Here is a 69,020-nt window from a genome sequence, read left to right on the forward strand (position 1 = left end):
TTTCATTTTTTAGTGACCATGTAGTGTGAATAGAGCACAATTTACTTCCCCCTTCCACCGACGGATGGACTTCTCTATCAGTTCCTGCCTTCCCTGTTCTAGACGGCTGCAGCGAGTATCATCATACATAGGTCTTTGTGCATGTGTGTAAGCATTTCTGTAAGACAAGTTTCCAGAAACAAATTCTGGGTCCAAGAATGTATACTTCTAAAGCATTGCTAGAGGGGCGCCTGGGTGGCTCAGTCAGTTGAGCGTCTGACTCTTGATTTTGGCTCAGGTCACGATCTCAGGGTCGTGGGATTGAGCCCCACGTCGGGCTCTGCACTCAGTGAGGAGTCTGCTGGAGATTCTCTCTCCCTCTCTCTCTGCCTGTCCCCCTGCTTGCATGAGAAATAAATAAATCTTAAAAAAAATAAAAATAAAGCATTGCCAGCTGACAAACTGTTTTCCCAAAGAGCTTTACAATTTGCACAGAACAGAAAAACAGGCAAACAGATAAGTCACAGAAGAGAAATATAAAAGGTCAATGCATATATTAAAATGTGCTTATCAAGAAAGTGAAAATTATGAAGCCAATATAACACCGTGTGTTAACTAACTGGAATTAGAATAAAAACTTGGGGCGCCTGGGTGGCTCAGTCAGTGAAGCGTCTGCCTTCAGCTCAGGTCATGATCTCAGGGTCCTGGGATCGAGCCCCGTGTCTGGCTGCCTGCTCAGTAGGGAGCCTGCTGCTCCTTCTGCCTCTGTCCCTCCCGTCGCTCATGCTCCCTATCTGTCAAATAAATAAATACGATCTTTAAAATAAAATAAAATAAAATAAAATAAAATAAAATAAAATAAAATAAAATAAAATAAAGTGAAAATTAAAGCACTAATGATATATACGTACATGTTATATGTCACGTACGCTATGCCTGTCGCAGCTAATGTGCATATGTGTATATAGGTTTGCACACCACATTGACAACCAAACAGAAATATGCACTCTTGGGAAGCCTGGCCGGCTCAGTCGGTGCAGTGTGCAATTCTTGATCTCAGGGTTGTGAGTTCGAGCCCCACGATGGGCGTAGAGATGACTTAAAATAATACAAAATCTTGGGGCGCCTGGGTGGCACAGCGGTTAAGCGTCTGCCTTCGGCTCAGGGCGTGATCTCAGTGTTCTGGGATCGAGCCCCACATCAGGCTTTTCCGCTATGAGCCTGCTTCTTCCTCTCCCACTCCCCCTGCTTGTGTTCCCTCTCTCGCTGGCTGTCTCTGTCTCTGTCGAATAAATAAATAAAATCTTTAAAAAAAAAAATACAAAATCTTAAAAAATAGAAATCGGCACTCCTATCTCGCACCAGCCACTGATGGAGGGATAACTAGCCAGAACTGAACGAGCTTGGTGCTCTGGTCCCCTGCCCCTCCGCAGATGAAACAGCAGCCACAGGAAGGCCGGGGCGGACACGCTGACCGAGAACAGGAAGAAGGGCCAGCTTGGATGAATAAACAACCGAAACAAAATTAGAAGTAAGGAGTCCAAACAGCCTAGCGGCCCAGGCTCCATAGTGTGGGGCGAACAGCCCACCAGGGCCGCGCGTAGCCTCGGGATCAGGCCCACGACGCAGCACACAGACCCCATGGCCCCAAAGCGCTGGGAAAAATTCTGTCCCTTTTTATCCCCCCAAGAAGGCAAGGAAGTGTGTGAAGCAGTTTTCAAAGTTTCTCAATTGTTAAAATTTAACAACGTAGTTAAAACGAACAACTTTGCATACAGAAGGCACTTAACTGGAACGCGTACTTCCCTCAGAGCCTGTCCTCTGAGAGGGTTATGAAAGCATCGCTACTCCGGATTTGCTTACAGCAGGGCAGGCTCTCCTTGGAACCAGCAGCCTTACGCACCCTAAAACACCACCTTGGGAGGAAAAGTCACGGTCTTTTAAAAGACGCATCTCAGGGTCAGGTGTAGATATCTGTCCACGCCCCTCAAAGTCCAGGGGGTCAGACTGGAGCTTTCCTGCTGAGAGGCGGAAACATTTAAAAATCACGAGTCGTCTCTGGACACGTTTGCTGTGGGTGGATTTAAGCCTGGGCTGGGCTTCCTTGGAAGGCCTAGCTCACGGGGCATCTCCCTGTGGGGCCTGGGCCGCTCCGTCAGGTCTCCAGGTGTCGCCTGTAACTTGGGGGACACCTGTCCACCTGCCAGGCTGCTCGGATCACGAAGCTCCTGTCAGACTCGCTTTGCCTCACCCCTGTGGTCAGAACAGTGCTCACACAGGGCTGCTCCCTTGTGGACTTCCCACGTGAGAGTCGCGTCCCGGCTCCACGGTGAGGACTGTCATTGTCAAAGGGGCTGCCTTCTTTGGGATGCCTGTGGAGAGAGGCCCAGCCGGGGGTTACCCCGTGACCTCGTTAACCAGAACGACAGGAGCAAGTCACACACTTAGAGGCACACACCAGACCTGGGGGGCTGGGGGGAGACTCCAGGAGAGGCAGGGACAGGCACAGAGGGAGGGCCTTTCAGGTGGTAGGTGCGCCTCCTCTGTGGCCTCCTCTGTGGACAGACTGACCTTAACAAAGGCCCCCAGGAAGCTCCTGGAGAGGCCAAGATGTCCTCAGAGGGGCAGACGTGGGAGCAGCTGCTCAGACGCAGTGAGGAACACTGGCTCTGGGCCAGACCACCAGGCTGGATCCCGGCTCCGTGTCCCACTCACCAAAAGACCGGGGGTTGGGAGGCCTGGGTGGCTCAGTCGGTTAAGCGTGTGCCTCCGGCTCAGGTCATGATCCCGGGGTCCTGGGATCGAGTCCCGCATTGGGCTCCTTGCTCAGCGGGGTGTCCGCTTCTCCCTCTGCCTGCCACTCTCCCTTGCTTGTGCTCTCTCTGACAAATAAATAAAATCTAAAAAAGAAAAAAAGACCGGGGGTACCAATTTCCACATCTGCAATGACAACGATGTCCTTTACCCAAGCCAATTGCTAGTTACTATCACTGAACCTCAGTGGGGCCTGAAGACTGTCACCAGCCCCACACTCACTGTGGGGACAGCAGGCAGAGAGGCAGCTGTCCGAGCTGGAAGGAGCAGGCCCAAGGTGGAGAGCTGGGATGCTTGACTGGCCATTTGTGGCCCAGCCTCGCAGAATCTCAGTGGCCCGGGGTTTTCTCATCTGTAATAATAACAGTACTTGACCACAGAGTAGCACTTTATTTTTTATTCTTCTTTTAAAGATTTTTTATTTATTTGAGAGAGAAAGAGCACAAGCGGGAAGAGGGGCAGAGGGAGAGGGACAAGCAGGCCCCCCACTAAGCGTAGAGCCTGATAGACACGGGGCTTGATCCCAGGACCCCGAGATCTTGACCTGAGCCGAAGGCAGACGCTTAACTGACTGAGCCACCCAGAGGTCCCCACACGTATTTATTTATTTATATTATTATTTATTATTTTTATTTTTTTACGTAATCTCTACGCCCAACATGGGGCTTGAACCTACGATCCTGAGATCAAAAGTCACACGCTCTTCTGACTGAGCCAGCCAGGCGCCCTTTGATGATACTTTTAAAGGTCATTTTAGATACGGTATAATGAAAATCTCTTAAACATTTTAAACTACATTTATAAATTTAATATGTTTGATTTCCACTAAGTATCTCAGTTTAGACAAACCTTCTAAGTTCTTAAATATATCTCATAAATCTATTAAACTTAGAATATGTCCAATCTCCAGTTCCCTTAAATATTCTAATACTATTTATAAGTTTAGTAAGATTTTAACCTCAAATCACAAGTTTAACTTATTTCAATTTTACATTTTACTTTATTTTTAAAGATTTTATTTATTTACTGGGGGGGTGGAGCAGAGGGAGAGGGACAGGCAGACTCCATGATGAGCAGGGAGCCTGACTCAGGGCTCCATCCCATGACCCTAAGGTCTGGACCTGAGCTAAAACCAAGAGTCAGGCGATTAACCAACTGAGCCACCCAGGTGCCCCTCCACTTTACATTTTAAATTAGAATCATAAAGTTTCCTTGGTAGACACTAGTATGCCAAGTTCTCTTAAGCATTTCAAATCCTTAAAATACCAAATATACAATGATCATACATGAGGGGTACAGAAAAATACTATTGTAAACTTTTGACTTACTTCATCATGTCTGTATTTCTGAAACTCCCTGGGATTATTCATTTATTCAAAAAATATTTATCAGTGACACCTGAAACTAAAGGAACATTGTGCATCAACTATACTCAAAAAAAAAAAAAAAAAGGAAAACTTATTCTTATTGCCAAAAATTATCTATCTATCTGTCTATCTCAAAGTCTGCTAAATGCTTGGTACTGTTCAGGCACTGACAACAGCAGTGACTAAGATGGAGAAAATCCTCGCCATCACGAAATATACTCTAATGGGGGACACAATACACAATACATATTTAATATGTATTTATCGACTGGAGTTATATGTTACAGAAGAAAAAGGAAAGCAGGGTAGGGAAAGGGACTGGTGGGAGGAAGGGAACAGGGAAGCCTCAATGAATAGATAATATGGAGAAGAGTCCAGGATGAGGCAAGGGAACAAGCCATGTGGACATCCGAGGAAAGAACATTCTAGGCCGAGGGAATAGCAAGTACAAAGGTCCTGAGGTAGGGATGTGCTAGGCCCTTCTCATTTAGAGCAAGGAAGCCCTTGTGCCTAGAATAGTGTATGAGGGCGAGGGTAGTAGAAAGGGAGGTCAGGGAGATGGCCTTGTGGAGGCAAAACGTATGGGGCCCTGTAGGGTTTGGGTTTTTCCCTCTACCTTGACCCCGAACATTCTGTGAGGATTTATCTGGAGACCTTCTCCAGAAGGTCATTCTAATGACCCTTATTAAATTGAAGATGCTCTTGTTGGGACCCAGCAATTCCGTTTCTATCTAAGCTAGAGAAATGATATCAGAAACACAATGGAGGGGCACCTGGGTGGCTTAGTCTGTTAAGTGTCTGAGTCTTGATTTCTGCTCAGGTCATGATCTCAGGGTTGTGAGACTGAGCTCCGTGCTGGACGTGGAGCCTGCTTAAGATTCCCTCTCTCCCTTTCCGTCTGCCCCTCCCCACCCCAGCCTGCTTGCATGCACTCTCTAAAAAGAGAAAAAGAAAAAGTACGAAAGCATCTAAAACATACAGGCTCGAGGCTCAGATCACATAGTGCAGATCCAGACTCCCCCCTACTCACCAAGAGACCTTGGGGACAAAGCTTGACCTCTCTGCCCCGGGTTCCTCTTCTGTAAAGTGGGGGTAGAAGAGAGAAAAGGAAAGAATGGGGTAGAGCCTGTTAGCAGTATCCATATGTTTTCTTTTTAAAAAAGAGGCAAAATTTTAACATCTGTCTTGGTGGATGATACATGAATGTTGATATTGTTTTCAGTATGTTTCATATGTTTTATAATTTTAGACATTAAAAGATCACAAAACAAACCCTCGACATACACTTTTCTTTTTTTTCATTGAGTTTTTAGTTTTAATTCCAATGTAGTGAACATACAGTGTTCTAGTAGTTTCAGGTGTACAATATTGATTTAACAATTCTGTTCGTTACTCAGTCCTCATCATGATAAGCGACTCACGCTTTTCTCTACAAGAACCCTTGCCTCCCTCCACGCCACTTACCACGTGGCAACAAGAGACCCGAAACATAAACTGGGCCTTGTTGGGGGGCCTCCGTGGCTCAGTCGGTTGAGCACTTGACTCTTGGTTTCTGCTCAGGTCATGATTTCAGGGTCCTGGGATCGAGCCCCGTGTCGGGCTCTGAGCTCAGCAGGGAGCCTGCATCTCTCTCCCTCTCCCTCTGCCCCTCCCCCTGCTCGCACTCTCTTTCTCTCTCTAAAATAAATAAATCTTTAAACAGAACAAAAACTGGGCCTTGTTGTTTTCACTTAACCTCTCTTATCCTGCACAGTCTGGCCTCCGCAGGCCTCCTTCGTCTCTGATCCTGATTCACGCTCACCCGGAATCCTCCAGCCACTGCGTACTCGTCAGGTCCGTCAGGCCTTGTCAGGCCCCAGGGATGCACTGGTGACCAGGATGGAGGGAGCACCTGTTCTCAAAGAGCTGCCATTCTAGTGGGGAAACAAACAATAAACAAGGCAATAAATCCAGATAATTGTGAGTAAGCACACTACAGAAAGAAACGGGGTCTTGGGAGAGAGAGAGACAGCAATGGAAGACAGGGAGGGCATTGGGGGGCACCTTCCAGGCAAAGCCAACAGGCACCCAGCTCTCAGATTCAGGTTCAGATCTTGGGTCAAATGCCCCCTCCCCAGCAAAGCCCTTCCTGACCTCTCAGGTGGGGTGGTGCCCTTTCTAACACTTAACCACGATTATAATTCAATAAACATATGATTGGCTGCTTGGTGTCTGTATCCCTTCCTACAATTTAAGCTCCTTGAGGGCAGAAGCTCGCCCTGTCCCCGCATGCGTATCACAGTGGCTGCAGGCACTCAGTCAGTATTTGTTAAAGACAGAAACCCAGAGTCAGGCTAAACGATTTCTACCAGATTCCAAATTCCACAAATGTAATCAGAGCAATTCTCGAGGACAGGTGTTACCCAAATAACAAATCCCTATACTGTACGTACGTTTTAGGATATATGCTTTTTCACTACATAACGAGCCTTTTAATATTGAAAATGCTAATGAGAACGTTAGAAAAATTCTAAGGGTGACGGAACACTGCAGCGTCTGAGAGCAAACAATTATTTCAGTGGTAGTATCACACTTAAGAAAAATGCTACAATTCATCAGGAAACCCACTGGAAAACAACACATGAAGTTTTAAAAATTCAGTGTAAGCAGGGTAAACAGCATCAAGTAGGTTCGATATTCTGGGCCAATGGAGGCTACCAGTGGGTGGAAAGCCGGTGTCTCTGGTAGTCCCGGTCCTCAGAGGCCACCCCATTTTCAACTCCACAACCTGCACTGTCACTTGGGAAATGGGCTACACTCTAGTGGTAAAAGTCAAGGTGTCATTCTAACCAAGGTTTGTTGCCTGTCCCATCAGATAATTTGATGGGAATGCTCTGGCTTTTGGTAAAAGACTTTTTTTTTTTTAGAGAGGGAGAGAGAGAGAGCAGGGAGAGGGGCAGAGGGAGAGAATCTCAAGCAGTTTCCATGGCCAGCGTGGAACGTGACGTCGAATTCAATCTCACGACCCTGAGATCATAACCTGAGCTGAAATCAAGAGTCAGAGGTTTAACCAAATTAGCCATCCAGCGCTCCAAGGATTTTTTTTTTTCTTAAGATTTATTTACTTATTTATTTGACAGAGACAGAGAGAGAACAAGCAGGGGGAGCAGCAGGCAGAGGGACAGGGAGAAACAAACTCCCCGCTGAACAGGGAGCCCAATGTGGGGCTCGATCCCAGGACCCCGGGATTATAACCTGAAGCCAAAGGCAGATGCTTAACGGACTAAGCCACCCAGGCACCCCAAGGATTTTGTTTTCTGTTTTCCCTCCTTTCCATGTCCTTCCTATTTTATAGAACTAATTGCCCTTGTGAGGTGAGAGTCAGGGGGCTTAGTTAAGGTGCAGATTCAGTTTCTGGGGATTTTGCAGATTTGTTAGGAGAGAAGAGGAGGAATTCACTCTGGCTTGTCCTTGACCTTTCCTTTGGTTTATTCCTTGACCTGTGGTTTCCCCAACACCCCCCTCCCCCAATGTGGCTGCTGTGTGGTTCTACAGGAATGGCTGGAGTTTTTAAGCTCTGAGCTCTGTCTGGGACCAAGTCCAACAAGTCACAGAAGGCTCAGTATAAGAAAGCCCTGTTATGCAGATCTACCCCAAAGGTCACCTCCTTCTCTGATTCTCCTGGCATTTCAAGTGCATCAGTGAATGCAGAGTCCTGGGTGTGCCAACAAACCTCTTGCAAAGTGCGATTTTGGGAAAAGAACCAGGAGGGGGTTAAGAATTAATATACTGTTTTCTGTATCAGCTGTGTATGTGGTGGAAGCAGTGTGTGTGATAGCTGACTCTAAGGAAAATATTACTATTACCACGTGGAAAACATCCCAAGGGAAAACCACGAAAAAGAAATTTCGAGAAGAGTTTACGTTTCACGAAAATTTGTATCTTCTCCTCCAGAGAAATAAAGAATCTGTGAACAGTGATTTTCGAAACATGCAAGACAGCTCTTAGTTCAAAGGAGAATGGAAGAAGGAGAGTCAACTTCAAGCATTATTCCCCCCCAGATCCTGTAAAAGGGGATAAGAAAAACACTGAGTAACCTCCGAACCTGGAGACTTTAGGAATTACCACCAGGAGAACAAATTGCTTCAGAATTTGAGTCATTTGTGGGGTTACTGCCCAACTGGCAGCAAGTTTAACAGAATGAGAAATCACGTGTTCCCGTCCATCTCGCAGAACACAATTGTCAATTGTGCCCACTCCTTCGAGCTCGCTAGCCTGGCTGCAGAGATGCAATGAGTAATTAGCAAACACAAACTCTGCGTCTACTGTGTACAAGGGAAGGCACCAGGAATCTGGCCACTCAGGTTGGGAAGATGATGCAGACTCTACATAAGATAAATGAATATTAATAGCAATACTGTCTTCCCCAATAAATTTCCGTAATCAGGGAAAGAAAACTGAAAGGTAAGGATAAAAAAACTGAACACAATCACTGGCGATAAGAGATTTTGGAACCCATGTTTCCTTGAATGACTAATCCATCACCTGGAAGATGAGGTCTTCAATCTATAACATATAGAGATTCTTTCTTTTCTTTTCTTATTTGACAGAGATAGAAACAGCCAGCGAGAGAGGGAACACAAGCAGGGGGAGTGGGAGAGGAGGAAGCAGGCTCATAGCGGAGGAGCCTGATGTGGGGCTCTATCCCAGAACGCCGGGATCACACCCTGAGCCGAAGGCAGACGCTTAACGACTGCGCCACCCAGGCGCCCCACATATAGAGATTCTAACTGGTGAAGGAAGGAAAAGAGCCAATGGGATTCTGATCAGTCCTTTGCTGAAAGCAACCCAGTTCCTCACAGCTGACCTAAACTGTTCTGGAAACATGGATCCTCACTGTTCATTAAAGACACTCAAACGGAATATTTACAGAGCGCCTTGTGCTAAGCAATTAGGGATAGAGGTTAACGGGTCCCAATTCTTACCTTCGATTTGGACACGAAAACCAGTTTTTATCCCGAAATTATGATGCATTATGGTAAATGCGATACAACAGGATTTTATGCAAACTGCTTTGCAGCCTGGGTGGGGGGGGATGAATCTTGGCTTCACCACTTACAGCCTAAATGACACCGGATACATGATTCAATCATTCTCAAGCCTGTTTCTGCCGATAATCATGAGTGTCCGCCTCAGGTCTAGTGCACAGTAAATGACAGTCATTGTTCATTATTTTTATTTATTATTCATCATTATTAGGACATTTGGGCTATGCAAGGAAAGATTAGTTCAGTAAGGAGAAAACCCGCCCAAAACAATGCTCAAAGCACTTGTCAATATGGAGTACCTGTCTTTCTGGAACGAAACCAAGTCACATCTTACAGAGGGACAGTTGCCTCCCCTGCCCAACCGGAGTAATTCCCACTCTACAGCATCGTGAGAACTCCCTGACCGCAAGCACCAAGTTGCAGGGCGCAGGAGCCCACCCCATGGGAATCGGCGCTTCCGCTTCCATCCGGACACCTGAGCAATCCGGACAACTGGGCACGGTCAGGTCCCAGATGTCACCGCCCACACGTCAGTCCCTGTCCGAGTCCGCCGTTGGCCCCGCACCAGGGCGGTGGCGGGATGCCCCTACCCCCAGTCCAAGGGCTGCCCGGGCGCCGCCGCCGCTGCAGACCCGCCGCGCCGAGAGAGCCTCCCACACAAATCACACAAAGACGAAAACCGCCGAACGTCCCTTCCTGGAGCGACCTGCCTTCTCGGAAGTCGATGCGGTCAGGTCTCGCCTTTCTCTCGCTGGCCGGCTGGACGCCAGCCCTTCCACGGCCACCGGCGTCCCCCAGCCCCTGGCCCGGCCGGTGCTCTGTGCGCAGGCGCGAAAGGGGGCTAGCCCGCCGCTTCCGCTTACGCCCGGCGTCCCCCCGGTGCTAGGGGCGGGGTCTGCGTGATGGCGTCACAGGCCGGGGCCTCCGGCGCGGGAAGAGGCGGCGGGAGAATGGAGGTGTTGGAGAGCGGCGGAGGCGCGGGCGAGCGCGGGGCCCAGGAACCTGCCCCCTCCTCCAACAAGGTCCCGGGCAGCGCCGGCCACTACGAGCTGCCGTGGTGAGGGCCCAGACCATGAATGATGGGTGCTTTGGACGTGTGGGTGGGCGAGTTGGCGGGCCGTGTCCCGGAGGAACCTAGGGACGGGAGCTCGTTCTAGGGGGTCCTTAGAGGAGCAGGAGGCCCCGGGGTGGCATCCAGTAGATTAGTATTTGGAGAGGGCGAGGGACGCGCGTCGTTGACCCCACCTGGGCTCAAGAGTAGCGGGTCTGAACTCTGGAAGCGGGATCTTGGACAGAGCAGTGCTAATTGTGATCATAGCTGCCCCCTGTGGCCACCCACTCAGCGCCTGGCGCTGTGCCTGGGGCTACTCTGATGGCGCGAAGCGTCGGATGCAGGATCAGAACTCGGGGTTGTGTGCAGAAGGCGCATCCTGGGTAGCTGAGAGGAGCTGGTGACATGGAAAGTCACCTGCCGCGGGCACAGCTGTGGTGTGGGCGATCCGCTCCGGCCGCACTCCCTCTGCGCGGGTGATGGTTTACTCTCCGTCCTGCGCGCATGCTCGTCCCTCCAGCCCACCCTTCTGAACAGATACCTAAATGGAGCGTAGTACAGCTTACTGGAATGTCCACAGCAGCGCTGTTCGGTCCCCCAGCCGTTAGCCACTTGAGTCCATTGACAGCCCTGGCAATGAGGCTGGTCCCAATTGAGATGGGCTGTAAGTGTACAAAATACACCGGATTTCCAGGACTTAGTGTAAAAAAAATCTCATTATTAATGATAATCTTTCAAATATATTAGGTTCAATAAATTATTAGTAAAATGAACTTTCACCTATTTTCTTTGTACTTTTTTTTTCAAAACATTTTTACTCATTTATTTGACAGAGCATGTGCACATGAACGGTGTGGGGGGTGCTCAATCCCAGGACCCTGAGATTATAACCTGAGCCGAAGGTAGATGCCTAACGGACTGAGCCACCCAGGCGCCCTTCTTTTTACTTTGTAATGTGGCCACCAGCAAGTGTAAAATTACATATGTGGCGTGAGTTACGTGTGACACGACTTTAAATGCTTAGGATATTTCATTATACAAAACACACTCTGCTGTTGTGAGCTTCCATTTGATAGGGAGAGAATAAGGAATAAACCAGTAGATAGGTAGCATATTTGATCATGACAGGTGGCGTGGGGTAAATGACTCTGGTGTTCAGGGAAGGCCTTTGATGAGATGATATTCCAGCAAAGATGGGGACTCAGGGAGTGAGCCAAGTGGCAATGTGTAGAAAGCTTTCAGGCAGGGGGAGCCCCTATGGAGGCCCTGAAGGAGGCGCTTGTTGGCCATGTTCACAGTCTAGCTCAAATGTCAGCACCTGACATTCCTATGCGCTGATTCCACAGCTCTTGGTTTATATAAGCAGTTGAGCATCGTAGGAGGATTTGCTAAGCTCTCTGCTTGCTGATAGGGAAGGCCTTCAGAGCAAGAACCATGTCTTGCTCATTTCTGTACCTTCCACTTTCCTCCCGCTAAGATCTGGAACTCCGTATACAGTGCTCGGCACCGGGGGAGGACTGAGTATGAACAAGAAACAAGTAGCGCCAAACATGCTCCATCTGCTGGTCTTGGAGGAGAGCTCTTTATTTACTGTAGTATGTGGCAAACAAGCTTCTTTGCACGCGGCTGCTTCTGGAGCGGAACGGTCCCTGTAGGGAGTGCAAGCTGAGGGTAGATCAGGGAGTATAGAAAAGGGCAGAGGAAGTGCTGATGGTCAAATCATGGCAAACCTATTGCCACTTCTGTTCTCAGAGCTAAAGAATTTGCTCATAGCATCGCTTGCTTATTCATTTAAAAAGAGAGAAGTATTGGCGCGCTTGGGTGGCCCAGTCAATTGAGCGTCCGACTCTTGGTTTTGGCTCAGGTCGCGCTCTTAGGATCATAGGATGGAGCCCCGCGTTGGGCTCTACGCTCAGCGGGGAGTCTGCTTAAAGGTTCTCTCCCTCTGCCCCTCCCCCTACTCATATGTTTGTGCACGCATGCTCTCTCTAAAATAAATAAATGTTTGAAAGAGAGAGAGCGAGAGCAGTATTGATCTGAGTAAGCCACTAGCCCGTCCACTTCCCATAGCCTCATAGGATCATAGGGCAGGCCTGTGGCTTCTGTCTAGCCAGCCCTGCTGTGCACCTGGCACCAGTCTGCAGAAACTGGTAGGTAAGGGATAAGAAGGGGGCACGGTGGCACCCGTTGTCTGTCAGATCAGATGATGTCAGTGGCTCATGTACCAAGCTTCTGTTGTGACGGGCAGGCTGTGCTGCCGCCCAGTGTCACAGCGCTCCAGATGGCCTGCTCTGGCCCCTCTCCAGCAACAACAGGTGCGTCTCTGCTGTGGCAGGTTTAAAGCTTTGGTGTGCAATTCTTAGGCACTTAATTTTTCAAATGGCGCTTGGGTTCCCCCTTTGAATTTCAAACCTACAACATTTATTATGTTTAAATTGCATGTATATAATTTTCTGACAGAGCTCTCGGGATTGCCCTTTAGGGTTTGCTCCTTGGACAGCGTGCAAATAGTCACGTCACCATCTTTATGTGCTTTCTTAAAAACAGGGTTGAAAAATACAGGCCAGTAAAGTTGAATGAAATTGTCGGGAATGAAGACACGGTAAGCAGACTGGAGGTGAGTGAGTTTTTTCTAAGAGATAATCTTAGGTCACGTCATTGTGGTTTTGACAAGCTCGAGGGAGGCATTCGGAGGAAGACTGCCCAGATAGTGAGGGGTGGGGCGAGCCACGAATCCAGAAGAATTGAGGGATTGAGGGCCAGTCGGTTTGGAGAAGACTAGAAACCGCAGTAGCTCATTCCACATGTTTGAGGCACTGGCTTATTGACAAGGGGTTCTCCGACCTATGCTTCTAGAGCCGGGATGGCAAACTTTTTCCATAAAGGCCGACGAGTAGATATTTTAGCCTTTGCAGACCCTATAATGTCTTTGTCCAATATGCTTAATTTTTTAAACAATCCTTTAAAAACATAAGAATCATTCTCAGCTAGGGGGCTTATAAAAACAGGCCCAGGCCCTGGGGCACCTGGGTTGTCCATTCGATTGAGCGTCCGACTCGGTTTCGGCTCAGGTCATGATCTCAGGGTCGTGGGAAGTCTGCTTGGGATTTTCTCCCTCTCCCTCCACCCCTCCCACTTGTGCTCACTCTCTCCCCCTCTTAAATAAATAAATAAATCTTAAAAAAAATAAACAGGCCTCAGGCTGGATGACCCCCTACTTCCCGCCAACACCCTTCCCCCATGGTTTGCCGACCCCTGCCTAGAGGGGACTGAGTGACAGGGCACAGCTGACACTAGGACAGAAGTCAGCAGAGGTGCACGCCGTACGGCAAGCGGTGAAATCCTAGCCCTAGAGGTCTTTAGGCGGAATCTAGAAGCCCGGCTATTTGAGACATGACGGAGGCAGTCTCTGCAGTAATGGGGACTTAGACTCTGACAGCGACCACGGTGTTTGTTTATTTTACAAACGAGTTCATTTTACAAATATTTGCGGGCCAGATATGGCACGGTGTTAGGAGCTGTTGATATAATGGTGAGCAAAATAGACACGCCCCCTGCCAGTGTGGGATTGGGCCAAAGTCAACGGGTAATGTGATGAGTGCTCAGCCGTTAACGTGCTCACAGTATCTTAGTTCTCAAATGGAAGAAGGGACAGCAAAGCTAAGGAAGTGGGAGTTAGCTAGACTTGGGGGGGAAGGCAGCAGGAATAGCATGTGCCAAGGCCCGGAGGTGAGAGGGCTTAGCTTGTTGGGGGGTTGGGGTGGTGGTGCCATCTGACTGGAATACAGAGTAGAGCTTTCCAGACATTAATGGGTGTATGAATTGCCCGGGAATCTTGTTAAAAATGCAGATCCTGATCCAGGGAGTGGGGCCAGAGAGTCTGCATTTCTGACTCATTTCCGGGGGGATGCTGATGCTGCGGGTCCATGGAGCCCACCGAGTAACAAGGCTGTACAGTGTGTGTATTGGGGTGTGTGAGAAATGAGCTGGTGAGGTGGGCAGTGTATAAGAGCTGGGGCTCACAGGGCAGGAAGGGGTCATCCAAGGGCTTCGTCAGGCGCAAATGTTTTAATAGATAGGTGTTCTAGAAAGTTGGTTGTGGTTATAGTAGGGAAAATGCATGGGTGTGGGGCAGGATTAGAGGCCAGGAGACCAGTTAATGGCCAGTTAAAAGTCATCCAGGCGAGAAATAATGGACGAAGGAAGTGGCGGCGGAGCTGAAGAGAAAGACACAGAGATAAAGGAGAAGGAACAGCCAAGGGGCGCCTGGGGGGCTCAGTCGTGAGGCATCTGCCTTCAGCTCAGGTCATGATCCCGGGGTCTTGGGATTGAGCCCCGCATCGGGCTCTCTGCTCAGCGGGAGGCCTGCTTCTCCCTCTCCCACTCCCCCTGCTGGTGTTCCCTCTCTCGCTGTGTCTCTCTCTGTCCAATAAATAAATAAAATCTTAAAAAAAAAAGAAGAAGAAGAAGAAGGAACAGCCAAGCCTCTGTAATTCAGGCGCTGTGTGGGGCAAGGGGAGTGGGGGAGGCCCAGTTAAAGATGACTGTGACCTCCAGGTTCCCGGCGTGGGCAGTAGGGTTGATAGCATTGAGGGCCCATTTGAGGGGAAGCACGGGTGGGGCCTTGGGTATGAGGGGGAAATGAAAAATTCGGATGGGAATATACGGAGGTGAGAGTTCTGTGGGGCATTCTCATGGAGAACGCTGTGGCCACGTCACCATACGGGCCTGTGTGGCTGGGGAGGCTTGGCGCCTCGGGTCTGCAGATGAACCAGTTCTGACACCCATTTCTTCCTTCAGGTCTTTGCAAGAGAAGGGAACGTGCCCAATATTATCATTGCCGTAAGTACCCGGTCCTGGCCCTGCTGGAGGCCTTGGAGTCTCACTTTCCCTCTAAGAGCTGAAGTGCACAGAGCTGCCTCGTCAGAGAGGCCCACGGCCACCAGAGCCTTTGCCGTTCCCCTTGGCAGAGGGAAGCACTCCACCCCAGTTGGTCAGGAGGCCTGAGGGTGGGTGGCTATGTTGATTCGCCGTGTGCTGTGGCTTGGGGAGGAGGTTCGAAGGGGAGCTAAGGCAAGCTCATTCTGTCGGCCTCAAGCCCTTGCGGTCCCCTCCCTAGGGCCCCCCAGGAACGGGCAAGACGACAAGCATCCTGTGTTTGGCGCGTGCCCTGCTGGGCCCAGCATTCAAGGACGCTGTTCTGGAGCTCAATGCCTCCAATGACAGGTACACCTGGAAGTTCAGACTGCGAGAAGGGTGGCGAGTGTTTGAAGTTTGTGTTGTCATAGAAACCGCCTTTTTGCCGTTCTGTGTTGTACTTGGTTTGTCTGGCCGGCTCTGTGTTTTCCTTTGATCCTTCCCCATGAACGAGAACAGGCGTCACTTGCCTGTCCGAATGGCATCGTAAGCACCGACTTGCTGGTTTACTTTTTTTTTTTTTTAGTGAAAGCTTTTTGTTTGTTTTTTAAGATTTATTTATTTCTTTTGGAGAGAGAGAGAAGCGCACACGTGCGTGCAGGAGAGAGGCAGAGGGAGAGAGAATCTTTTCTTTTTTCTTTTTTAAGATTTTATATATTTGACAGAGAGAGACACAGCGAGAGAGGGAACACAAGTAGGGGGAGTGGGAGAGGAAGAAGCAGGCTTCCCGCTGAGCAGGGAGCCTGATGCGGGGCTCGATCCCAGGATCCTGGGATCATGACCCGAGCCGAAGCCAAGAGTCGGACACTCACCTGACTGTACCACCCAGGCGCCCCCTTTAATGAAAGTTTTAAAAATTATTTTTAGGGGCGCCTGGGTGGCTCAGTCGTTAAAGTGTCTGCCTTTTGCTCAGGGCCTGATCCCAGGGTCCTGGGATCGAGCCCGGCATTGGGCTCCCTGCTCTGCTGGGAGCCTGCTTCTTCCTCTCCCACTCCCCCTGCTTGTGTTCCCTCTCTCGTTGGCTGTCTCTCTCTCTCTGTCAAATAAATAAATAAAATCTTATAAATGAATGAATGATTATTTTTAATTGTGGCAAATACCCATACCATAAAATGTACCGTCTTCCGGCATTTTTAAGTGCACCGCCCAGCGCTGTTACGTGCCCTCCCATTGCTGTGCAACCGTCCCCAGAACCCACTTCATTTGCAGAACTGAAACTGCATATCCATGAAACAATAACTTTCTGTTTCCCCCTGTCCCCCAGCCCCGGCAACCACCATCCTGCTTTCTGTCTCTCTGAATCTGACTCCTCTGGGGACCTCATCTAAGTGGAACCATCCAGTCTTTGTCATTCTGTAACTGGCCTACCTCACGGCAGCATAACGCCCTCAGGGTTGTTCGAGTTGGAGCAGGTGTCAGAGTGCCCTTCCTTTCTGAGGCTGAATCGTGTCCCACCGCGTGGACAGACCACCACCGTTTGCTTATCTAGTCATCTGTTTGGGACACTCGCGTTGCTTTCATCTTTCTGCTGCCATGAATCATGAATAATGCTCGTGTGAACGGGGCCGTACACATAGCTCTTTGAGACCCTGCTTCACGTATCTCGGACCCATACTCGGGAATGGGATGGCTGGATTGTTTCCGGTAATTCTGTTTAATTTTCTGAGGAAGCGCCCGCCGTCTTCCACGGCGGCTGTGTCACTTGATGGGTGCACCAGTGCGCGATTTCGCCACTTCCGCACTGACACTCGTTTTCTGTGTTTGCTGGCGATGGGGGTCATCCCGATGGGCAGGAGGTGCTGGTCCCTCTTCAGATAAAACCACTAGGGGATTAGGAAACGAGGAACCGTCGAATAAAATGCCTGCAGGGTCTGCCTTTGAGGACGTGGTCCTCGGCGCCTTCATCTTTTCCTGGTTTTGAAGAGCCACACGTCCCTGAAATAGTGCCCTTCGTGGGCAACAAACTGCCCGTCCGCTGTCATGAACGAGCCTGATTCCAGATGTCCGACACAAATAGGTTCTAGCTTATCGTTACTTCTTGTTCTACTCACACTTGACTCATTGGACTCCCTGGTTTATTTGAGAGAGAGAGAGTGAGCGCGAGCGTGTGCGCAGACCAACACACAAGATAGCAGCAGAGGGAGACGGATAAGCAGACGCCAGGCCGAGCGTGGATCTGGCTGAGCAGCTCGATCTTATGACCCCGAGATCAGGACCCGAGCCAGAATCAAGACTCAAACGCTCAAGCAGCTGAGCCACCCAGGCGCCCCCCCCCCTTTTTTTTGAAGAGGCGAGAGGAGGGGCAGAGGGAGAGAGAGAATCTTAAGCAGGCTCCACGCCCAGTGCGGAGCCCGACCTGGGGCTCGATCTCACCACCCTGAGATCATGACCTGAGCCAAAATCAAGAGTCAGAGTCTCAACCGACTGAGCCCCCCAGGAGCCCCCAAATTCACTACTTTTGAAAACTGCGGTGGCTCATAATTTTGAGAGAATGGCCCCTAACAGTAAAATAGTCCCAACTTTAGATTGATGAACACCCATTAGAGTGATCAATACGATGGTTTTTTCTTCCATCTGTTTCCTGCTAGTCCCCTTTGTATAAAATACCTGCCTTCAGCTTCTGATCACTGCCAACTACCCTGTGGAGGTTGGTGGGCAAGCAGGCATCTTAAAAGATGGGAGAATATTGTCACATGACCTTTTAGCAAAACAGGATGGTCCACATTCTTGTCAGAAGGTATTGGGGAATGAAGTCCTTCCTTTTGAGTGACCAACTGGATGAAAATATGTCTATTTTTTATCCTTAGATATATATTGTTCACTCCGTGGTGCTAAAGTTGGAGAAAATGCACCCATGATTTTGGCATCGGAGGACCCCGTAGCCTGAGATAGTCTGACTGTGGTCGGTTTCACAGTCCTCATTAGCGTCCGAAGTGCTGCTCTTTGCCTCTCTCTTTTCCTTTTTCTTTTCTTTCTTTCTTTTCTTTTCTTTAGGATTTTTATTTATTCATTTGGCAGAGAGAGAGAGCACAAGCACGGTGAGTGGTAGGCAGAGGGAGAGGGAGAAGCAGGCTCCCCATGACCTGAGCCGAAGGCAGTTGCTTAACCGACTGAGCCACCCAGGCGTTCCGATGTCTGGTCATTTCCTGATTTGCCTAATAATATGGAATGTTCTCATTTGTTTTCATCTTTTGTTACTGGAAAATGAAAAAGTCTTGAATTTTCAGCTGTGGTTGATGAATGCTTTAAAAAACAACAAAGATGGAGTACTTAAACTTCTTTTTTATCTTCTAGAAAGAGAATGCAGTGCCGTCTAGTGACACAAAGCATTGTAGGATGGGGCAGTAGGGACAGTTTTCCCTCCTACCACACCATCCTAGGCAAGTGCAACAGTCTTGCATTTTCTTAAGCCTTTAATCTTTTTTTTTTTATCTTTTTTTTCCTGCAAAGTTGGGAATAATTGATAAGGAACAAGTAAATAGTCACTAGGATGATGACATGGCCATTTCGTTTCAAGATACAGGAAGAATAAGGTCACTGAGCCCTCAGGCTGTATCTCAGATTATCACAGGGTCCAGTGAACTCGCAGGGTAACTGCAAGATAAGATGACTCTCGTGCTATCAAAAGGAAAAAGTAAATATTCTCTTTGTTTTCTGGAGGACCTCCAAGAGGGAATGAAAGTAATGCGACGTTGATCCTTACACATAGTTAGAATCGCCCTGAAAACTGAAACACTGGAGCTGTGTGCATGGTGGTGTTCCGGGGGTTAGAAGCCCCCTGAAGGGACGTGGGTCTGTGTGGGAACGTGACAGTACAGTGATGCCTTGTTGTTCCAGGGGCATCGATGTGGTGAGGAACAAAATCAAAATGTTTGCCCAGCAGAAGGTCACCCTTCCCAAAGGGCGTCACAAGATCATCATTCTGGATGAAGCAGACAGGTAGACGCTTTGCCAAGTACACACTGACCTCGATTTCTCAGTCCCTCATCAGGCGTTATTGAAGCAGGAGGAAAGCTCTCTCCGCTCTGCACTCTCTCAGCAGACCGGCTTATCACATCTTCCAAAAGCAATTGAATAGGGACCTGAGCCTTACGCCTTATCTTTCTTAAGTAACTTACAAACATTTGTCAAGGACGATGCCGGTTAATGGGTTCGTTCCAGCTTCCTGTGAATGATTTAAATGATAGCTCTTTTTATTGTGGCGAAATACACCTGACATAAAATTTACCATTTTAGCTATTTTTTTAAAAAGATTTTATTTATTAGCGAGAGAGGGAAGGAGGGAAGGAGGGAGTGCGGGGAGGGGCAGAGTGAGAGGGAGAAGCAGACTCCCCACTGATCAGGGAACCCCATGGATGCAGGACTCCATCCCAGGACCCCAGGACCCTGACCTGGACTTGAGGGTGCCCAGGCTCTCTAGGGAGGGGTTTGTGTCCAGTGGGCCCTGGGTCCCAGTTGCAAACTGCTCTCGTGTGTTTTTCTTCTCAGCATGACTGATGGTGCCCAGCAAGCCTTGAGGAGAACCATGGAGATCTACTCCAAAACGACTCGCTTTGCTCTTGCTTGTAATGCTTCAGATAAAATCATAGGTGAGGGTCAGTTGTGGGTGGCCTGGGGTCCACCCGTGGTGCTCACATTGGCTCTTTAACACCAGAAGAGTACGGGCTTTTTGATTGGCTGCCACGGGCTGAGCACTGCAGAATCAACTTTTCCATTTAATCTTATGTAATTCAGCGTGAGGGTAGTCTTGGCTCCACATTAGCGAGAAGCAAACTGGAGCTCAGAGAGGTTGAGTAGTTTGCCCGGAGTCACACAGCACGCAGAAGAGCTGGGACTGGAACCCCGTCTGTCGGATCTTGCACCCTCGCAGGCTGTCCTGTGTACAGAGTCATGGTCACTGCCCTGCTCCCGACGTGCTCCTGCACCTTCTGTGTGCTCGGGCACTTGGCACACACCCCGTCTGTGCACGGGGCTTTGTCATCACCAGGGACTGCCTCCCCTGTGCAAGCTCACCCATCAGTGCGCTCTGACCCGGTGCCTGTCCCTCCCTCCCCTGAAGTCTGTCTGCTTCCTCACTCCTTTGCCCCCCTCCCATCTCAGCTTCCTGCTGGTGGCACTTTCTTCCCTTTGCGATACCCACGGCAGACTCACTCCCGCTTTGGTTCTCTCTCTCACCATTTCTCACCCCTCTCTTGGTCACGTCCACCCTGCTAACCCCCAGCCGGTGTGAGCTCAGCCCCCGGACTCGCCCTTCTGCACCCAGGCCACGGCTCGCAGCTGCAGACTAGCGTGTGGCCAGCCACACTGTGCTGCACGCACAGTCCCGGTTCCCAGCCTCGGCGGGCCTGCCGTGGCACCAAGAGCCCTCCGTGTCCTTCCACCTGCCCCAAGTGCTCATTATTTCTTCCTTAACCTGTTCAGCCATCACTCAGCAAACATTTACTCTGTTCTATCGGTGCTGGTGGGGGACATACGGCACTGAATGAGAACATTCTTGACCGTCAAGACGCCACCAGTGTAGTAAGACATCTGTGAGGGCAGGAGTGGCATCATACTTAGAGACCCCCTCCTCAGATGCATTTCGCGCAGGGCTCTGCATCCACGAGTTCGTTCAGTGATTGGACCCAGTAGCAGTGGGCAGAGAAAGCGCTGGCCCTCCCTTATCAATTTTTCTTATCCATACAGCAGCCTGACTTTTTTTTTTTTTAATTTCTAAGGAGCTATAACAGGGAAATGAAATCACTAAAGAAATGTATTTCTTAGTATTAGAGGAAATAGCTCAATACCAAGTTGCTAGTTGATTATTTTGTTTTTTTGGGTTTCTTTTTTTTTTTTAAGATTTTATTTATTTATTTGACAGAGAGAGAGACAGCCAGCGAGAGAGGGAACACAAGCAGGGGGAGTGGGAGAGGAAGAAGTGGGCTCATAGCAGAGCAGGGAGCCCGACGTGGGGCTCGATCCCAGGACCCTGGGCTGAAGGCAGACGCTTAATGACTGAGCCACCCAGGCGCCCCGCTAGTTGATTTTTTCCTTTTTTAAAGATCATATTTTTGAGTCATCTCACACCCAGTGGGGCTCAAACTCAGAACCCTGAGATCAGATCAGGAGTCCTAGGCTTGACCGACTGGGCCAGCCGGGCGCCTGCTGCATAGTTGGTTTTGAAACTCTTCATCACAGAACCTCGGTTCGGGTCCTGGCCTCACTGCAGTGGAGAGAGAGACACACGGGCTCTGAGGAAGGCCCTGCTGCCTTATTCTGACGTGTATTTAAATCCTCTGAACTCTGGGGCGCCAGGCTGGCTCAGTCAGAAGAGCACGTGACTCCATCTTGGCGTTGAGTTCGAACCCCATGTTGGGTGTAGAGACTACTTTAAAAAAATAGTAATAATAAATTCTGCAAACTCAGCTTTCGGTTCTCCGCACAAGAGAAAAATCTGCTAAAGGAAACTTCTAGTGTAGCTGAAATATTAATTGCTTTTAAATATGAACTAATCGAACTCATCGCTCTTCCTCTTATCTGTGCTGATAAGCCATATATGTAATTAAGATTCTGTGGTGGAGATTCCTGATTTCAGATAAGTTGAAATGGACCGACTCTTAGGACTCCCAGGTTTCTTTAATGCACGTAAGCTTCCAGAAGTGCATTCCTTAGAGGATGGAACACAGACTAGATGGGGGCGTGGAGATCGTGGAGAAGCTGTTGTCACAGTCTAAAGCTTGGGTCAGGGGCAGCTTCCAGAATCTGCATCCGTGTTTCTAGTGGCTCTCTGCCCTGTCTGTGGTCAGAATCTCCTGTGGAGACTTAGAGAAACCACGGCCATGTTCTGTGCTCACCCGGGACCAGCCGGGTGGGGACACGCAGCATACAGTGACTGGGACCCCAGCACTGACTCACCTGCGGGCTGTGGCATATGGGTGTCTCTGTCCTGGAGGCTCTTTTTCCCTTCTGGAAGCCAAGGCTAGCCAAGGCCATTGGGGCAGTGCTGGGGAGATCTCTGGTTGCTGCTTCGTGGTTAATGCTTTGAAACCTAGCCCCATTCCGCAGCCGGTGGAGAGCACCGGCTGGGGAGGGAGAGCGTTGGCCACAGGGTGGCTGGTGCATGTCCCACGCATTGGCTTCCTAGCACCTGGGGCTGTCGGGGGTCGTCGAGGGGCTATCGGGGATGCGCCAGCCTCTGCGGGGAGCCTCACCCTTCTGTCCCCGTCAGAGCCCATTCAGTCCCGCTGCGCAGTCCTCCGCTACACGAAACTGAGCGACGCCCAGGTCCTCGCCCGGCTGCTGACGGTGCTGGAGCAGGAGAAGGTGCCCTACACGGATGACGGCCTGGAAGCCGTCATCTTCACGGCGCAGGGAGACATGAGGCAGGTGCGCGTCGTCGGGGCCCCTCGGGCGCCCACCTCCTGGGTCCTGTGCACCTCGTTCTGGGGGGAAAGCCAGGAGTGGCCACTGCTCAGAGGCCGGGGACCCCGCTCATTGGGGCCTTGGGCTGGCTGAGGGCAGACCCGGGAGGAGGGGACTCTGCTGGGACTCGGGTGGGGGGGGTGGTCCAGGACTGAAGATAGCCCCCGCTGCGCCCTCGTTCCTCCACAGGCGCTGAACAACGTGCAGTCGACTTTCTCGGGGTTCGGCTTTATTAACAGCGAGAACGTGTTCAAGGTACAGGCGTCGCTGGGGCTCCGGGTGGTTCTGCAAAGCGGTGTTGGCGCTGGGGACCCCCCCGCACTGACCCTGCCGCGGTGCTGGGGCCCCCGTGCGTGCCCCGCTGCCCGGTCATGAGGGTCTCGGGAGCGCCCCCGTGTGTGGGGAAGTGGAAGTGCACACCCCAAGGGGCCTCGCACCCAGGGTTTCTCAGGTCTGGTGGTGAGGACACAGGCTTCCCGCCGCCCCCGGGATTGTCCCACGGCTGGAAGGCGGGAGGGGGTGCTGAGCACCTGCTCCCCGCCTTCCACACCCAGCAAGCTGAAGGACGAAGATCCCCTCTCCCAGGCCGGCCAAGGGAGACGCCCTGGGAATACTTTTGAAAACTGGCTGCCCCATCCTCACAACTTGGCTGTTTTGGAGACCAGTTAGTTTACCCCTCATTTGGGGGTAAGAACTGGGGAGGGCTGGCCATGCGTTCAGACCATAGCTGTTTCTTAGCAAGTTTGTGGGGAAAGACAGCCGTGTTGAAAGCCTGTTTCAACCCTGGTGGTGACTGTGTTGCCAGGGACACTCCGGGAACTTGCGTAGTCTCCTCTCGACAGTTCAGGCTCTGAGCCATCCTGGAGCAGACCTTCCAGGGCTCTGGAAAGCAGGATTTCTGGGGGAGGTTAACTGAGCTGGGAAGAGAGGTTCTAGGGCACGTGGGGCTGGCGGAGAGAGCAGAAGTCTCATTTAGAAGTTGTAAACGGTGGGGGGGGGGGGCGCCTGCGTGGCTCAGTCGGTAGAGTGCTGGCTCTCGATCTCAGGTTTTGATCTCAGAGTTGTGAGTTCGAGCCCAGTGCTGGGCATGGAGACTCTTAAAAAAAAAAAAGTTGTTTTGTTTTGGTTTTGTTTTAAAGATTTAATTTATTTATTGGACGGAGAGAGACAAAGTGAGAGAGGGAACACCAGCAGGGGGACTGGGGGAGGGAGAAGCAGGCTTCCCGCTGAGCAGGGAGCCGGATGCGGGGCTCAACCCCAGGACCCTGGGATCATGACCGGAGCCGAAGGCAGACGCTTAACGACTGAGCCACCCAGGCGCCCCAAAAAAGAAGTTTTAAATGTAGATCCTGAGGTGGAGGGTAGAACGCGGACTCCAGGCCTGTGGGGGGGTGCAGGGGGGCAGCCCCAGGCTCGGGGACACCTGCGCCACCACCCCTAGCCTCCTCTTCACGCTGACACACTGGGTGGGGGGGCTGGCCCTGCAAAGCCAGTTTCTATTCCAGGTGGGAGGCTAGTCCTAGCTCTTTTTTTTTTTTTTTTTTTTTTTTTTAAAGATTTTATTTATTTATTCGACAGAGATAGAGACAGCCAGCGAGAGAGGGAACACTAGCAGGGGGAGTGGGAGAGGAAGAAGCAGGCTCACAGCAGAGGAGCCTTGATGTGGGGCTCGATCCCGTAACGCTGGGATCACGCCCTGAGCCGAAGGCAGACGCTTAACCGCTGTGCCACCCAGGCGCCCCTAGTCCTAGCTCTTAAGTGGATTCTGAGTGGCTCTGGGCAAGCGATCCTCCGAGTGACTTAAAGCGTGTGGCTAACGGCTTTTAATAAAAGACAAAAGAGGGGCGCCTGGGTGGCACAGCGGTTGGGCGTCTGCCTTCGGCTCAGGGCGTGATCCCGGCGTTATGGGATCGAGTCCCATATCAGGCTCCTCCGCTATGAGCCTGCTTCTTCCTCTCCCACACCCCCTGCTTGTGTTCCCTCTCTCGCTGGCTGTCTCTCTGTCGAATGAATAAATAAAATCTTTAAAAAAAAAAAAAATAAATAAAAAATAAAAGACAAAAGATTCCTGTCAGCCGGTGTTCACGCCCCTTGTGCTTGGGCAATCCTTAACCACAGTGTTAGAACTTCCTCCCTGGTGAAGAGGGTTGACACCATACTCTGGTGACTCGTTTGTGAGTGACAGGGGCGTTCCCAAGCCTGGTTCTGTTTGCCAGAGAATTCGATGAGAAAAGCCCGCTGAGAGGTTGGTTACGCGGGGGTGTCAGGGCTCCTCCTCAGGTGGGCCCCCTCAGGCCCTGACAGGTCTCTCCTTCGGGTTTGCTCAGGTCTGCGACGAGCCCCACCCCTTGCTGGTGAAGGAGATGATCCAGCACTGTGTGAACGCCAACATCGATGAGGCCTACAAGGTTTGCGCCCCTCTCCCTCCCTGACTCGGGGGGAGCCTTTGCCTCTTCGGCAGAGCGGAGGGAAGCCTCTCTCTGTGCTGGGGACTTCGCTCACATGCGTTGCTCCCCTCGACTCTTAGAATGAGGCTGGGAGTTGGGTTCATGCCAGAGGAGGACACGGATTCCTTGCTCTAAGTCACACTGTTGACAAGCACTCAACCTGCGATTCAGAGTCCCGTCTTTGTCCCATAATTCTATCCTCCACAAGGGAACTTTGTCCACCCAGGACCTGAGGAGAGACCAGCCCAACTCCTTACGTTTCTGTGCTGCCGTCTGTGTCTGCCAAGGGAGACTGCCCTCCGTCTCCCTGAGGAACATGGGAATGCCATTTGGGACCCAGTGGTCCCTTGTCACCAGGCGCAGCAGGACCCAGGGCTTCCAGCCTCATTACGGAGCCTGGTCCCGTGTGTAGGTTCCAGGGGGTATCATCACGGTTCGGGTGACCCTCAGGTCCGCAAGGGTGGCCATGGTGTGATTGAAGGCCATTGGCCTGATCCCAGCAGGTTTCCCTCCCCCTGCTCCCACCAAACTAGGCCAGAAGTGGACTGGGTTTAGGGCACGGCCAGATGAAACTTGGAACCCGAGGGTGAGGCGGGAAGACCGAGGCAGAGACTCAGGTACGCGGCCCGAAGGCAGCCTTCAGATTGATGAACACAGAGCTTCCGTGCCCCCTGCATCCGCCCCGAGATGCCATGGCAAAGGCGAAACAACTGACCCCAGACCCCGCTGTCTGAGTGGGCTGGGTGGGGTTGGAACCGGGGCCTGGGCTGAGACCTGGTAGGAGGCTGCTTGGGTGGAGAGCTGGTGGAGGCTAGGCCTGCAGGGGGCGCGCTTCGTGCCCGGCCGCACCGCACACAAATGCTTCTGGCTCTTTCCCCTCAGGATGATAAATACAGCTGTTGAGGAGTCTTGGATCAGGACACTACATGGGTGTCGTAGGAGACCATCCAATACAGTTGAAAGATTTTATTTTTATTTATGAGAGGGGGAGAGGGCATGAGTGGGCAGGGGGAGGAGCAGAGGGAGAGGGACTAGCCCGGAGCCTGACATGGTCCTTGGTCTCAGAACCCTGAGATCATGATCTAAGTCACAACCAAGAGTCGGACGCTTAACCGACTGAGCCACCCAGGTGCCCCTACCATGCAATACATTTTAAAACCTTTGCGATATTGGGGCGCCTGACTGGCTCAGCTGGTAGAGCATGTGACTCTTAATCTCAGGATCCTGAGTTCAAGCCCCACGTTGGGCATGGAGCCTACTGCAAAATAAAAAAAACAAATAAATTAAAACATTTGCAATATAATCTCTGCCTGTTGGGAAACTTCAGTGACCCCCCAAGCGGGCTGAAGGCTGTGGCCCCCCTGCGGCCTCGCTGGATGGGGTCTCCGAGGATGATGTGTCCACTTCCTGCTGTGTGACAGGCCCAAGACTGGTATGGCTTCAACCTCATCCCCGCCTCCTCCCCCCACTACCCTTGTCACCCAGCCTGTCTTCCTCTGTCTAGATTCTCGCTCACCTGTGGCATCTTGGCTATTCGCCAGAAGACATCATCGGCAACATCTTTCGAGTGTGTAAAACCTTCCAGATGGCAGAGTACTTGAAACTGGAGTTTATCAAGGTCAGTGAGAGTATAGCAATGGCCCTCCTGGGGAATGCGGGCCATGCTGTGGTCTCTTCGTTTGGCTCCCTGGCCTGGCCCCTGGAAGGTGCTCAGTAAGTGTCCCAACGCCAGATGGTCCCCAGGATGGGAGTTGGTTTAAGCCTGTTCTGCCAGTCAGCGGCCTAGGGTTCCTTAGGGTGGCTCTGTTCCTTCAAGATTTGTTTGTTTGTTTACCCTTAAGGTCAGGTTAATTGAGGTATAATTTACATAGAGTAAAATACAGCCTCTCAGGTGCCTTCTTGTGACAAAGGTGTTCAGTCTCGTAAAGGCCACAAACAAGGTCTGAACAGCTCTGTAATTCCCTCGCCCCCCAAATACATGTGCCCCTTTGTAGTCAGCTCCTCCCCCAGCAGCCAGAAACCACTGCTTTGTTTTCTCGTTGGGGGGACAGAATATTCCAGAAGGTTGTCCTATGGAAATGACAACAGAATCAAGTAGAAGGTAGCCTTTTGAGTCTGGCTTCTTCTGCTTAGCTGAATGCATTTCGGGTTTGTTCACGCTGTTGCATCTGTCGGCAGGTCGTTTCTTCTCATTGCCGAGCAGCAAACCACGGTCTGTGTGTTCACCCCTGAAGGACACCGGGGGTCCGGGTTTTGGTGACCGTCAGTAAGGCCGCTATAAACATTTGCACACGTGAATCGGTGTGAATGTGAATATAAGTTTTTATTTTTCTCGGGCAACTTTCTAGGAAGCGGGATTGCTTGTTCTAATGGTCAGGGTATGTTTAACTTAAGAAGAAACTGCCAGACTGATTTCTGAAGTGGCTGTAGTATTGCACGTTTCTCCCAGCAGTGTGAGAGCATTCCAGCTGCCCCACAGCCTAGCCAGCACTTGGAATGTTTGGTTTATTTTTATTTTTATTTTTTTCAGATTTTTTTTGAGAGAGAGAGAGTGGGGGGGGGAGGGGCAGAGGGAGAGAGAATCTCAAGCAGGACTCCTCACTGAGCGCAGAGCCCTATGCGGGGCTCAATCTCACGATCCTGAGATCAAACGTGAGCCGAGACCAAGAGTCGGGTGCTTAACCCACGGAGCCACCCAGGCGCCCCTCGGTTGACTCTGTTAAAGCCACTCTAGTAGGTGTGTCTTAGCATCTCATCCTGGCTTAACGTGCATTTCCCAACAGTTAATGGCATCGAGCACTTTCTTGTGCTGATTTGCCATCCGTAATCTTTCACGAAGCATCTTGAACGTTCAGATCTACCCATTTCTTCATTGGGTCATTTTCTTCTTATTGAGTTTTGAGACTTATACCCTGGTTTCAAGTCCTTTATCAGATGTGTTTTATTACGTATTTTAATATTTTCTCCAAGCCTGGCTTTTTTTTTTTTTTTTTTTTTTGTATTTTCTTAACAGTACCTTATAGGGAAATAGCCGCATCCTTTTAGAAAAAAATAAACTGAACTTTAAACATAACCCATGACCACTTAAGGGTTAAGTTTGAGTTCATTGCATCAATTTAAAGTAAACCAATAGGGGCGCCTGGGTGGCACAGCGGTTAAGCGTCTGCCTTCGGCTCAGGGTGTTATGGGATCGAGCCCCACATCAGGCTCCTCCGCTATGAGCCTGCTTCTTCCTCTCCCACTCCCCCTGCTTGTGTTCCCTCTCTTGCTGGCTGTCTCCCTCTCTGTCAAATAAATAAATAAAATCTTTAAAAAAAATAAAAATAAAAAAAAATAAAGTAAACCAATAGTTCAAGTTAAAAAACAAAGTCCTCCCTTACTTATTAACCAGAATGACTTGTGCTCTGTTTTTCAGGAAATTGGATACACGCACATGAAAATAGCAGAAGGCGTGAACTCGCTCCTGCAGATGGCAGGGCTCCTGGCCAGGCTGTGTCAGAAGACAATGGCCCCGGTGGCCAGTTAGGGCGGAGAACTTGTTGCTCGGGGTGACGAGGGTCCTGAGAGTCTTCGTCCAGAAGAGACAGGAGTCAGCGCCTTCTGCTTCGGAAAGAAGGCTGCCCTCAACCGTGGCCTTCACGCCGCCTCCACGAATGTCTGCAGTCAGCCTCAGACTCACGGACTCGGTGACCGGGTGGAAGGGCCCGGGAGAACCGCAGGGCTTGGCACCCGATCTGGGCATGTGTGGCATCTTAACTAATAAAAATGCTGTACGGTTTCGTCGGTGCTGAGGTGGCGTCGCCAGGCCGCAAGGAAAACCAGCGTCCCGTCTCTGCGTGTCCCCAGTATCCGACAAGTAGAACAGGTGATGGAGACAGTAGACTGATGAAGCTAATCTCAGTGCTTCTAGAAGCCTGGGGACAGTTCCATGGGGTAAGGGACGGAGACAGACATCTCAGAACAGCCTGGGACCGTGAGGCCTTCAGAGAGGACCGGCAGGAGTCACCGGGGACAGTGGCCATTTCTGTGCAGACCCGTGTGCATGTTGCTTTAGAATTCCCCAGTGAATTTTCTCTTACTTTGTGTGATCGGTCCTTCCCGACAAGGTACTATTTTTTCCCCCATTTTTTTAAATTATAAAAAAATACCAATGTACATAAAAGTAGAAAGAATGAGGGCCACCTGGGTGGCTCAGTCAGGTCAGCGTCCGGCTCTTGGTTTCGGTTCAGGTCATGATCTCAGGGTCCTGGGGATCGAGCCCCACATCGGCCTCCTTGCTCAGGGGGAGCCTGCTTCTCTCTCTCCCTCTGCCCCTCCCCCTGCTCATGCTCACTCACTCTCTCCCTGCCTCTCAAAATCTTACAAAAGGGGGGGTGGAGAAAAATAATTAAGTCCTCAAAAACTGCAAAGTGAGGTTTTAAAAAACATTTTAATATATTTCCTCCATCTCAGTCTTCATTCGGAGCCTCATGATCGCGGTGAGGTCAGCAGGGGAGGACCAGGGCCCAGAGGCGTGTGTCTGCTGCCCAGGCCGTAACTGCAGAGGCAGGACTTCTCCCACCTCAAGCCCCCACCACAGCCCCACTGACCCGGCTCTGTCTCTGGGCCTGTGAGATCGGGACTCCTGGGTGTGAAGGAACAACTGGCCAGCAGCTGTGTTCTGTTTTCCATCCCATTTCCTAACTGATGGCATTGACTTTTGGAAAGAATCAGTGTGGCATCCTGGGAAGAGGAGTGGACTGCAGGACCAGGTTCCTGTCCCCAGCTCTCTCTCTCTTTTTCTCTTGGGGCCTCAGGCTCCTTTTCCATTAAGCAAGAGGCTCGACTTCCACTCCCCTTGGAAGGTTTTGCATGAAGCAGGAAAAGCAGGCATGAGAATTGCTAGTCTTAAAAGAAAATGCTTTATTGAGATGTTTCAGTTGAAGGAAACACCTTGTTTCTCTGAGTGGGGCTTTTCCGACTCCGAAGGTCCCTTTGGGCCCCTGCGCTTCCCATGAGACACCTGTGTTCCTGCTGAAGTCAGCTCAGCCGAGTCCAGTCCTGGGGCGGGGTGGGGGGCGGGATTCGGATTCCGGGACAACCGAGGGGCACCACTCAGCCACTCCGCGCCACTCCTTCTCCAGAAACATGATGTGCTTTGTCCACAGCAGACATTCCGACTGAAGGGCACCAGGGTGCCCTGTAGCCTCGTCCCTTCCAAGGGAACTGAGGCCCGAGGAATGGAGCCCCAGGCTCCCCTAACTGCTGAAATGACGTGTAATGCTTACCGGAGACGAGAGAGATGAGAATCTCTACCCGGAGATGTAGAGTATTAAATACGGTTCTGCCTGCATAAATTAACTGTACAGGTTTATGGATCCTAAAAAGATCCCAGCCATTGACATTAGTAAGCAGTTTGGAATCTGAATCCAAAGCGAGAGGGCACGGGCATACCAGCGACACACTGTTTTCAGACGTGGGGACGGGGATGCAGCTTGCCTCGACGCTCGGGCATCGGATCACGGCAGGAGCCACGCCGCCCTCGGCCTCGGGCTCCCGCAGAAGCCGGGCCAGGGGCCGGTCCCCCACGGCCTGATGGACGGTCCTCGGGACACCTCGGTGAATCTCTCGGGTAAACCGTGGGGGGTCTAGAGGTTGGGCAGCTCCGGAGAGAGAAGTGACCCTGGGGGAGGCAACAAGTAGCCCTTCAGCCTGCGGTTCCCTTGGCTCCTTGATGAAGACCAGAAAGGTTTGTTAAAGGGGAAGGGTTGCCTGGACTGGCACTTCCTTCCCCCGGCGCTGGGACAGCTGGGTCAGGGTCAGGGAACCACCAAGCAGCCTTCTTTCTCTCTGAAATCCCTGTGCTCGTTGATCTGGGTGAGGCTGGGTTCATCAGTACAGGACTGGTGACTGACGCTCACCTCCAAGGCCACCAGCTCCCCTCCCACCCAGAAGGGACCTGCCAGGAGCATCCGCTCTAGGTCAGCCCCGCCTCCCCCTCACTGGGCAGCCCCTGCGCTTCTTTGAACCCAGGGATCGGGTCACTCCGGCCCTCAGCAGGCCACCGTGGACTTTGGCCTGTGGAGTCCGGACCCTGGAGCGGGACAGCAGCCAGGATGCGAAGGTTCCACCCAGCCTCGGCCAGACCCCAAGCTTGAACCGACGGCACCCTTTCTGCAGCCCCACCTTCTAGCTCAAAACCTGCACAACCCCTTTGGCTCCTGCCCCATGTCTCTGCTCCCTTTGGAAGTGGAACTTCTGGGACGTTCTCCACTCCCTGCCTTGGGACTCCTGTGTTCTCAATATAAGCAGGCTTTCTCCGCACCACCACCACGTCTCACCAGTGCCCACCAGTGCCCACCAGTGCTTGGTACGTCTCCACCTGCCTTGTGCCTGCTCACACTCTCCAAGTGTCTTCCTTGGGCTCAGGACACTGCCCTTTGCTGTTTCGCCTCCTAGCCTCAGGCCTGGGGGCCCCCAGGGCTCAGTGCCGGCCCCTCTTCTCGGCTTCACGCCCCCTGGGGCTGACAGTTGTCACTCTCAGTGATGACACCCTGCGTCTGTCTGCAGCCTGGCCTCTCCCTCAGTCCGGGCTCAGCTGTCTAGCTGCCCACTTCATATTTCTCTCCGCGTGGGCATCTCAAGCCGACCAGGTCCAGAAATAAGCTGGCCTTCCCACAAGGCCTGCTCTGCCCACAGCCTCTCACACCTCGGTTGGGGACAGTGACATCCTCTCGTTGCTCAGCCAAAAAACCTGCAGCCCTCGCTCCTCTCTACCTGGCCTCCCCAACTCGCAGTGCATCGCTGAGTCCTGTGGGCGCCACCTTCAAAACCTACTCCCCTTTCAGACGTAACGGGTAAATACAGAACATTCCATCCCGAACAACAGAATACACATTCTTTTCAAGTGCACATGGAACATCCTTCCCAACAGACCACATGTTAGGCCACCAAACAAGCCTCAATAAACGTAAGAAGATTGAGATCATACCATACATCTTTTCCGACCACAAGGGTATGAAGCTAGAAATCACAAGAAAAACGGAAAAATGCAAACACATGGAGGCCAGACAACGTGATAACAACCAATGGGTCAATGAAGCAGTCAAAGAGAAAATTGCAAAAATAACATGGCGACGGGGGCGGCTGGCTGAGTGGGGACAGCGTGCGACTCTGGATCTCGGGGTCTTGAAGTTCGAGCCCCACGTTGGGCGTAGAGCTTCCTTAAAAATAAACAAACTTAAAAAAAAAGAAATCTAAGACAAAACAAAACCCCATTCATGTGTGCCTCCTCCCCGGGCCAAGAAGTCACCTTTTACCTGGATTCTCACTGGTCTCTGTGCGCCCCTGCTGCCCCCCTGAATTCACTCCCTCCTCAGCAGCCAGGGATCGTTCCCAGGCTCCCAGGCCGCGCCCCCTCCCATCTCAGAAAACCCAGGGGCCGCTGCACGGCTGCCCCCCCAGGGCTGCCCCCTCCCCTGTTGTCAGACACTCTGGGCGCACTTCTGCCCCCCTGCACGTCCTTCCCCTGGCGGCAGGGGGAGCACCCCCAGCTGCCCTGGCCAGCCCAGCCCCGCGGGCTGCGGCCTCCTCCCCACGGGTTTGTCTCCACAGGGCTTATCACCCCCTCACACGCTGTCTGTCCTTCCTGTCCTCTCTCTCAGCCCACAGCCATTTGTGTCATTACTCTCACCAGAATGAAGTCTTGAACGGTCTGGGATTTGGGTAGATTTCTTTCTTTTTTAAGATTTTATTTTTAAGTTATCTCTACACCCCACGCGGGGCTTGAACTCACAACCCTGAGATCAAGGGTCACGTGCTCCAGGCACCCATGGGTGGATTTCGTTTATTGCTGGGTCCCCAACACCTAAGGCCAACTTGTCCCCAGCAGGGGCCCGGGAGATGCTGGGGAGTGTGTGAGTGGTGGGCTCACGCTTCTGAGGCCTCTCCTGCTGGGGGGAGCTCTCACAGCCCAGGAGCCTCCCACCCGCCTGCCTTCGAGAGCCTTCTGGGGTCGGTCCTGCCTCCCACACAGTGGCACAGCCTGGGCCCCAACAGCTGACTCTGAGTGGGACCCAGGGTAGGAGGCTGAGCGCTCTGTGCGTTTGGGGAGCCCGAGCCGGTGCACGGGAGCACTCGGTCCCATGCTGGCCGGCACGGTGGGTGCTGCATGCGGTCCAGCCACGACCGTCATGGGCGCCATCCTCTACCTCCCAGTCCCACCCCTGTCCCTGTGTCCTGCACGTGCTGAGTCCCATTTGCTCCATTTTGCAAGCGAGGAAATGTCCCAGAAGGTTAAGTTACTCGCTCGAGGCTGCAGAGAGCCACCCGGAGCCCAGCCCTTCACCCCACAACTCCCCAGCCTCCCCAGCCTGACCCCTCAACAGCAGCCCGAGACCCTTATGCCTGCCGTGGAGCTGTGACCTCACTGGGCCAGGCGTGGGCGTTCCGGGCAGGATGGGCACAGACAGCTCAGGAGCTCAGTCTCAACACCCTACAGAGCCACCCATTTCAGCACCCATGGCTGCTGCCCCTTGGCCGGGGACCCCGCGTGGCTCCTCTAACCCTTTTTTTCCCTTGGGATGGGGCCCCTCAGGCCTGTGAGATCCACCACCCTGGGCCAAGGCAGCTGGAGAGGAGCAGTGTACCTTCCTTCCAGATCCTTTCTAGGCTTCTGTGGCTGCCACATTCTGATTCACGTAATCAGGGTCCTCGCTGTCCTCGTCTGGGCTGCCTGCCAGGGACAGAGGCACTTCCCTCGGGACTTGCTCTGTGGACCAGTGGGTAGATGGGCAGATGGTGGTCAGACTGTTCATGTGGACACACCCACACCTGTTCCCCCAGCCAGAGGCTCGGGCCCAGGCCCCAGATGCCACAAAACAGCCTGCAGGAAATGTTACACAGAACACTGTGCCGGTCCCATCTCTGGGGTTTGCCAGAGATTTCTGAGGGGCGTCCTGGTCCTGGCGTGGTTCCAGGCCACACTGATGGGCCAGAAGCCTCACTGGGAAGTCAACTGCAAGGGCTGCAGGGAGCCTTCCCTGCCTGATCCTCCCAGGCCAGGCCCCCCCGACTCTCCCTCTGCCCCAACCTGCCCGATCCTCCCAGGCCAGGCCCTCCCCAGCCTGCTGAAGCCGACCCTTCGGGAGCCCCTGCTCTCCGGCCACGTACCCACGACCCTCCTGGACTCCCGCCACTGCCGGATGGATGCTGAGTTCTGGTAATCCTCAGATCCCTCGTCGTCTGCAGGGAGATACCAGGAAAGGGGCTGGGACAGGTGGCAGCCACCGCGGCTCGTCCTCAGGCCAAGGAGGTGCCCGGGCTCGGCCCCTCAGAGAAAGAAGGGATCCTCTCCGTGCATGCTCACTAAGGCCGGGCCCCTGGGGCCTCGTCCATGTACTCGGGCAAACCGTGACTCTTTGGGCTTCGAGGCAGGTGGTACCTTTGGGTGGTGGGGGCTTCAGATCTCACCAGTGTAGGCGGGCCTGACCAAGGAGGCTTGCCCCCCGCCCAGCGTCCGGGGCTGCCGGCCTCACCTGATGCAGGGTCCTTCTGCTTGCAGATCAGCACATTCTCGTAGGAATTGGCATCATCATCATCGTCATCTGCCAGGGACGGGGTTAGGGCTGCGGTTGCTGGGGTCCCTGCCCGGCGGACCTGGCTCTTCCTCCCTCCCTCCCTTCCTCCCGCCTTCCTTTAGTAGGTGACCTGTTCTGCCAAGCCCCCAGCCCTCTGGGTCCCCCATGGGGTCTCTGAATATTCTCCTGAACAAGATTATTAGTGGATGTTGGCCTGGCTCCAGCGGCCTCTACCCTGGGCTCCTTCGTGGCCTTCTGAGGTCACCCCAAATGCATTGGGGAGGGGAGATCAGGGGACAGGGTTGCAACCAGGCAGGTGGATAGTTGGAGGGAGGGAGGCTCATTGCTATCGGGCAACGAGGGGGCAGAGAGAGCCCCTGGGGCCGAGGAGAGATGGGAAGCAGGCCTAGGCTGGTCCTAAAGCCGTACCTTCGGGCAGGGCAGGGTGGCCTTAGGCTGGATATGGCCGTAGCAGAGCCTGGCACGCCCTCATCGGCCCTGCGAGCTGAGCTGTAACGGCTGCCCCACCCAGCAGCCATCCGTGCTAAAGGGGCTCCAAGAGATGAGGGTCCCTCCCATATTTGGCAGGGGCAGGGGGGAAGAAGAGGACCCCTCTCTCTGCCCACCATGGGCCCTGCCCCCCCCAGCCCAGCATGGCCCGGGCAGGAGCCTTAGACTGGAGCACCTCTCAGCAGGCCCTGCCCGCCCTCGGTCCTCAGTTTCCTCTTCTGTAAAGCCAAGGTGTGAAGGGCCCAAGATCCCAGGCTCCTTAGAGCCTGCAGGGCTCGGGGTCTGTCAGCAAGGCTGCCCAGCCCAGGGTCTTCCTCCGAGGTCCCACATGTACTCATCAGTGGCTGCCCAGCCCTGACAGGGGCCCGCTGCCCCTGGCCCCAGCTCCCCTTCTGCTTCCCTCACCTCTGTGGCCTACTACCCTCTTCCCACTCTGCCTCCCACACATCTCTTCCCTACTCTGCTCCCGGGCTCCTGCCCCCAGCGCCAGCCTCCCCCCCTGCCCAGCTCTGCCACCCATCCAAATCGAGGCCCAGCCTCCTTCTCCTCCGCCACGGCCTTCCAACTGCCTCTGGCCTGGGGAGTCCGGCTTCTGCAGCTCAGCACCTCCTCCCCCTCCCCCTCCTCCTCTTCTACCTCACCTTCCCTGGGCTTCTGGAACTGTCCCCAGTTGTAATAGTCTGTGGTGATGGGGTCTCTGGCAAGAAAACACAGACAAGAGCAGTTGCTGGGAAGGCCGGGGTTTGGGGTGGGGGCATCGTGGGGGACAGGGATGACAGGCCTGCTCCAGCCATCATCGCCCCCCACCCCCCAGTTCTTCCCTGGTCCCTCCGTTCCTCTTCCCTGGGCCCCTGAGCCACCGAGCCTGGCTCCAGCCATCCTGACTTGTGACTCTAGGCAAGTCCCCAGCTTCCCTGGGCCTCAGTTTACCCATCTGTGAGATGAAGAGACATCCCTGAATATGGCCCCATCCTCTCTGGGGTTCATGGAACTTATCTCTGGGTGATGCAGGATGAGTCCCCCAGACAAGCTCTCTCTAGAATAGAGCCACGTCCCTGTCCCCACAAAGCCATGGCCACCGGAGGGGAAGTGAGGCTACCTGCGTGGGCCAGTGGGTTCTAGGGCAGGCAGCTTTCATAAGGGGGAAGCTTGGCGGGGGTGGGTAGGGTCGGGGAGGAAGTGCGGCCCGCAGAGGACCACTCACATGTAAGCTGCGTCGGATCCGGATCTGGATCTGTGTCTGCTCCCTGCAGAAGGAGGCGAGGATTAGGCCTGGGCACTGGGCTGTGGGCCCCACCGCGCCCCCACCTTCCAAGATCCCACCCACCTTTGCTGAAGTTCTGGTACCTGGAGGACTCAGAATCTGGAAGAAAGGCGGGGCTCATGGCTTCCTCCCGCCCCTACCCTACCCCCTTCCCCAGGGAAGGGCCTTCAAGGGCCCAGGTGTTGCCTACCTTCCCACCTTTACACCTGCTCTCTAGCCCCTCCTCCGCTAGGCCAACCCCAGGGCCTCCTAGCCCAGCTCCCCTGGCCCCCCAGGCCTCCCCTGCACAAGACCTGTCCCACCTCACCCCTACCCCCACCCCTGTGTCTGAGGGCCACTCACCCTCGAGGCTGGGGGAGAACCGCAGCAGCTTGTCCTTCCTGCAGGAAAGGGGGAAGGGGGGGGGCTGAGGGCGGCCAGGTGGGGAAGAGGCCTTGGGGTTTCCGAACCACAGCCCCACAGCCCCCTCGTGGGGCCTTTACAATCCAGCTCTGGGGCTCTGAGGTCCAAGGTCTTGGCCTGAGCTCAGCCAGGTGGGGACCCCAGGGCCCTCCTTCCCATTGCCTCCTATGGGGCTGTGACCCCTCTGGGCCTGGGACAGGGGGCTTACTCCTACCTTGTTGCTGCCACATTGGAATCTGTGTCCCCCAGGGGCCCTGGCCAGGCCTGCCTGACCACTGCAAAGGAAAGGGGGTGTTGTCTGGGCCTCCAGGCCAGCCTGCCAGTGCCGTCCCCCCACTTCACCAGATTGGGCCTGGTCACCATCCCCATATGGACACCCCCAACCCCAAGCCCAATCCCTGGACCCTGCGGTTCGGGGAACTCACAGGAATAGGTCTGGGCCACTGCAAAGTTCTGTTGATCCTCTTCCCTGGAAAAACATGGAGCTGTGCTGAGCCAGGGCCCAGCCTCCCACAGCCCAAGGGACAGAGAAACAGAAGAGATGGACAGACAGGGACGAGAGAGGGGAGGGACAGACCAGGGCGAGAGTGAGAAGGAGCTGCTATCCCTCTGGGCCTCAGATCCAGGACACCCTGATGCCCCCATTTTCTGGACTGCTCCCCAGCCCCGCCCACCCTTCTCGCACGGCCCCGAGCTGGAGCCAGCTGCCTCCACGGCCTCCCCAGGAACCCCGGAGATGGTGCGGAGGGTCTGTGGGCAGGGCTGGGGAGGTGGCCCTCAGATTCTGAGGTGAGAGTCGGGCGACCCTTCAGGGACTTCAACCAGAGTAACTTCAACCCTTCTTGAGATTTTCAAACACACCATTTACTTCCAAGTAACCAGCAAGGTAACTTCAAGGCTTAGCAGACACAGCAAGGTACCTGGCCATGCCCAGCGTCCCCTTCTTCCTCTGAAGTGGATTTTTATTTAGGCCCATCTAAAAGACTGTATTTTCCAGCCTCCCTTGTGCCTGAGTAAGGCCATGTGATTAAGCTCTAGTCAATGAAATGAAAGCCAAGATTGTTGGGACTTCCAGGAAAACTCCTTTAGAGGAAGCACTGCCAACAGGGGTGCACCCTTTTTGTCCTTGTCCTTCATTCTTACTACTGCCTGGAACACACAGGTGAGGGCTGGAGCTCTAGCTGCCATTTTGGATCATGAAGTTCCCTTGAGGATGGAAGCCACCGCCAAGGATGGTAGGGCAGATTAGCTAGACATGAAAGCCTTTTGGGTTCCTCCTCTGGACCAGAAGGGATACCTCACCCAGCCTTCCAGGAGCTCCCAGGGTGGCTGGGGTGTGTGTGTGTCAGGGTGACCTGATTTTGGAAGGATGCCCTAAGTGCACGGGCAGGACTGAACCCAAGTGAAGTGGGGAGAACCCAAGTGAAGTGGGGAGAACCCAAGTCTCCCCTCCCACCTCCTCCTGCCCAGGCCCAGCTTCCCACTTCCCACTATGAGAGAGTTTCACTTCTGGCTCAAACAGCCTATGTTTTTAACATCAATCAGAGGCCGGGAGTGGGCAGGCACTGAGAGGAGGGGAGAGAAGGGGAGGTACTGGGGAGGTCTGCCTGGGGGCAGGGACAGCGGGGGGGGGGGGGGGGGGGGGGGAAGGGGAGGGGGAGGTGGCCGGGGTGGGCAGCCCCAGTGGAGGCTGTGGGCTGGTGAGCCAGAGGACCAAGTGGCCAGAAAAGCCTGGAAAAGTCCAGCCCCGGCCCCAGGGGTGGGCATGGATGGGGACATTCTATTTTCAAATTTCATTGTGGTTTTTCAGTTGCAAAAGGAAATGAGAGAGGGTGTGTGCGCGCATTTGTACATGAGTTCCTTCCCCAGGCACACACACACAGGGGCGGGGAGAGGAGCGCGTGCCTGAGCAGGAGTGGGGGGGTGGGGGGGTGTGAGTGGGCGTGCTGACCCCTTCACATGTATGCACGCAGGGCTCAGAGGCCCCAGGCGCTTGGTCGGTCACTTTCCTGCTCAGCGCAAGGACACCAGGGGCCGCCCCCCTCCCTCCCTGGGTTGTCCTTGGGCCACACCTTGGTCTGCAGTGTCCCTCACGGCTGACCCTCCCAGGGCTCATACATAGAGCAGCTCGCCTGCCCCCGAGGTGCCTGGAGCTCCATCCAGCCGGATCCAGCTGCCCAGCCTGGGGTCAGTGACACCCCCCCCCCCCCCCGCCCCGCATTTCCTCTCTACCCCTACTTCCCTGTTCCTAGCTCCTCTGTGGCTCCCTGGGCCCTTCGGACAAAGGCCATGGGCTCTCCTCCCTCCTCATCCAGCTCCTGCTTCTCATCTCAACATATGTCCACACGTGCCACCTCTTCCCCCGAAGAAAATGTCCAGCCCAGTCCTGCGGGGCAACCACCCACGCTGTTCTCTCTCTGGAATGTCCCCTTTTGCCTTCTTTCTCTCTTAACATCCTCCCCACCTCCTCCATCGGGCCTTCCCAACCCCCCGAGGGCATGCCCACATCCTCCCGGAGCTCTGTTAGGGGAGACTTGCACACAGCTCACATTTTGCTTTGTGCCCCGTTTCTGTTCCCCACACTGCCTGGGAGGGCAGGAGTCTCTGTCAACCCCCAGCACCAGCACAGTGGGCTCCCCCGGGCTGAGGGGCAGAGGGGGGATCTCTGGAGATGCAGGGGGGCATGCTGGAGAGTGGCACCTCCTCCCCCCAAAGCCCTCCCGGACCAGGTTGAGGGCAGGCGCATCGACAGCCCCGAGGGTCCCTCCCTCCCTCCCTCCCTCCCTGGATGCTCAGGACCCATTAGAGCCCGGTGTGGAGGAGGTGGGAGGGGGTGAGGGAAGGGGTGCGTGGACACACGAGGGGACGCCCGTGTAGATGCCCACAGCCAGGGCACACGAAGTCCCTGGGCTGGGGACACCGAGGCACTCACGAGCTCCTCTGCTCATAGATCTTCTCGGACTTCTTCACAGCTGCAAGAACAAAACCAGATTAGTGAGCGTCCCCAAGCTGGGATGGGAACTGAGATCTGAGGTCCCTCTCTGTGCCCTGGGCAGGCCTCAGATGGGATGTGTGGGCCAGACCGCCAAACCCTGTGGGCCACCCGTCATGGACAGGGTGCTTGTTCTCCACCTATTAGGAGAGCAGAGCGTGGAGAAGGTGGATGCTGCAGACAGCGCAGTAGGCCCCCTCCCCCATTTTTCCAGAACATTCCCCTGCCCCAGACCCCTTGACCCAGCAAAACCAAAGCCCCACGATGAGCCAGACCCATTGTCTTCAGGGGTAGTTTAGGAGCTTTCTCCCTGCCTCGTGAAACTTCTCTGACTGCCCTTGGACCTCAGCCAGGGCTGGGGACCCAAGCACGCCCTTACCTGGGCGGGAGCAGCGCACGCACAGGCCGGCCACCGTCCCCAGCAGCAGCAGCAGGGCCACTCCGGGCCACAGCAGCTCGCTCTCCACATTCATGTCCACTCCTGGCCACGCGTCCTGTGGTGCTGCAAAGTAGAACCCTCTGTGACCAGCCCTCCAGAGTCTCCCCGAGTCGGCTGTCTGTCACCCCCGTCCCAACAGCCCAGCAGCTGAGCCCAGGCCATGGGAGTACCATTTCCCCTTCCTGTCGGAGGACCGGGTCAGGCCGCAGCCAGCCCTGCTCCCCCATCTGACCCCAGACCGGCACCCTGGCTCCCCAGGGCCAACCCCAACACTTGGTAAGTGCTGGAAGGTTCTGGGGACCCACCAGACAGCACCATGTGTACGTGCCTCAAACGTGCCCTCGCTTAATACACAAAACCACCCATGGCAGGGAGAGGCTCCCAACATTTCACAAATACAGAAAGTGAGGCTGGGGATCCCAGCTGCAAAGGGGAAGGACAGGATTCAAATTCTGGCCTCCGGACCCTAACTCTGGCTCTGCATCCTTTTGCCTCCTATGAACCCAGCTTTTCTCCCGGAGCTTAGTCCATGGCCCCTTCCACACGGGAGCCCTGGCAGCCACCACGCACCCCAGGGTGCTTCTCTGCCCCTTCCATGCCCCCCCCCCAAAACTGGTGCAGAGCTGGGAGTGGGATTTTTGTACTTTCTTTCTTTAGTAAAAAAGATTTTATTTATTTGTCAGAGAGAGAGAGCACAAGCAGGGGGAGCGGCAGGCAGAGGGAGAAGCAGACTCCCCACTGAGCAGGGAGCCCAACGAGGGACTCAATCCCAGGACCCTGGAATCATGATCTGAGCGAAAGGCAGACTCTCAACTGAGCCGAAGGCAGGCGCTTAACCAACTGAGCCACCCAGGCATCCTGGGGTTACCATTCTTCAAACACAGGGAGGGGGGTCCTGAGGGCATAAGGGGAAGAAGGGTGCTCTGGGTAGAGACCTCTGGGTGGGCTGCCCAGGGCTGGTGGAGGTGGGATGTGCTGGGAGGGGAACTCTGAGGGGTGAGGAGGCTCTGAACCCCACCTGGCACTGGGTCACTGATGGGTCAGTGACTGGTCCCAGTGGTGGAGAAATGCTATGATGGCCAGCCCTTGGCGAAGCCACAGGCAGCCACACACCAGGGCCTGGGGAGGGCAAGTACAGCCCTCTTTAAGGGGCTTCCAAGGAGGATCTTTGCAACTAGAGAGACTCAGTCTCCTGGCCGTGGCCAGGGACACAGCTGAGGGCCACAGTGGGGTCTCCAAGGGGGCCCTGCCCCATGGCAGGCATGTGGAGCCCACATCCCTGAGCGCCCCCTCTGTGCATATAATTTTTCCCGGCTCGGCCACCCAGGAGGAGGGTTTCTCCCCACTTCACAGCTGGGGAAGGCGAGGCTCGGGGAGAAGCTGAGCTCTGTACTGCCCAGCTCCTGTTTTGGGCTCCCCTGAGGCCTCGGCTGCACCCGGCTGTCCCCATCACCTCTCCGAGCTTCCCGAACCCTCACGGCACAAATGACAAGGAGCCTCTGAGCCACAATGAGCCTCCATTGGGGCTGTCCTGGAGAAGCTGCCTCTCCTTCCCCAAACACCAGGGGAGTCAGTGGGAACACAAGAATTCTCAAACCTCGGGATGGGATAGGAGGGTATCCGTGGGGAGCCCCCTGCTCTGGGGGCCTGGGCACTGCCCTTCCAGCCTGCACACCCTCCTCCTTCCACCCACCACGGCTGCACCGGGGCAGGCTCTCTGCAAGCCCCAAGGGGTTGGGAGCACCAGGTGGTAGAGGGAGGACTCCTGCCTGTGCCGTGGGGTCTGTTGGCCTCAGCCTTCTCATCTATAAAATGGGGATCAACCCAGTGCCTTCCTCAAAGAACTGCTGGCTTATATAAGCAGTCTGGCCTATTGTCTGGGCTTCCCAGAGAGAAACCTGCTCTTCATTCTGGCCGGCTGGTTTGGGGGAACTCCCTCGTGCTCCCAAGGCCTGGCATTTGAGGCCCCAGGATCTGGCCTGCTGACCTTCGTGGCCATCCCAGGGAAGGGCGGCCCTCCATCCCAGGGGATCCTGGCCACCAGAGAGCCCTCTTGCTTCCTGGACGCCCCTGCTCTCCTGGGACAAGCAGCACGGTCGGGGTGCCCCCAGTCCCGGTCCACCCCATCCGCCTGGCACTGGGGGAGGGAGGCGGGGAGCACGAGAATGCCAAATGGGCCTCCGCTGTTGAAGCCCGGCATTGCTGGCCTTTGGTAGCCCCTCAGAAATGCGGAAATGATGACACTCATCCCTCGGGTTTGTCATGAGGCCCAGCATCGAGTGATGCAGAAGGTGGGGGAGACACGGTTCGATGACTACTGTGCGTTGCCATCATCACGGTCCCTGTGGGAGGGGAAGGGGCAGCCTTTTGGGGGTGGGGGGCAGCAGCGGACAGCGCGGAGCAAACTTACCAGAGCCTCCCTCCACCTCGGGCAGTTGTGCTGGGCCCCAGGGCAGGCTAGGATCAGCCCAAGCCCCTCAGTTGTCACAGACACGCCAAGTGTCATGTGGGAGATGCCCGGGAGGAGAGCAAGGCCCAGAGAGGCGGGCACTGGGTCCAAATTCACCCGGCTGGCCAGTCACAGAGCCAGGATCCCCAGGCTCAGGCCGGCTGACCCCCAAGGCCCTCCCTGATCTTTGACCCCTGTCTTATATTACCTTTTTAAGAACCATGAAATATTTTTTATAAGAGCGTTTTGGGGAATGTGCCCGCGGCTGCCCCCAGACTGAGTCAATCAGCCCTCCGGCCTGGCTTTCCCACCCAGGTTCTGAGGGCGGGCGGAAGAGGGCTGGGGGAGGAGGCTGAGCCCCCAAGAGAGGCAGGCCCAGTGGCCCCATGAGGGCCCCAAGGGGCAGGCAGGGCTGGGTGGGGTGGGGAGGCGAGGAGGCCACAGGCCGAGGTGCTGCAGGCCAAAATAGCACAAAGGGAAGTGCGCAGTTCTCAGATGAACAAAGTTTGCAACAGTCGGGCTGGGGGAAAGCCCTCGGGGCTGGGCTGGGCAAGCCTCAGTGTACCAGCCTCCGGCCCGGAAAGGGCCCAATCTCCCGCCCGCCTTGGGCTGTGCATGGGGACGCGGAGGCCTCCCAGGGCCACAGAGTGGGCTGTGGGGTAGGAACTGAGCGAGAGGTTCGGTGGAGCCCTGGGAAGGCTTCATCGGAGGGGCTCTGCTCTGACACCTGCTCTGTTTTCCCATGTCAGCTCGGCCTTCAGCTAAGGCCGACCCAGGGGCCTCTAATGGAGGTTCCTACCACTCAGGTGGCCAGTGTGGGGGCCTGGACAGCCCTGGTCCTGGGGCAGAGGTGAGGGATGGTGACGGCCAGGGTCGAGGAGCTCCCCAGCAGAGAGCTGGTGGGCCAGGCTGGGGGCTGGGCAGGGGCGGCGGGAGGGCTGCTTCCGTCTGGCTTGGGGGAGGCAGGCCCTGGGCACACTTGGCCGGAGGGTCTAACTCATCCTCCCATAGCTTAGTGGCAGGTATGTTACAGTCCCTTTTTTCAGATGGAGAAACCAAGGCCCATGGGTCAGGCCCCTCGCCTGTCCCTGGAAGCGATGAGACCACACTGGGGGCTTCCCAGGCCTGTGTAGGCTGGGCTGGGGAAGGCGAGGGTGGGAAAGTGCCTGAGCCCCAGAAACGGGCTGCCCTCTGAGTGCCGCAGGGGCCAGAGAGAGGGCTCCCTAGCCAGGGCCGCCAGGGCAGCACTGGGGCCAAGCGAAGGAGGGCCGGGTGTCCTGGCATCTTCCCACAGCCCCCAGCCAGGCACCCCCCACAGCCCTCTGCAGGCCATTCCCACCCCGGGGGGGGGGGTTGGTGGGAGGCAGCCTCAGGACCCCTGCACCGGGCTAGGCTCCAGGCGCTCCCGAGAAAGACTTACCTGGGAGTTGGGGGCTCCTACTGCGGCCACCTCATCCTGAGCCCACACACCTGCCCGAGCGGACGCCGACACCGCAGATACTGGCGGGCAGCAGGCGAGGCAACGGGCTTCCTGTCAGCCCCTGAATCATCCCTCACACATCCGCTGCTCGGCCGGACCGGCTCTGCTGTGAACAGACGGGGACGCAGAGACACTCGCAGAGACAGGGAGAGACACTGAGAGACAGGGGAGAGAGAGAGACAGACATGCACACAGGCTCAGAGAGGACAAAGACACGGACACACACACACACACACACACACACACACACACACAAAATATACACACGTAACCTAAGTCACACAAAGAGGAAGAGACACACAGAGGGCCGGGGAGAAAGAGAACGAAGTAGGGGTGCTCACACGGACACACACACAGGCAGCCAGGGAGCAGGAAGACATGGAGACACACACACACCCAGAGAGGGAGAGGACCAGACACACACACACACACAGAAAAAATATATAAGCAGGGAGAGGCTGAGACACAGACAGACAGACAGACAGACGCACACGGCATACACAGAGACGCAGTGTCCTTTCTTCTCTAGGGACAAGCAAAGCCCGAGCCGGAGATACACCAGGAGACACAGACAGATGACAGAGACCCACAGATCCTCAGAGACGCACAGAGGGAGAGAGCAAGAGAGAGACACTCAGGGAGCAGGAGTGCCAGAGAACAGGACACATGCACACACGGACATACACATGGACACCCGCGCTTGCTCCCACGGAACATGGGGCAGAGGGATGCGGGGCAGGCGCACGCCAGGGCGGGCCGAACAACGCCGCAGCTGGCCAGCCATAGCGCCAGAGGAAGCAGGACAGGGAGGCAAGCTCAAGGACAGGAGAACGGCGAACGATCCACAAGCCATGGTTCCCCCCTACTCCTCCCCACCCCAGTTCCTAGAAGCCCCCTCCTGCAGCTGCTGCTCCTGCCATCACTGTCACCGGCTCCTGGGGGGCCCATAAACATACAGGGTGCTTCTGGGCCTCCTGTTACTGGGCATTAAGCGACTGGCCCAAAGCCATCAAACTCCTGGTGGCACCTCCATTCCCAGGAGACCCCAGGGAAACCCCTGTCAGTCTGGCATTTCAGAACCTGGGTTTCCTGGTCGCAGGGGCCCATCTGAGCAGGAGACTGGGTTTCTCTTTCAGCCCCAGGGACCCCTCTGGGCCAGAGGACTGGGTTTCTCTTTCAGCCTGTCCCGGGTGGCCAGGGCTCAGACAGGAGGCCCAGCCCCAAAGGCCAGGGCCAGAAGCTGCCTGCAGCTGCCACCTAGTGGGAAAGAAGGGTAGTGCGCCAGCCGAGCCTTGATGTAGGGGGATCCTGTGGGCCTCGCTGCCAGGAGCTTGTCCCCACCCCTTGGCCCGCTCGAGCTGTGTCTGACTCCCAGAACTGCGCCTGTGAGGGCACCACCACACTCCTTTGTTCCCCGCTGAGCAATGCTGCACTCAGTTCCCTTGGTAACCAGCCCCCTGGATGTCACTAATACAGGCACGAGGCCAGAGGCCCATGGAAGCTATGCTGCATTTGAACCCAGACCCTGAAGTCTCCAGTCTGTTGTCTTCCCAGCACCCACAAGTGCAGGGAGGTCGGTGGGTGCATGCCAGCAACTCTCCTTGCTGGGACCACCTGCCTGACCCCCACTCACACGACCTGGCCGAGCCGGCCTCGGTGTCTGTTGGTCCCTGGACTGTGGGTTTCCAGCTGGCAGAAACCGACAGAGGCTCCCCCTGTCCAATGAGAAGGAGCTGTCTTACACCTGGCTTCTGTCTTGGGCCTTGGCAATGGCAGAAGTGACCTCTAACCACTGGCAGTCTAACCAGGTCAATCTGCAGTGAGACCTAGGAGCCCTCAGACCCTCTCTGAGCCCATTTCCCATCTAAATAATGGGGGCTGGTCAACCGGAGACCCTTTTCTGTACGTGAGTGGAAAAAGGATGCTTCCCCCTTCTAGGCAATTTTCAAAGTCCTCCAAGGTTCTATTTTATTTATAAACCATTGGGTTGACTTAGAAAATAAGCTTTGAAAACTGGACAGTTCACGTCCAGTTGTGTTAATTCTAGTGCCCTTAAGGTTTAAATTTGTTTATAATTCAGTGGTTTTTGTGTATTACACATTTCTCGTGACCATTTAAACCACTTTTCAGTGTGCGATTCAGTGGCCCTACATTCAGTGTCGTACGACCATCAGCACGCTCCAGCGCTAAACCTTTTTCGTCACTCCAGAGACACCTGGCTTTCCAGTTCACTCAGTACCTGCCGTGCGCACATTGGTGACCCAATCAAGATACCCAGGCGGCAATGCAACAGCTCTGACAACTTAGCGATTCCAAGCTGAGACTCTTCTGGGGTCACATATATCATCCTAAAGGCTGATGGGAAGCTACGCGTTTTCTTCAAGAAAATCACCTGGAGAAGTGTGTGGGACATTCTAGAACCCCCCGGAGCCCGCATATGTCATCTGCCACCCCAACCCGTCTTAAGGTGCAAATGAGCCTCCCCCCACCCCCTCCTCCCTCCCCAGCCAGTTCTGACATCTGTTTTTGGCTGTGAACTCACTACCCAAAGGAGCTTGTCCTAGAGTATCATTCTTCTGCCTCCCCCAACCTCAGGACCCGCTTCATTTGCCTTGTCCTCTACGTGCAGGTAGATTTCTCAAGGGTTTTGTGTTTTTAAAAAGTACCATGCTGTCAGCACCTGGGTGTATTTTCCATCTACCGTGTTGCGGTCCGATGCTGTGTGTGCCTTCACGGTTCATTCCCTCATCTGAATACAGCTTTTGCTGCCGTGAATGTTTTCTCTGAGGCACATCCCCGGGGGCGGGGGGGCGACAATGGGCTGTAGAACATGGAAACATTCCATTTGCAAGCTAAGGCCCCAAGTGTAGTTCCCACTTACACGCTCCTCTGTAAGACATGAGACCCACATGCTCTCTAGCAACCAGGTTTGTCAGGCCGTGATGTCTGCCACCCGAACGGCCGTGCGGTAGTAATTCTGCTCTTGGTGATCTCGATTTAGTAGCCAGGACTGCTCGTGCGGCGGAATATCATTCATCTCATTTTGTTTACATTTTGATAAAGTACGTCAAGTATCTAGTGAGCGCACTCTCAATTTCAAGAGCTTAATAATGCATGTGATCAAGACCCCGACCAAATTCGAGGGACCCTGGTGTTATCTACGGGATCCCTGGGCTACCTGAAGAGCTTCTCTCCTGTCTCTCCCTCCAGCCCGTTCAGGAAGTTCTGGGCCACTGATGACTTCACGAACGTTTACCTTACCTCCGACAGTGAACAGACAGGTACAGGAAACAGTCCCCTGCAGGGCCCAAACGGAATGCCAAAGAGCTTGCTTTTATTTGTAGATTTGGTATTTTACACCTAGAGGGTGGTTATGAGGGGGGAAGAGATTGGTAGTAGGTTATAGTTAAGCACATTACTTCGGTTCATGTTCATGGCAAAAAACTGCCGAGGGAAGCCTCTGAGATGTGGGCATTTAGAAGCCTGGGAACCTCATGTAAGCATCGAACATCTCACCGCGGTTCAACATTGGCCAAAGAACACACAAAAGACAAGAGCAAAGCGCTCACCCAAAGGGCAGACGTGGCCAGGCCCAGGCCAGAGGCTCCCGAGCAAGCACCAGGAGCCCTGCCCAAACACCCTGCCAGCCATGTGGTCTCCCTGCAGCCGGGGGGGCTGTGTCATGGCCCTGCCCGCCGGGCACCCTGGGTCTGGGGGAGCATAGGGCAAGAGAGCCACCTGTGACACACGGAGGATCGCTTACAAAGCCCGGGATGGGACACCCTGTCTGCCTCCCCTTCCCGACCAAGAAGGCCCGTGCACAACACTGGGCTGTAGCAGGTCCTACGGCTGTTATCACTTGGAGAACAGACCTCGCACAGGCTAGTGGCCCTGCATGACCCCAGCAGCGGGTGTAATCTGAGAAGAGGACAGAGAGAAACAACAGGGTATTTAAAGTACTCCTGGTGAAAAGAGCCAATTGTAAGGCTTTAAAGAAACAACAGGGGGCGCCTGGCTGGCTAGTCGGTGGAACGTGCGACTCTTGATCCCGGGGTTGTTAAGTTCGAGCCCCATGGTGGGTGCAGAGTTTGCTTCAAACAAACCAACCAAAAAAATAAAGACACAAGCAGGTGCAAGAACCCCTAGGGGCCGCAGAGCACCGTCTGGCCACATGCACGAAAAAGAGCTGCTGTTTCTAGCGAGTCTCAAGCAAGAGCTGCTTTACAGGCTCTTCTCGGTCTTGAGTTGCTCAACCAAGTAACCTCCTTCAACTAGAAAGCCAGGCTATTCCTTAGAGATCCTGACTCAAGAGTGGAGGCCAGGCAACGCCAGCACCCTCCTCCGTTACCCAAATGCACGCCTCCTGACCTCTTCCGTTCTGCCTCCTGCTAAGACCTCCCTGAGGAAGCGAGCCATTTCGGGCAGGATGGGAAACCCCGGCTCCCGGAAGTTGGCTGTGCAAACTTCTCTCCTGGAGAAACCATCTGGCCCCTGACAAGATGGGCTCTGAGGTTAAGAACATTCTCAGAAACCTGAGCCCCTTAATAAAAGGGCCCCACCTGGCATTCCATTAAATTTGGTTTCTCTGAAGGCCGTTCAAGAACAGCAGGGACAATCAATCAATCAATCAATCAAAATTCAGAGACAGAAACAAAGGGATCAACGGTCTGCCTAAACCTACCCCTGGAACATTCAGTGGGTGTAAACCTTTATAAAAATCTATTTATTAATTTAGGTGCTTATTTGGGCAAAGATGTGCTCTCCTCTCTTAATTCAAGTACTTCTGGATGAGAGGCAGGTATCAGGGTGCTTTCTGTAATACTGAGCATTGCACAAACACTACGGGCCAAGGGAAAAGGTGCTTGTCCAGAGAACACCCACTGCGGAGCCACAGGGAGAGGGAGGAAGACAGCCACTCAAGAGTTGCATTTCAATCCCGAGAGACCTCTGGAGACCCAGATAACCCCTCCAGGGGTCTGAAAGCGCCCACAGGCCCTTCAAAGATGGGATCCAAGGGACCTCTGAAAAGAAGCCTCATTGAGCTGGACTTCCTTTGGCCATCAGCCCAACTCCACATAGGGCAGAGGGTTTTCGGTCTCAGGGACCCTCTCCCTTAAAGAAAATGCCAGCAAGCATCAAGTCCTCTCCTCCAGGCTCGGCAGGGGAGCAGTCCAAGTGAACAGCCACGCGTGCTCTCACCAGAAGAGCGCCTGCCCTCCCCACCCTCCCCCTGCAGGGTAAGCCAGAGTCAAGGCTCACCTCCCAGTAAGCAAATCCTGCACCATGCCAGGTCCTCCGCCACCCTCCCCACCAGCCAGGGCCTCTCCCAGACACGGCAAAGCTCTACAACTTGTCCGCTGGGCTGCAAAACTGCCCAGCAGCGCCTCCCAACAACATCTGATCTCCTTGCCATGGATGGAGTAGCACCCACCACTGTCCCCAAGAGCACCTGGAATTTCTGCTACAAATAAGCAGTCATTAAAAGCAGGCACACATTGTGCAAACAGCTGATTTCTTCCATTCTGGGACACAAAGTGCCTTTAAAACCCAATCGAACACTTATGACCACACACTTGTGTACACAAGGTCTCTGTTCAGAAAATTACATTTTTAGGAAATGAGAGAAAAAAGGCAGGAAGACCCTGGCGTGCTGTTTCTAACCATCACTGGCTCTGAAAATGACTTCCTGAGTCCCGTAAGTTCCAGAAGCAAGACGCTCGCCTCACTGCAGCTGCAGGCCGTTCCGCGAGATTCGGCTGCGGCTTCCCAACTTTAACTGTGCAATTCCACGTGAGGGCAGCTACAAAGAACTCAAAAATAAGGACGAGCATTAAATATTACGTAAGGTTTTCTTTTATTTAAAAGATCATTCACAAAATACCATATCCATAGATTTCCTTTCTGTCATATAGCTGAATGTGTGAAGTGTTTGGAATTCTGTTCTTACGTTTAAAAGTCAACTGGATGGCCCAGAAGTTTTGATGAATTTGTTTTGTTCTTAATCTTTTCCCCATTGAAGATGTAAGTAGGTCATCTGAAAGCATCAAGTTTGATTACAACCACATAATGCATGTCTTTCTTAAGTTAAGTATTGGTGTCACACAAATGGTTCTTATTTCAGAAGCAGAGATGGCAGGGGAAGGAAGGAGAGGAGAGAGAGTTCTGTAATTGCTGAGACCCTGGGACAGACACACAGTGGGAGAAGCCAGGGAGGCTGGCCAGGGACGAGCACTGGCCCAGCATGTGGTGCCACCCAGGCTGGGCCACACCCCGCAGCCCCCCGCCACCCCCGAGTGAGGCTCTCCTCCCCAGGCTCTAGGTGCTAGCCATCCCTGAGCTGCTCCCAGCGACCCGGAGCGGGACTTGGTGCTGCAGAACCAACTTGTTCACACACAGGTGTTCCAGCTCAGAAGCAACAGCCCAGCCACCCCCCACTCCCCTGGGAAGCACGGATCACGGTGTGTGACAACAAGCACTCTGCCCCAAAGAGGAGACCCAGTGACCGACAGCCACCTGCCACTATCGCAAGGTCCTCGACAGCTCTGCATAGTAAAATCCTCAATTCATCAAGCGAAACAGTAAAGTGCCAGATTGTAGGCCCATTTTCATTATAAAATCCAGGGAAGGTAGGAAGCACAGCAGCGCACTGTTACTCACACGGAGGAACAGACAGATAAACGCAAGGGAGAGATGCGGGATCCACACGCAGCAGGGACCGGAGCGGCCACGCCCATGCAGTCAGGGCAGCCCGGGCGCGGCTCTGCCCCCGCCGCCCTTCAGTCTCCCCAGAGCACCCTGGCCGGCAGAAAGGAGAGCAGACGGACGTTTTCTGCATCCAGCTGGCCAGAGGCGCCTATACCGCGGCCGGGGAGGAGGGAACACACTGCGCAGTGTGTTGAAAGAGCGACACTAGCGGGTGTGAACACCGCGTGCGCTCAGCTGGTCTTTTCCGAACTCCTCTCCGACACTTCACACTACTACCCCCTTCTTTTGGGTTCCACATTTGAAATGAGAGCCTCTTCTGTTTGAATAATCCATTCGGGGTGGGAGTAGCAGAGACAGGGCTACTTATAAATAGGGATAGGAAGGAATTTGCAAGGATCAACAGATATTTTATCCCTGTTTTGAAAACAACGTGCCTCAAATTCTGTATGTCGATCACAGCGGAATACAAACAAGATGCTATCCAATTTGTGACTTCTTTCCCGGCTTCCCCCCCCCTTCTCCACCGCCCCCCCCCCCCGGAAGCCACAGCAATACAGAACTCAACATGCAGGTCAGAAGAGAAGCGCTGAGAAAAATCAAAGGAACAACTGGGTCTGGCCAGTGTGTCTAAAGTAAAGAGAGAAAGCAGAGGAGCAAAATGGAGCAGCACCTCCATTCAAAGAACGCCCACAGGTGGCTGCCTCTGTCGCTCGGGAGACACTCATGTACTGGAAGGAAACAAGGAGCAGGAAAGAGAAAGGACATAAGGAAAAGGGGGAAGGAGTGGCAGGAAAAAAAAAAAAAAAAAGCACAAGACAGGCACTAGATAGGTTCAGCAAAGCCAAGAATGTACTAAAAACCACTTGTTAACTGCTGACATGCGCTCACAAGCTCTGTGTTTCCGTTGTAAGAAAGGAGGACAAAGGTCAGGCGCAGGAATGGTGGCTGCAGGACTGCCGGCCCAGGGGGCTGGCCAGGCTGTGGTCTCGCGCTAACTCCCCCACACCCCATTCCCTCCCAACCGCAAGCTCATTCTTGCTCCTTCTGAACGACTTCCTCTCTGGGCCTGGCTCCCCCGAAGATAGCAGAGTTGGGATTGGCTACTTGATTGAGGGGCGTTGCAACTGTCCGAGGCTTCAGCTGGAGCCGTGGCCTCTGTGCTCTTTCCTCTGTGGGAGAAAAACCAACATGGTTTATTCACAACGGACTCCCTTCCCCATCCGGGTGAAAAGACTGACGGTGGCCCCTGCAGCCCAGCCCGCTAACTAGCAAGCCAGCCTTGAAGACCTACCCCATCCCTACACACTCTAACAAAGGTAAACTCACTATTTAAGACTAAGGGGTGGTCCACAGAGGCTATGTCCATGGCACGAGAAGGCATGTGGGGGGGGGGGTACAGCCAGAGTACCAGGACAAGACACCCTCCAGGAAGAAAGTTGCACCATACCTTCTGTTGGTTCTCTGAAGTCCATATTGGACCCTCGAAGGGGAGGGCCATCTCTGAACCGACTCCCCATTGGGGGGCCTGTTCGCCGGTCACCTGGGCGACTCCCTCCCCTGCCTCCTAAGAAGTCATCCCTGAAGCCTGAAGAAGGAAGAGGACACTGGATTACTTTTTAAGCTACTGTCTCAAAGATAACTGTACAGCTGGTGTAGACGGTTTGATTTGAAATTCTTTAGTTCGTCCAACATTGGAAGCTTTTGCGAAATAAAGTGTACTGAAAGGAGTCCAACATGAATGAGCTGGGTAATCTCAATTATAACAGACTTTTAACATTTCTTAGGAAAGAAAAATAAATTGAGCTGTTTAAACCTTGCAGGAAAAGTTGGGGGGAACATCACGTAAGATATATAATGTTTACAACAAAACAAAAAACTTCAAAGCCCCGTTTATTCTGTCTCCTACTATAAACCTGTAATTATTAAAAAGCTAAACCTGGAATTGAAATATTCCAATTTAAAATGCAAAACCCTGGGGTGCCTGGGTGGCACAGTCGTTAAGCGTAGGCCTTCGGCTCAGGGCGTGATCCCAGCGTTCTGGGATCGAGTCCCGCATCAGGCTCCTCCGCTGGGAGCCTGCTTCTTCCTCTCCCACTCCCCTGCTGTGTTCCCTCTCTCGCTGGTTGTCTCTCTCTGTCAAATAAATAAATAAAATCTTAAAAAAATAAAATAAAATAAAATGCAAAACCCAAGAGGAAACCAGACATGACGACAAAATAAAAACCCGGCTGCCACCTCTGGGTGACACCCCCCCATCTGTGTTTCTGCTGCATGTCAGGAGGGGATCTCTCTAAAATCAAGTACCCGTGTTGTCAGCAAAACCAGTTATGTGGCTGGCCCCCCAACCCACACCACCTCTTCCGCGGTGAAGGAGAGGAAGGGCTTTCTCCGCGTTCCTAGGGTCTCTGCTGAAACAGTTCCCAGAGTAAACTGCGTCTCATTACGAGTGCTCCAGAGTGTGACAATGCTCGTCTGTGTGGAGATGATATTCTCCGTAGGCTTTAAGAACCTTAAGTTTTCTTTAATGTCACGTTTCACTGAAAGACTTCCATTTAGAGGGGGTTCAAGCCAACTAGCCCTATAACAGTACAGACCACTGAAGTGAAGAGTTTACATTCGGAAAAAATTTAAGAAACAAAACTGTAGTTAAACAAATGAGCCTGCCCCGTCTCAGCCCCCAAAGGTGGCAGCTTTTACTGCAAGGATGGTGCCATTGCTCAAAGCTCCAGAGGAATCTTTTTTTAAATTTTTTAATTTTTTTATTTTTTAAAGATTTTATTTATTTATTTGACAGAGATCGAGACAGCCAGCGAGAGAGGGAACACAAGCAGGCGGAATGGGAGAGGAAGAAACAGGCTCATAGCGGAGGAGCCCGATGTGGGGCTCGATCCCAGAACGCCGGGATCACGCCCTGAGCCAAAGGCAGATGCTTTAACTGCTGTGCCACCCAGGCGCCCCTAGAGGAATCTACCTTTAAGAAGAATCCTGAGCCCGAGGAATACTCTCTGTGGTCTCGCCTCCATCACTTACAGACTTCCTATCTGCCAACTCGTCTACTTGCTACCATTTGTACATGACCCTGAAATCAATACTTTCGGCACTTCTGCTTTTCCAGACACACGCAGAGCAGTGGAAGATGGGAGTTGCCTGACATGCGTGTTTTGCAGCTAAGGCTGAACGAAGCAACACTTGGCCTTGGTTCAGCTCAGACTGTAATTAAGTGTCTTTTCAATCTATTTGGTGCCAGGGTTTTTGCTCTTTTGTGCTTTTCCCTGGCGACTGCACTGTTTAAAATGGCCCTGGAATGGAGCGCTGACGAGTCGCCCGGTATTCCTCAGAGCAAGAAGGTGGTCCTGTGCCTTATCCAGAAAATGCAGGTTAGGTAAGCTCCACTCGGGCAGAGTTCTAGTGCTGCTGGCCGTGAGTTCGTGTCAGAGGAATCAACAGAAATAAGGTGTCTTCGAACAGAAATCCACACAAGAAGGTATGGACTGACTGACCAGAGACTCACAGGACTCTGACCTTGCTGCATCCCAAGGAGCAATGGTTTCGTGTCTGCTCATCCGGTGTTCTCAGCGCTTTGAAACTTAACTCCCCTGAATATGGAGAATGCACTCTGTTCGCAAGGGTGGTATTTTTCTGTTCTTTAAATGTGGCCAAGGAATGTGGGAAGAGATCAAGCTCCGAAATGGAGTTGAACAACAACTTTACCAAAACAAGAAATGAAAACAATTTCGACCAGATTCAGGCCAACAGGAGCACTGGGCTGGGGAGAACACACCGGGAGGCGTACAGTCGGGTGTAAGGTTCCTTACAGGATTTCTGGAACCAGAGCTCACACTGCGCATTAAATGAGCTTAACTGGTACTCAAACATTTAACCTGACATTTTCCCCGAATAAGCGGGGAAGTGTACCTTTCCATGTGAGTCCAGAAGTTACTTCCCCTATGCGAATAATTCCTGCTACCAGACTGTAACATAGATCAGCTCACACTCACACTGACAAGGCAGAGAAACACAACTGCTGCTCTGTCCAGGCGCACGAGGCAGAGTTTGGTAGAGGGAAAAACCAGTGCCATTAATAGCAGGTGACAACCTTATTTCAGAATCTTTTATGATAGGAGCAGGGGAAGATGATGAGGGAAAGCAAGGTCTGACATTCATGAATATCTTTTAATAAAATCTGAAGACAGATTTTTAGGAGGCCCAGCATGAGAACCTTCTAAGGTTTTGGGTTTTGTTTTGTTTTTTACAAAGTTTAGTTTAACACACAGGCTACTTCTGGTGGTGGGACTTTATTTGCTTTCTTCTTTGTATTTTTTGTCATTACTTGAGTCTTTTTTCACGAGCACGTATCTTTTAAAAAAATAGCATCATTCCTTTAAAGAGCAAAAAAGATCTACTTTCACAAATAACGTATATAGGCATTAATTCCATCGCGTGGGCACTTGGTGGTTTTAGATACAACAAAACCCTGCAGGGGACACCGCAACTGGCGGGTGTCAAGGCAGCCTCTGGCTGCGTTCTCAGCTTTGGAGAGTAGAAGCCCACCTAAGGCGACCGTTCCTTAGGTAACTTCCATACTTCCAGAGCTCTAAACTCCAGCGCTACTCCTCCGGTACCGGGAATTCAGAACTGGCAGGTCCGAGACCACTACTCCTCAGGCCACTAACGGCCGCACCTGGACTGCCTGTGAGAAGACATTTGTTGCATGTTTCAATCAGAGACTAGCTTATACATAAAATTACAGGTTTACTGGATCATACTGTACTTTTATGAATAAGCTCATTTCTGACTGGCTACAGGACTTTAAGGAATTGAGTTATTCAACAGATATAAGCAGTTATCTGTTTAGCTAAAGTAGTACTGAAAAGAATTTTTAAGAATTTTCGTCTACAATACCTTGTCCTACTTCTTCGCATACTTACCAAATACTTTATGCTGAATTTGGTTTGATGGGGGGAGAGTGATAGGATTGGGGGGGGGGCGCTGATGGTATCATCTTATACAGTGGAGAGTGCAGAGTTTATAGGAAAGATAACAGACTTGTTTTTCATGTTTTTACCCTTCTGTTACAATTGCCATTATTATTATTACATATATTAATTACTTTTACTTAAAAAAACAAAACAATGTAAAGAGTTTAAGAAATGCTTAGGAGATCAACCCTTCAAAGCAGAGGCCTGACATGCAAACTGACCCCTTGAGGTGAGACAGGGAGGCACCTGCCAGGGTGCCTGGGTCAGTTAAGAAAAGGAAGAGTAAAGTGGATCATGTCCACCATGAAGGGACAGGAGTTCCATGCCCTTTAAGAAAAACACCCTGGTCACCAGGACTTCAACCATGCAAGAGGGAGCCACCAAGAACCACAGTGACCAGGCTTTCTGTAAGTTTCCAAAACCTCCACGCTATTTCTAGAAGTAGCAGTGCTTCTATGCGTACCGAGCACACTAGCGCCGCCAAGGGGATTCCTGAGATGAAGGCCCAGATGAGAACGGCAGGCTAAGGCAAGGTGAGACAAGCCGGTGGATCGGTCTACCTTGCCCACCCACAGTGGGGAGCCTCTCAAGTCCTACCTCAAACACTCAGGTTCCAAAAGAGGCTTAGTGCATGCCTGGGGACCTTTCAGGAAAATTTCGTCTGCGCAGTGAGCTAAAGGACGGTCCAGACAGCTACTCGCAACAAAGGGATAACAGCAGCAAGGCCAATGAAAAAGGTACGTGGCAATATTTTAAATGCTGCTACCAGAACCGAAGTCATCCCAGAATCCCATCCACCTCTAGATTCTCCAGGGCCACACATTCCTGAGGATACCCAAAAAAGATGAAGTTGAGGTCGTACCATTACCTTGCTGCACAAATACAGAAAAATTCACTGGGAAGATGGACAACTCATGTGATGAGAACAGGAATTTTAATATAAGAGTTCTCACTGCCAACAGAAAAAAAAACCAAAAACCAAAAACCAAACAAAACACCCCAGGTTTACAGAAGCACCATCCATTTTCTGTCAAGATTTTTAAACGTGTTTAAAAAGCTCACAAAAACCTATCAGGCTGTGAGACAGTTCCACTAGTAACCTTCGAGAGTTGTCATCAATGGGCGCACAGCAAGTTTTATGTTCAGTTTTAGAAGAACCAATCACCTCTGTCATCTGGTCCACCTTTCCTGAAGCCAAAGCCACCTTTATCTTGTTTTCTGCCTTCTGCAATGTCCACACGAAGTGACCGATCACCCAACAGCTAATGATAAGGAGAAAACAGCGTAAGTATTGGCAAGAAAAAACATCTCGAGTTCCAACGTGACACAGAAAACCTGAAGATACTTACTGCACCATCGTATGTCAAGGCTTCCTTAAGGGAGTCCACCTCATCAAATTCTACATAGCAGAACCCTGTAAGAGACACAAACCCCAACTTCCTCAAGGACTTCTGGATTAAGACGCGGTGGGATCCCTGTCCATTTCCCCACTCTTGTTGCATCTAGGGGACAGTAGACTACTAGAGTCTAAAAGACAGACTGTACTTTTTGATAAACAGAAAATACCTGACTGGCATTCCTTCCTCTCAATTATATTCTGTCAGGAAGTACCAAACAGGCATTGAAATATTTGGCAGCTATGTTTTCATAAACCTTTCTTTTTATGAGTTTTAACCGTAATATTAAAGCCTTTCCCGGATCATGGTGAAGAGCTATTAGTTCTGACTTTTGAATAATTTTAATGTAACCCAACTGGGGCTTTAAGACACAGATTTCAAATTCAATACCAAACATGCTTTGAAGGAACAGGCTGAGGGTGCCTACTACTTACCACTCAGGTAGCTGGTATAAAACCCGCTTTATAAAGCTAGAACATATACCCTCAGTAAGACGGGCATCCTCCTTGGGAAACTAATTCAAAGACAGATGGCCTAGGTCCAAGCACGTGTTACCGACAATCTGTGTCCCTGATGCTGGATTCTGACACAGGCCTGTAAAGCGGAGAACATTCCAGGCAGAGGAAACTGCACCTTCTCACCTCAAACCTCTGCTTTAGCTTCTTCCTCTACCTCCAACACTCTTTCCATGCCCCTTCCTTGCCCCACCTGGAGACTAAATCTGGGTCAAGCACGCCCCCCTGCCCCAATATACTCACACTGCTCCCTGTACCACACCCTTCCAGCCCATGTATCCCCATCCTGTGCAATGATTACACTTCACCTTCAAAGCCCGCTAGACCGCAAGTGCTCCAAAGGCTTGGGTCCAAACTTGTCCTGTTCACTGTCTGTTCCCCAACTACTTACTAAAAGAATGCACTGCTTGTCTGGAGAGTCCCCACCTTCCCCCCGAGTGGATTTAATGTCTAGAGTACTTGAGGAAACCACCCTGCAAGTTCAAAGAGGCCAACAAAAAAGCCCACTCACCATCTCACCCCTAGAGCTGCTGAAACTGAGGACGACCCTCTAGTAGACAAACGAGAACTTGCTTCTACTGCCTCACCCCAAAACCTGGCCTCCCCCACCCACTTCCCCCGACGCCCGGAACTCCTAGTGCCTCAAGTAGGGACACTGGGTGGGCCTTACCTTCAACAAGCTGAACGGATAGTGTGTTTTCATTGTTTGGGCACTTACTGTAACAAGGCTTCAGGTTCTAAAGCCAAAAAATGTTAAAAACAAGGAAAGTACCACCTATACACAGAACTGTTCAGGTGAGCGAAACCTCTGCTTCTCGTACCTCTCCTCACTGCACATCACTCTGTACTCTTCCTGGATGTTCTTCTGGATAAATAATGTAAACCAAATGCTCTTGTCCCTTGCTCCATGGCCTCAGACAGGGAGCACGTTTCTCCTCAGGGAATCTTGAAAGCCAGGAGATAATGCTGGTAGGATTCTTCTTTCTTACTGCTTCCGGGCTCAAGTGCCCTTTAAGAGACTAATCTATGGACACTAACTTTATCTGAAATTTGAGCCAACCCTCTCCTCACACACACTCTGAAGTCACAAATGTATAGTGACAATATTATTAGGTTCTCTTTTGAATTCTATACCAATACCTAGATTACAGGAAAACTTCAAAGAAAAATACCATGAGTTGGGCCAAGGTGAAATGCACCTGTGAGCTCCTCTGTTTTATCTGCTCATTTTCCCTCCCAGGGAAATCCTTGACTGGCACAGACAGGATAGCTGGGTCAGGCCAACAAGACTGACTTGGGCATATTTATACTGAGTATTTCTACAAATCAGATCCTGTGTAAAACACCCCCCCCCCAAGTAGAACTGAAAGCTTATGGGTTAAAGGGCCATGTTAATTTCAGCTATTCGGACAAATATTTAAAACTCTTTCATAACTGGAGCCCTCTGGTTCCCTAACATTTTGGTTTCGACCCTCCCTCTACAATAATACACAGTAAGAACTCCCCCACACTCACCTTTAAATTTGTCTGTGTCTTTGTCTCTGACTAGCCGTACACTCCTTATGCTGAGATCCTTAAAGATAGCATCTATGTCGCCCTGAACTGTATTAAAAGGTAGATTTCCTACATACGCTGTGTAGGGGGGCTCTGTGGGCAGCTCCTTCTGGCTGCGGGAGCCATGGCCACCAGCACTGCCACGGGACCTGGAGGGGAAACAGAGAGATTCAAGTCTACTCGCCCCAGAGCAGGGAAAAGGAAAAGGTCTTCCCCTCAGCCACACCACCATGTGAACCACTCCACTCGAGTGTACAGTGACATCTTGAAATTATCAAGAGTATTCCAAAATATTATTCATGACCAGGGTGGCTATGTTTTGGTGACAGAAATGTCCACGGAAACACAGAATCTATGTAAACACATTTGCCTGGAAATTCAAATCCAAACAGAACATACCCTCCTTGCACGACTGGTTACCTATTCACTTAGACTCCGTATCTCCAGAACGTTTATGTCCTAAAACCTTAACACCCTCCCTCATCCTGGTCATCCTCATACTTGCCGAAACGGATCGTCCAGAGTTAGCACGCTGTATTCAGAGTGCTGAATTCAGTGCTGCTGAAGCTGAACCCATTCGTAACACACCTGCTTCCTGATACTGTCAGACGGTGGCTAGGACAAATGCTCTAGTAAAAATTTTAGATTTTGTACAGCAAGGCCTATGTACATCCTGCTCTCCACCAGCCCTCAAATGCGTATTACTAATCCATTTACACCTCAATGCCAATTCCTCCCCTGTAACAAGAAGTGGTTACGTGTCTATGGTTATGAGACTCAAAGGTGACAAAGGCAGGACCTTGATTCTACCACATCTCGTTGCTGATCTATAGAGGTTCTGTCTGCATCCCAGCTCAGCCACAGACTTACTCCACCATATGACCTTGAGGAGCTACTCAATTTCTCTAAGCTTTATTTATTTGTAAAACTGGGTTAATACTAACACAGATCTTGAGCTACTGAGAAATAAACACAAGGCGCCTAATACACTGACACACAGTACACGAGTGGAGCAGCAATGAGCATTATCATCGCACCTACAACCCGAGGCTCAAACTGTTTTATAGATAATTAAGAAATAAATTGGGACCATTATACATTTGTCAAAATCCATGGAATGTGTAATACCAAGAGTGAACCCTAATGTAAACTAAGGACTGTGGGTGATGACACTGTCAGCGTGGGTGTTGACAGCAGGGCCATCTGTGCTCCTGTGTGTGCGTGAAGGCAGGGCGAACACAGGAACTGTATTTTCTTTCCCCCCCCCCCCAAAGATTTATTTATTTAAGAGCGAGAGACAGCTAGCAAGAGGGGGGAGGGGCAGAGGGAGAAGAGGGGAGAGACTCCCTGCGGGGCCCTAGCTCCCACCCCTGAAATCATGACCTGAGGGAAAACCAAAGGTTGGAGACTCAAGCAACTGAGCCACCAGGCGCCCCTGAGAACTGTCTTTTCTGATCACTTCTGCTGTGAACTTGAAATTGCTCTAAAAATAGTCTATTAAAATGAATGAATGGGAAGGGGAACTCTTCTTTACATCAATAAGCACGTCAACTAATAAATGTAGAAGGAGTCACATAAGAAGAAAATCACTACTCCTAGGGCGCCTGGGGGCTCAGTTGATTAAGCGTCTGACTTCAGCCCAGGTCATGATCTCAGGGTCTTGGGATCCAGCCTTGTGTCTGGCTCTGTGCTCTGTGGGGAGTCTGCTTGTCCCTCATCCTCTGCCCTCCCCCTTCTTGTGCTGGCTCTCTCTCAAATAAATAATAAACTGTGGAAGGAAGGAAGGAAGGAAGAAAGGAAGGGAGGGAGGGAGGGAGGGAAGGAGGGAGGGAGGGAGGAAGGAAATCACTATTCTGCACCAACCAATGTAGCAGGGGCTGATTCAGGCAAGGCTCAGCAATGGACCCAGCAATCACCACGTTAACCAGGTACGTGACAAACTTAACACTATGTGCCTTGTATTCTGGCACAGATTCTTCAAACGTGTCAAAAATCAGGAAAGACAAAAAAGGCAGGGGCGGACCAAAGAAACATGACAACGAATGCTACATGTCATCTTTGATCCTGGAACAAACAGCTATAAAAGAAAAAGCAGATGGAGAAATTTGAATATGGCATGTACAGACACCACTGCATCACTGTTCAATTTCTGGGGAGTGGTAACGGGTACTGCGGTTAGAATGGCCCTGTGCTCTGGAGAGACTCAGAGGGCTCAGCATAAAGGACATGTGTGCAGGCACCCACAAAGATAAAGCAAACGTGAACCCTGTGACTCCCAACCGTGTCCACTGTGGATGAAAATATTCACAATGTCTGCAGAACACAGGAGGAAAAAAAATTCAAAAGGAGGTGGTGGTGTTTCTTTTTAGGGAAACATTTAAGACTCATTTTAAAGGAGTCTCCTCACAGCAAAGGCCTGCTCAAAGTCGTCCTTTTTGCGGGACAAGCAGCGACCCAAATCACGGAAGGTAACTTCGTTTTTGATCCATGTTTTGCTAGAAATAGCATGAAAGAGATCCCCCATCTTTCTTGAGATAAATATCATTCTGTAAGACACATTTTTAGCAGAAGAACCAAATCATGACCGAATTCTTAGATGGCTAAAATTTTTTAAGTCTAGTGACTCAGAATTCTGCTCCTTCCCGATAAGAAATCCTGTTTTGTTTTCCAGTGACTTGAATTCCATTTGCTCCCACTCCTCACCCCTTGGCCCACAAAGTTTAGTAAACGGACTTATTCTGGCACTTCAGTACTCTTTGCAACACCACTGTTCTTACCTCGGTATCTTTAAACCCTAAAATATATTTTTTAAAGATTTTATTTATTTGAGAGACAGGGAGATGGGAAGAAGCAGGCTCTCTGCTGAGCAAGGAGCTTGACATGGGGCTCGATCCCAGGAGATCATGACCTGAGCTGAAGGCAGATGCTTAACCAGCTGAGACACCCAGGTGCCCCAACAGTTTCTTTCTTTCTTTTTTTTTTTTTTTAAGATTTTATTTATTTATTTGACAGAGATAGAGACAGCCAGCGAGAGAGGGAACACAAGCAGGGGGAGTGGGAGAGGAAGAAGCAGGCTCATAGCGGAAAAGCCTGATGTGGGGCTCGATCCCAGAACGCCGGGATCACGCCCTGAGCCGAAGGCAGACGCTTAACTGCTGTGCCACCCAGGCGCCCCCCAACAGTTTCTTTTTTAAAAAGATTTACTAGAGAGAGAGTGTGCATGTGTGCACAGAAGAGCAGAGAGAGGGGCAGGGAATCCCAAGCAGATGCTCAGCTGAGTGAGGAGCCCAACGTGGGGCTCGACCCCATGCCCCTGAGATCATGCTCTGAGCTGAAATCAAGAGTCAGCCTAAACTCAACCTACTGAGCCACCCAGGCGCCCCTAAACCCGAAAATATTTTCAGTAAGATACTCTTTGAGACTGAATACTGAATATGTAAGATATGTTATAACTATAAAATTTGGAGAACTGTTAAAAACACAGGATGAATTACAATTTTAATAACCTTAAATTCATTTATTCAACATTTACTAAACATCTGGGAGAAAACAGTCCCCTGCTCTCAAGCCGCTCCCAAGTGAGCAGTACACATAAACACAAATACCTCTATGAGTATACATGCATGTCTGTGTGTATATGTACACAGACACACACCTGCACACACACACGGCAAAAAGCCACAATGGTTTTTTAAAAAAATTTAGGGTGAAGGTGAGGACAGAGAACTGATAAATTCAGCAGGTGTACGTGTGATGAATCAGGAAAACGGAGGTAGGAAGGCTTGCTCAAAGGGCGCATGAAACATTTACACAAGATTTTACTAAGGTTGCTGGACGCAGGCACAAGAAGTCAGGCTCTGAGTTCAGGGAGCCAGGTGAGCCTAGATAAGGACTGCTGCCCGGGGGTGGCCGTGCTAATCAGATGACAGGGACACTGAGAAGAACGCGGCAGGGTAAGAAGCCAGCCCTGGCTTTGGGAAGATGGAAGAATCCCGTTTCAGGCAAGCAGTATCTTATTTTATTTTTTTAAAAGATTTTGTCAGAGAGAGAGAGAGAGAGAGCGAGCGCGCGCGCACGTGCACACCAGAGGGAGAAGCAGGGTCCTCGCTGAGCCACCCAGGCAAGCAGTATTTTAAAAGCTAGAAATGTGGGAACAGCTAACCCTGCCCATTAACCTGCTCACTTCACCCGAGCCTCACAAAACCGCCAGTGGCTTACTATTCCAGATTTTCCCCAAGAATCACTGCAGTCGCCCTAAATGCTACCTGATCCGACGTAGTCAGTTCTACGGGACCTAAGTGTGTTTTAGCTTTTCAGTGGGTAGCTCACTGAAGACAGGGAGGCAGCGGGACAGGGGCCCTCGAAGCAGATTCCCATTTACTGGCTCCAACAGTTACAAAGTTAGAAAAGTGGAAGCCTACAGTGTGCCAGCAACTTGAGCGACAAGGGTGAAGGAGACAAACCAGAGAGCACACGTGCATGTCATAAAATGATCCATCCTGTTAGCAGCCTACCAAAGACAACAAAAAACCAAACACCCCCAATGCCAGGAAATCCTGAGCTAGAAGTCCTAGGACACCTGTGATGCTAAAGTTTACAGGGGACTATCCTCTAACCGAACAAGCTGCGTTACATAAAAACACTTTCTAGAACAGGTTAAAAATAACAGGGAGAGAAAACTCATTTGACTCCTTAGCTTGGTGCAGGACCTCTTCCAATTACCTGTGCCTCAGTTTTCTTGTTTGTGAGTGCACAAATACTACAAATCTTCATTTTATAAAGTTTAAAACTGACCATAAAACACCTCATAAATCCTGATTGCTTTATAAAAGTTTAATAACAATTCTAAAACGTTACAGGGAAGTCTAAACATGCTCAAGGCCACGCCACTCCAGCAGAAAGAGATGAACAAGGCGCAGGCCACGGCAGCCCCCCACCCCCAGGCCATATCACACCCCCCTCCACTCCACAGTGATCCTCCCTGTTCAGTGCTGCTTCAGACTATCCCTTACGGACAGTCCACTCATTTTTAAAACAACATACGCAAGTTTTAAAATAACAAGTTACATCCCCAGTAACTCAGGAAATGTAAGTTTCAACTCCAAGTATGACCAAAAATCTTTAGAGACAAAATCACTTTTCTTCACTCAAATGGACTAAACATACGCAACGTCTATGAAGTACAGAGCACAGCATAGAGGGCTCACACCTCAGCCTCAGTCCCTGCCCTTAAGGAGCCCATAATTAACTGAGGGGGTCCAGGCAACTGCAAGGAGAAACCACATCCCAAACGAAGGACTGCAGACAATTCGGAAGACAGCCACGAGAGCAGTCTCTGCAGGGTGGAGCGACAGGAACCGTGACTCTGCCACTCCCATTCCCACAGCACACAGGGAAACCCTCGACTCTTCACCAGACAGTAACTGGGAATAAACAGACCAGTAGGAGGAAAGAAGCCTGGAGGGAGAGGCACTGTAAGAAACAAGGTAAGAGTAGAGACATTAGGGCTGGGATTAGATCCAGTAAGTAGATGCAAAAGAAAATGAAGTGCCCCAGGCTTACTTTCCAAGTATAAGAGATAAGGAAAAAGGGAGGACTCATGATAAGCTTTTCTCTCGGAGAGGATTTTATAAAGATCTCTAGAAGCTACACAGAATTTAAGTCCTGTTGCTGCTGCTCTTGAAAATTCAAGACCACTGCCAAGGTACCCAGTACAGAGCAGTAGCCTCTCTCTGGTATTTGCAATATCAGGTGTTCTCCTAGCTTTAGGGGTGATCAACAACTCTGGTATTCCACGTGCCATCCAGAAAAGCTTCCTAGCATAGGTTGTATCGTTTGACATGGGGCACCATGCTGGAGCCTATAGAAAAGTCACAAGCCTGTGTGGCTCAGTCGGTTAATCATCCGACTCTTGATCTCAGCTCGGGTCTTGATCCCAGGGTCTTGAGTTCCAGCCCCTTGTTGGGCTTAAAAAAAAAAAAAGAAAGAAACAAAGGTCACAGAAAGACTGCAAGTAAGCAACAAAGCCCACTAAACGTGTAAAAAGACAAAAAAGTAATGGTCATTATGTGCAACCTATTTATTTGGTTTCTAGAAAATAGCCAAAAAAGGTTGAACTCTCAAAAGCCAAGCCCTCATTTCACATACACTGATTTATCTTACCTATTCCTGACACCTTACATTAGTAAGACACACTGACCAAAATCACTGAACCCAGATCAATACATTACTAACTCAAGTTCCGTTTACTCAGATCTCCTTAGTTTTTACCTATGTCCTTCTGTTCCAGGAGCCCATCCAAGGTCACATGACAGTTTAGTTGTAGCTTATGGTTTTAAAAACTGGCCCGACGCAGTGCGGATTTTATTTCCAAGTACATCTCCCTCTGCTAAGTGTATGCATTCACCAAGGCCTTCAATCAGCATTCACAAGTAAACCCCTTTATCTTGATACCTGGCATTACCACAGGATTGGCATGAAACCCTCTGATTTTTTTTTTTTTAAAGATTTTATTTATTTATTTGACAGAGAGAGAGACAGCCAGCGAGAGGGAACACAAGCAGGGGGAGCAGGAGAGGAAGAAGCAGGCTTCCAGCGGAGGAGCCTGATGTGGGGCTTGATCCCAAGACTCCGGGATCACGCCCTGAGCCGAAGGCAGACGCTTAACGACTGAGCCACCCAGGCGCCCCTCTTTCTTTCTTTTAAAGATTTTATCCATTTATTTGAAAGAGAGAAAGAGAGCACAGAGGAGAGTGAAAAGCAGACTCCCTGGTCAGCAGGGAGCCCTACATGGGGCTTGATCCCACAACCCTAAGATCATGACCCGAGCTGAAGGCAGACCCTCAACTGACTAAGCCACGGTACTTCAGCGTTTTTCAAAAAACATTTTGGCTGTGACCAACATGACTAAAAACATGTGGACATAACCTGACTGCACGCTAACTATACAAGTAACAAAATGCCTGCCGAACAGGAAGGCTACAAACTCACAGAATAACACACACTATTCTCTATTCTTTCATCTTTAAGGAAGTTTGTTAGGACCCCTAATAAAGTGACTTCATCATCTACCAACGGGACAGGACAGGCAGTTTGAAAGCCTTGTTAAAAGAGAACAGCAAACGCAAGGGTGACTTCTGGTTTACATGGTCTTTTAGAAAATCTTTCTTCCTAGGCAAAAAGGCATTTATCACAATGTACTAAAATTTTGGATTCCCACACATTAATGAAAGCAAATAAATGGGTTATTAATTTAGTAACTTCACATGGTGCCAAAGGTGATTCAATCCAAAGTTCCAGATTTTTCAGAGGAAATAAAAACTTAAACCTCAAGCTGTTTATTGGTCCTCAGAGAATACTGCCACGAAAAACATCTGTCTTGAAGCTACGATGTAAACTATTTCTATGGATTAGTTTTGAACTTTATAAGCCAAGGGTTCTTTTTTTCTAAATGAGAATGCCTATTATTTGAGATTTGACATTCCACACACTACCAGCTCCAATTCATTTTAAAGAAAACTTCACATTTTCATGCGATGGTCAATTTCATATTATCTATGAGGTTTCAATTTTTTAGAGAAGTACAAAGTGCCACAGACAGACCACCAGTTAAAATCTAGAATTCAAAGGCATACAAAGCCAACAGTTCTTCTCTTCTTCACTTAATACCTGAAAAGCCACGAATATAACACTGTATGTTAATTATACTTCAGTAGAATTAAAAATATTTGAAAAATCATAAAAATTTAAGTCACTTGTACTAAAACACATACATATGAAGAGGAATACTTAATATTAGTAATAAGCATCTTTGCTAATATCATATTTAACTTCTAGCTTCCTTACACATGGTAGTCGTAAAAATTAAATGCTTTTACAGTACCTGGAAAAAAGTTACGCACACTCCCTACGCAACAACAACCAACCAAGAAAGTAAGGAGGACCCTATCAGGGGAATTAGTGGGCAGGTCAACCAAATGCCATGTGCAAACTTCAGTTCTGATTCAAACAAATCAGTTGTAGGTAAAAATGTATGAGCTAATCAGAAGAATCAAAATATTTACTGGAAAGTTTTCGGATGTGATAATATTTGGTCACATTTTTTAGTCTGTACCTTTGAAACTCATACTGAAGTATTTCCAGATGAAATAAAATATGGCACCTACGATGTACTTGAAAATAATCCAGAAGCGTGTAGGAGGAAGGTGGCGTGAGGAGGAACAGATGAAATGAAAGTGGTCACTTTAAGAAGTGGGTCAGGGGCACATGAGGTACGTCATTACACTAGACTCTATTTTTGTGCTTTAAATGTTCTGTAATCAAATGTTTTGCAGATTCAAATAGGCCAACTCTATGAAGTAATCTTTGAGGCAATTGCGCAAAACTGAACATGAACTGGGTGACAGAAAAACTGCTGGCTAGAAAGAAACCCCTGATCAGTCTGAAACACATACTCAAGTTTAAAAGTATTTTAAGACGGAATGACAAGGATGGCTGTGACTGGCTTTAAAATATCCTATCCCCTCCCCACAACGGGGATGAGAGATGAAAAGAGGAACCGCAAGAAAGGTTTATGAAGTAGAATGAATGGAAATGAATGAAGAGTTGCTTAATGGGTTTCTGTTTGGGAATGATGAAAAAGTTCTTGAAACAGTTGTGGCGACGACACAACATGGTGTCACTGTGGGCATTACTGTCACCGAACTGTACACTTAGAAATGGTCAGGGGCGTCTGGGTGGCTCAGCTGGTTGGGCGTCCAACTCTTACTATTTCAGTTCAGGCCGTGGTATCAGGGTCATGAGACTGAGCTTCACATTGGGCTCAGGTGCTCTGTAGGGAGTCTCCCTGCCCCCCAGCTTGCTGGCACGTGCTCTAAAGTAAACGAATAAAAAAATCTTAAAAAAAAAAAAAGAAGAAGAAAAAATGGTCAAACTGGTAAATTTTATCGATATATTTTACCACACACACACACACACACACACACACACCGTGAAAAAAAAAATGAAACTGGGGAACGGCTACATGGGTTCAATATACTAGTCTCTGCCTCTGTTTATGTATGAAAATGTTCAGATTCATTTTTAAATGTCACATAAAACAAGCAACTGATAAATTCCAGCCTAATGTAGACCACACTGATGTTCCCTTATTAACAGGAAGTTATGCAGCTCAAGGAGCACTCCTTCGTATTTCCAGACAGTCTGTGAAAGCGCACTGACACGTACTTTTCCTTTGGTTCTAGCTCTGTCTTGCAGAGCTCACTGAACAGTCCCTCAGTCCCTGACTAGCGGCTGTATCCCGAGACCTGCACTGATCTTGCACTTGACCCCAGCATAAATCAAGGCAGGGGCACCAAACTGCACTATTACTCATGCCTCATTACGCAGTATTTGCACAAAGAGAAGGAAGCCAACGAGCTTCAGAGAACAATGTCATTGATAAAGCAGGAAAATGATTAATTTTATTAAATCTTGACCGAGTTTTTAATATCCCATGTTTCAAAATAGAGGCAAAACACTTCTGCGGCTTACAGAAATATGCTAGTTCGGGGCGCCTGGGTGGCTCAGTCAGTTAAGTGTCTGCCTTCGGCTCTGATCATGATCTCAGGGTCCTGGGACTCAGTCCCCAGCTCCCCGCTCAGCGGGGAGTTTGCATCTCCCCCCCCCCTCCCTCTGCCCCTCCCCTCCATTTGTTCTCTCTCAAATAAATAAAATCTTAAAAAAAAGAGAGAAAAAAAGAAAAAAGAAATGTGATGGTTATCTCCAGGAAAACAC

The 69,020-nt window shown here is 51.7% G+C and overlaps 3 protein-coding genes and 1 long non-coding RNA gene across 7 annotated transcripts in view; 1 reads left to right on the top strand and 3 right to left on the bottom strand.

Moving 5' to 3' along the window:
- The window catches only part of LOC113267779 (uncharacterized), a 12,971-nt gene extending 6,902 nt beyond the window's left edge, over positions 1–6,069 (bottom strand). The window contains exons 1-3 of one of the 2 annotated variants that reach the window (XR_003320941.3): positions 5,962–6,069; positions 5,191–5,239; positions 1–773 (exon numbers count right to left, since the gene is read on the bottom strand). The exon at positions 1–773 is cut by the window's left edge and continues 84 nt beyond it. This is a non-coding gene — a long non-coding RNA (uncharacterized LOC113267779). The remainder of the gene's footprint in view (positions 774–5,190; positions 5,240–5,961) is intronic. The other variant, XR_007191235.2, reaches the window with a different exon arrangement.
- Positions 6,070–10,074: 4,005 nt separating this feature from the next.
- Positions 10,075–28,782, top strand: RFC2 (replication factor C subunit 2). Its single transcript, XM_026515968.4, has 11 exons — positions 10,075–10,244; positions 12,786–12,855; positions 15,039–15,080; positions 15,358–15,464; positions 18,993–19,094; positions 19,644–19,744; positions 22,363–22,520; positions 22,746–22,811; positions 24,884–24,964; positions 26,508–26,621; positions 28,419–28,782. The coding sequence occupies exons 1-11, from the start codon at positions 10,090–10,092 to the stop codon at positions 28,527–28,529; spliced, it is 1,107 nt and encodes a 368-aa protein (XP_026371753.1). The 5' UTR covers positions 10,075–10,089; the 3' UTR covers positions 28,530–28,782.
- Positions 28,783–29,885: 1,103 nt separating this feature from the next.
- On the bottom strand, positions 29,886–48,179 carry LAT2 (linker for activation of T cells family member 2). Of its 3 annotated transcripts, none has more exons than XM_026515969.4 (13): positions 44,037–48,179; positions 40,108–40,230; positions 39,669–39,708; positions 37,162–37,205; positions 36,951–37,011; positions 36,677–36,714; positions 36,398–36,433; positions 36,275–36,317; positions 35,712–35,767; positions 34,519–34,587; positions 34,154–34,225; positions 33,631–33,752; positions 29,886–30,665 (listed from the first exon to the last, which is right to left on the bottom strand). In XM_026515969.4, exons 2-12 carry the CDS (start codon positions 40,199–40,201, stop codon positions 33,649–33,651), a joined length of 657 nt encoding a protein of 218 aa, XP_026371754.1. In that variant the 5' UTR covers positions 40,202–40,230; positions 44,037–48,179; the 3' UTR covers positions 29,886–30,665; positions 33,631–33,648. The 3 variants fall into 3 exon arrangements, with proteins under 3 accessions (XP_026371754.1, XP_048080497.1, XP_026371758.1); XM_048224540.2 differs by having other exon boundaries at positions 33,631–33,716; positions 44,037–46,538; XM_026515973.4 differs by lacking the exon at positions 36,398–36,433.
- Positions 48,180–49,931: 1,752 nt separating this feature from the next.
- The window catches only part of EIF4H (eukaryotic translation initiation factor 4H), a 24,028-nt gene continuing 4,939 nt past the window's right edge, over positions 49,932–69,020 (bottom strand). The window contains exons 2-6 of the mRNA XM_026515975.4: positions 59,208–59,395; positions 57,130–57,194; positions 56,946–57,042; positions 52,249–52,386; positions 49,932–51,970 (exon numbers count right to left, since the gene is read on the bottom strand). Of these exons, the coding sequence (XP_026371760.1) occupies positions 51,831–51,970; positions 52,249–52,386; positions 56,946–57,042; positions 57,130–57,194; positions 59,208–59,395 (628 nt within the window). The 3' untranslated portion in view covers positions 49,932–51,830. The remainder of the gene's footprint in view (positions 51,971–52,248; positions 52,387–56,945; positions 57,043–57,129; positions 57,195–59,207; positions 59,396–69,020) is intronic.

The sequence above is a fragment of the Ursus arctos genome, unplaced genomic scaffold (genome assembly GCF_023065955.2).
Source record: "Ursus arctos isolate Adak ecotype North America unplaced genomic scaffold, UrsArc2.0 scaffold_2, whole genome shotgun sequence".
Taxonomy (NCBI): domain Eukaryota; kingdom Metazoa; phylum Chordata; class Mammalia; order Carnivora; family Ursidae; genus Ursus; species Ursus arctos.

What these genes read in the sequence shown, in the direction of transcription:
- RFC2 (XM_026515968.4), top strand. Translation starts at nt 10,090, where the DNA reads ATGGCGTCACAGGCCGGGGCCTCCGGCGCGGGAAGAGGCGGCGGGAGA. An exon ending in ACAGCGAGAACGTGTTCAAG is followed by an intron (nt 22,812 to 24,883) that starts GTACAGGCGTCG and finishes GGGTTTGCTCAG; the next exon opens with GTCTGCGACGAGCCCCACCC. An exon ending in TGAAACTGGAGTTTATCAAG is followed by an intron (nt 26,622 to 28,418) that starts GTCAGTGAGAGT and finishes TCTGTTTTTCAG; the next exon opens with GAAATTGGATACACGCACAT.
- LAT2 (XM_026515969.4), bottom strand. Translation starts at nt 40,201, where the DNA reads ATGAATGTGGAGAGCGAGCTGCTGTGGCCCGGAGTGGCCCTGCTGCTG. An exon ending in ATCTATGAGCAGAGGAGCTC is followed by an intron (nt 37,206 to 39,668) that starts GTGAGTGCCTCG and finishes ATGTTTTTCCAG; the next exon opens with GGAAGAGGATCAACAGAACT. An exon ending in GCAGAAGGACCCTGCATCAG is followed by an intron (nt 34,226 to 34,518) that starts GTGAGGCCGGCA and finishes ATCTCCCTGCAG; the next exon opens with ACGACGAGGGATCTGAGGAT.